This window comes from Melitaea cinxia, chromosome 3, assembly GCF_905220565.1.
Source record: "Melitaea cinxia chromosome 3, ilMelCinx1.1, whole genome shotgun sequence".
Classification (NCBI taxonomy): Eukaryota; Metazoa; Arthropoda; class Insecta; order Lepidoptera; family Nymphalidae; genus Melitaea; species Melitaea cinxia.
This window is the reverse complement of record NC_059396.1, coordinates 14,415,549-14,477,965: the sequence shown is the minus strand read 5'-3', so window position 1 is coordinate 14,477,965 and position 62,417 is coordinate 14,415,549. Positions and strand designations below refer to the sequence as shown.

The 62,417-nt window shown below is 31.8% G+C and overlaps 1 protein-coding gene across 1 annotated transcript; it reads right to left on the bottom strand.

Annotated features, from left to right (window-relative positions):
* Positions 1–29,744: 29,744 nt before the first annotated feature.
* Positions 29,745–61,916, bottom strand: LOC123669561 (alpha-tocopherol transfer protein). Its single transcript, XM_045603162.1, has 6 exons — positions 61,805–61,916; positions 39,627–39,771; positions 32,333–32,427; positions 31,694–31,844; positions 30,796–30,989; positions 29,745–30,404 (listed from the first exon to the last, which is right to left on the bottom strand). The coding sequence occupies exons 2-6, from the start codon at positions 39,763–39,765 to the stop codon at positions 30,057–30,059; spliced, it is 927 nt and encodes a 308-aa protein (XP_045459118.1). The 5' UTR covers positions 39,766–39,771; positions 61,805–61,916; the 3' UTR covers positions 29,745–30,056.
* Positions 61,917–62,417: the final 501 nt, after the last annotated feature.

The following is a 62,417-nucleotide window of genomic DNA, read 5'->3' as shown; positions in this document are numbered from 1 at the left end:
AGCGGATATAATTCTATAACATTATAGTTAGATCATAATGTTATCGTTTACGTTCACAAATAACTCTTATCTATATATATAAACGCCGCGTTGGCGCAACGGTCACAGCCATGAATTGTAACTATTGCGCTGGCGGTTGCGGGTTCGATCCCCGCAAATGACAAACATTTGTGTTGGCCATACAGGTGTTTGCCGTGGTTTGGGTGTTTGTGCAGTCCTTGTGGGTCTCCCTACGGTACCTCAGAGAGCACGTTAAGCCGTCAGTCCCGGTTGTTAACATGTACACCTGATAGCGATCGTTACTCATAGTAGGGAATATATCCGCCAACCCGCTTTGGAGCAGCGTGGTGGATTATGCTCTGATCCTTCTCCTACATGGGGAAAGAGGCCCTTCAGCCTGTAATATCCCACTACTGGGCATAGGCCCAGTAGAAGGATATTACAGGCTGAAGCGTATATATATATGAATACATGAAGTAAAACCTTTGTACCCCTTTTTACGAAAATTGCGCGGACGGAGGAGTATGAAATTTGGCACACTTATAGTTTATATAGAGGAGTGTATAATGCTAATATTTTTTAAAAATTATGCATAAAAATACATTAAATCAACAAAAAAAAAAACATTTCACATACTACCATATATTTGACACACACACGCATATATACTATTTTGTTTATTACTATAGAAGTGTTTGACAACAGAACCTTGATAACGTTCAAACTAATAATTTAAATTAATTATGGTCGAATTTCTACCACTGGGCGAATACTAATAGGATTAAATCAGTTTATTGACATTCGAAAACCTGAGATAGCGCGACACTCAACGACTTTTCAGCAAACATATGAAACATTCACTATCCGCAACTGCCAATAATAACAAATTGCGTTACGACGACGAATGAATCAAGCAACCAGGAATGTCTTCGTTACTATGAAATAATTATCAATTCAGTCAATTAACTCTTCACAGAAACGTGATAAAGTTGTTTATATTTTCCGCAAATTTTAATTTTAGCAAAATATATTTCCGGAAGATAACAATAATCTCTCCTTTTAATTCTCGCAAAACTATGCTCGAATTTTTCGAGTATGAAAAGTGAGTCATTGTAACTGAGAGTCATTCATGAAACTGATTCAAAGAAAAATAACGAAACGTCCGTCTTTCAACCGTAAATACAATCCAACCTTCTTACAATATTGGCAACGAGTGCGGTATCATATTCGTGAATATATTTCGCGCGTTTGTTTAATTAGCGATCGCCTTCATTGTGAAAATAGTTAACATTGACAGAGCACTGATAAATAGCCGATGAAGATACATGCAATATCATATTCTAGGCCGTGTTATAAAATGAACTGCTGAAAAAGGTCATATATATAAAAATATTAACAGATCCAAAAGAAATCTATTACGCCGTTTTTTTTTTTGTGCTTTTGGTACACTATATATTTGTTAATAGTGCATTTAATAATTATCCGTCGTACGGTAAACTAATAAGTTATACATATAAAAGGTTCCATGGAGATAACAATGTATTTATGACAGTATTATTAGCTATTTTAGTTCATCATACATAAATATTTATAGCGTATTTTTAATTAGCCTCGTAAGCTATAAAGAGAATAGTACTCTGCGATGTTGTTGTTATACAAATCGAGTTAATTAGTTTCACAATATAGTTCATCAGTTTCAACATGACGGCTCTTGAATTATAATAAATACATCAAGAAAACAAACATGTGTTTATTTCGCTTGAGAGTATATATTTATCCTATTAATATTATAAACGCGAAAGTTTGTATGTATGGATGTATGGATGTTTGTTCCTCTTTCACGCAAAAACTACCGAATGTATTATTATACTTATACATTATACATTAGAATAACACATAGGCTATAATTTTCAAAGATAGTGTGTGAATTGTCCAAAATATAACGATAGTGGTCAAGTAAGTCGGAAAAAAATCTGCCATCTGCGAGCTATTCTGGCGTGCGCTGCAACAACTGTAGAGTTTACACGTATATAATGTATTAGCAAAATCCAATCCAATCCAGTATCGCAAAAACAGTGAACCATAAATACAATAAAAATTGATAATATATTTCTAATAAATGCACATTTGGTACTAACAAACTAAGTTTTATGTCGCAGAACCAATATTGTTGAATTTTGGTATAAAGATAGATATTGAGAAAATAATAAGTTACTCGAAGCACTTACTAACCCTGCGCAGACGAAGTTGCGGGGGTACCAGCTAGTAGTCCATAAAGAATAGCACATATTAATTTTTACGTCAGACTGAGTGTTAATAATGCATTAAGAAGCGATTTAAAATGTTTTAAAAAGTCGACTGCGATTTCAACAACTAAATGCCATTTTTTTTCTTCATAATAGCCTACACAAAAACACAAACCGGAAATAAGTATGAGATGTTAAATTTTATGTGCAATCAGTTTTTGTAGATTTGGTATTTTACATATTATGTATATTTTTCCTAATTAAGGTCTTACTTTATTATTATTAGTTACAAAAATACGTAGGAAAAACTGCTTTGATCTATTGTAGTTGGATTTTTAATATTCCTTTTTTTCTAGTTTTCTTAGGCTTATCTGTTTGAGTAAGTTTGCAGACATTGAAATACATTATGAATATAAATAATAGGTTGGGGAAAAAGTCTTTTCGTATTTTCTAGTTAAAAGTTGCCATACAATCTTTTTGGATGTATTTATTGTTTGTTACTGCCTGGTTTTGTTACCCTGAAAAGGTGACTTTTAAAATAAAGTTAAAAACGACGGGTTGGCGCAACGGTCACAGCCATGGATTGTACCTGTTGCGCTAGCGGTTGCGGGTTCGATCCTCGCACATGACAAACATTTGTAATGGCCATACAGGTGTTTGCCGTGGTCTGGGTGTTTGTGCAGTCCTTATGGGTCTCCCCACCGTGCCTCGGAGACGTGCACTTTAAGCCGTCGGTCCCGTTTGTTATCATGTACACCTGATAGCGATCGTTACTCATAGTAGGGAATATATCCACCAACCCGCATTGGAGCAGCATGGTGGATTTAGCTCTGATCCTTCTCCTACGTGGGGAAAGAGGCCTATGCCCAGTAATGGGATATTACAGGCGGAAGCAAAGTGTAAAGTTAACACCAAGAGAGGACTGCCAAAGTACTCGCCGCGGTTTTTTAATCCGAAATCCGAAATTACTACAGCAACGGAATCCTGTCATTACGTACGAGAGGGCAGCAAGTTATCGAACAAAATGAAACATATATATTATAATTAATGCAAATAAATTTTGTAAAACCTTGAATTTCTTTATAATATACGAAGAAACTTTTACTTCGACCTTATATAATATAATATGAAATATATATTAAAGCTATTATAAGCAAAGCTATTATCGAGGAGTTTTCTTTCTTTCTGGTTTTAATAAGGCCGTTATACCTACTTACAATTGTAGCGCAGTATCTTAAAATGTTATTACGTACTAGCTGTGTCCTCTGCTTCGACCGCACATAAGTATTGCTTTGGTATCATTACAGCCTATACAGTCCACCGCTGGACATAGGCCTCCACAAGTTTACGCCAAAAATAATGTGAACTCATGTGTTTTGCCCAAAGTCACCACGCTGGGCAGGCGGGTTGGTGACCACAGTACTGGCTTGTCGCACTGAAGACGCTGCTGCCCGTCTTTGGCCTGTGAAACTATAAACACTTACAAACTTGGAATTTGGCATGTAGGCTCCTTATAAGACGTAGACATCCGCTAAGAACAAATTTTACGAAATTCGACCCCTAAGAGGGTAAAACAGTGGTTGGAAGTTTGTATGAAAGTCCTATGTTTTTCAAGTAAGAGACTTGCAATTTAAAATGTATGCTCTATAGATGGTGAGAAGGTGTCCAAATAATGTATCTTTAGAAAACAAATCCCTTTTGGGGTTACAACGGGGGATGGTAGGTTGACTCACTCATCACAAAATCTCCGAAACTATAACAGCTACAAACTTGAAATTTGGTAGGTAAGATTTTATGTAACTCGACCCCTAAGGGGATAAAACGGGGGGGGGAGGTCACTGACTCACTCATCACGAGAACTCGAAAACCGCTGGATGGTCCATCCATCCAGGATGGACAAAGATGAAATTTAGCAGGGAGGTAGATTATAATTAGTAGACGTCCGCTAAGAAGGGATTTTGCGATATTCCACCACTAAGGTGACTGTGGTTAACTTGGGGTTGATAGTTTGTATAAAACATATACAGCAGCTATAAGTTCGCCTGATAGGTTATTTATACTGTAGCCTGAAAATAAAACTAAAAATGTGGTGTACAGAGAGGTTTTATAAAAATAACTATTAAATTATACTAAATTTAAAAAGTTACTCAGTGTGATAAGTATTTCAAGAGACTGAAATAAAAAAATAATTTGCGTTAAACATCTTAATAGTAATGCATATCTTCATAACCACGCGGACGTAGTCGCGGGCAACAGTTAGTGTATTATAAAACAAAGTCCGCAAAAGTGTATGTGATCGATTCCCTCAAAATCTACTGAACGGATTTTCATGCGGTTTCACCAATGAAGAGAGGGCTTCAAGAAGAAGGTTTATGGAACGGCTAAGCCGATTTTGATGAGAGTTTCACTGGAAGTTTTGCCGGGAAAACTTTGTAATACACTGATTTCAACACGGGCGAAGCCGCGGGCTAGTATTAAATAATGTATAGGTATCAATAATATGGCTACGTAGATTATATTTAATTAAAACAATATTTATTACAGTAACGATTATTTTATGAGCTCCGATATAAAAATCTTTAACGGGTCAATGAATAAATAAAATATAGAGTAGGATAAGTCGTGTTTATACAATCCAGACGTGCGCCATACGTGCAACACTTCCGCAAAAGGTCACATGTTAATTTTTTAATACAACGATTGATATACTTCATCATTGGTTCAATTATAAAACGATCGTTTTAAGACGTTTTTAGGTCGTCTAAGAAGGTCAAAATATTAAAAACTACCGTGATGATTATAAACATATGTTGAAGTTTTGCGTGTTTATAAAAATCCTCTTATTTAACGTGCAAATATTATTTAGTCTTTGAGGTTCCACGTTGAAAAAACATTTGCGTTTACCCATTTTTTTTTTAGAAACGTTACCTATATAATATTATGGATTAACAACCAACTATTTTTTTATTTCGTTTGCGCAATGGTTCATTTAAATTAGCCAAGAACTACCTAATAGCGATAGCGGTCGCGGATACGATCCCCATACAGTTTTATACATATCCTACTGGAGGTCGTTGAAAGCAAAGCGCTTACTTTTTATTTTAATGTAATTTATATTTTATGTAAGAGCACATACACTAATAAATTTAATATTAATGGAAGAAGTTTTATAAAGTAAAGAAAATGTGTAATAATAAAAAAAGTTAAAAAAACGAATAAAAAACACCGAAAATCTTAAACTATGCGGAATAAACGTAATAATTAATACAATTTTATTGTTATGTCGTTAGGATGTACGTCGAATATCAAAAAGTTTGAACGTGCCACTAACTAAACTACGTCGTAAATATGGATTTCTCACAGTTGTGGTTTTGACAGACCCTGGAAATGGAGTTCAGATATAATAGAATGATACACTACGTTATTATATGGACTAACTTTATGAACACGATAACAATTAACCCTACTCAAACCAATGTTCTATTCATCACCATCACTTCAGCTTGCCGCAGTCCACAGCTGTACATGGGCCCCACCAGTTCGCGCCCGACCTGATGGCGCGAACTCATGTGTTTTGCCCATAGTCACCACGCTGGGCAGGCGGGTTGGTGACCGGGCTGGCTTTGTGGCACCGAAGACGCTGCTGTCCGTCTTCGGCCTGTTTATTTAAAAGCCAGCAGTTGGATGGTTATCCCGCCATCGCCCGGGATGCTCTATTAATTTAATTAAAATCTTGCATTGAAAATTACACAAGTAAATTAGAGCAAATAATTATGCACTTGTTTGTTTAATCGATTGATTGTATAAATAAAACAAAGACACATCATACAATCGTCTATAAACTTATAGGCATATTTCTATTCGAAATGGTGAACAAAAGATTGAAGAAGTGGATCAAGTCAAGAAATATCTTCAATAAGGAAATTCTTCTATGAACATCGAAAAGCCGTCAATATTCTACAGAAAATCCACTAACAATAAGTGATTTCGAGATTACTTTACAATAAATAAATACCATGTCTAATGTTTAATTTATGTATGGTAAAACCGGGAGAGATGCCGCAGTGGGATAGATGCCTCATGTTCTAAAAACCTAACATCCCGAACTCACAAATAAAAATTAATCGCATAAGTAGGAGTCGAAGTCACCACGTACCTCAGATATCCACAGATATTCGTGTGGCAAGGACGCGTTTGGATCGTGTGTGTAATTTTCTCCGTGGCGAAATTTACAAACACGTCAAAGTTTTAAAGGTTAGTATTTAAGGTTGTATAATTTTATAAATAGTAATAAATTCCGTTATATTTTTTATCACGTCTATATACTGGGTCATTGAGTCTGCATATAGTTGTAAATAGATGCTATTTTGTTTATAATTTATTTAAAAAATACGTGGGCATCTATCCCAATCACAAAGGATAGTTGCCCTGATTTTTTGAGGTATAGGTTGATTGATTGACTCCTGATTTAGGGGCATCTATCCCTTCATTCACCATATACCGAGTAAGTTTATATGTATAATTTTTTTTGTGTCTGTTATATTTTTTATGTATTTACGTATATTTATGTTTGGATGTTTTACTGATTCTAGCAGAACTATGCCACGAAAATATAAAAGAAAGGAAGAAATGCGAGCTCGAGTATGTTCTTGGACTATAGAAAACCTACAGCCAGCTTTCGATGAGAAAGTATGATTATGCAATGTGCATGTTGACACTTGATATGAATATTTTAGACCAACAATTAAGAATTTATACTTTTGTTGAATAAATGCTTGTAAAATTTAATTAAATATATATTCTAATTATAACAATTAAAAGATATAAAAAAAACACAAAATTTTTTCATTGCTATGTTATGTTTCTTGGAGACAATCGATGTTTTAGGAGTAGAATTAACCTAACCTAACCTAACATTTGGTTTGGGTTTTTCGTTTACACGGTTTAAAGGGCATCTATCCTACTCACTATTTTCATGGTGGGGCAACTATCCATATAGGTAGGCATCTATCCTCAAAAAAAAGGGTTCACGAAAAGCTAATTTCTGCTTAATCTGCATTGGTTAGGTTGAAAAAAAATAGTCATAATTCAACATAAAGGATTGAGCTAGCTACATTAATAAAAATTATTCGTATAAAAATCATATTTTTAAAATTAGGTGGCTATTTCAAAAAGTGAGTCATCTATCCCGGTTTTACCCTACAAGTGTATAAAAATACTTAAGATAATTTCACAGCTCCTCATCTAAGTTAGTAAACTAATAAATACTATAATAATATAACTCAACTAGCTGACCTGGCGAACTTCGTATCACCTTATTTTTTTCTGAAATATAATAATAACATAATATATCAAAATAAAATATAGCCTATCTTTTAAGTTGGATCAAACTGCACACGGTGTGCAAATTTGACTAAAATCGGTTAAGTAGTTTAGGAGTCCATTGAGGACAAACATTGTGACATGAGATTTATATATATTAAGATAATACAAAGAAGATTTGTATGTTGTTCCGTTACTTGGACTATCAATAACATAAATATAGAAAAGGAAGGATACAAAAGAAGTGTTAATAAAAGAAATATCACAAAAGAAAAAAACATTTTTCAATCACTTTACACAAGATAGTAATGAATGAATTGAGTGTTCTAGTTTCTTAAACGGAGTTCAATATGCAAAACCACGGTATAATGTGAGTTTGGTAAAATCCTTCTTAACAGAATAGTAATTAGTAACTTGTAGCTATTTCAACTGACTTCTTCACAATTCACGGTTCATCCTAGCTGCAACCCCCTAGTGCTTTTTTTTATCTCGCCCTCTTCTTTGTTCTCTTTCATACCAGTTCTCGCTTTTATGCCTTTCGTACTTTCATGCCTCATATTTAATCTTTCTTGCATTGATCGCCTTTCTCACACAGGGTGGGTTCCCCCTACTTTGAGTCCTAATTGTCTACTTTTGGCTACCTTAGCTTATTTATGTGGTTGGGTAAATAATTTTGCACATTTGGATTTGTAACAGTTTTGTTTTACAATGTTTTTTTTTTGAATGTTGAAATGTTGAAATACTGCTAAATATTGTCTTAATCATATTCATTGTCGTTATTACAATTTTCTATATTCTATTTTATAAGCACAAATCTTATTTCATCCTTAATACACCAATTGGGAATATAAAATAAGTACTTACTAGCCAGTAAACTAAAAATAGCGGTATAGCTAAGAAAAAGTTCACTGCTCATGTATTTCTCCATGCGTAAGGGTAGTGGAAAATAACTGAGACGCTTAAACAAGATTAACGAACGGAAAGTCGCTCCGTAAACATGTTACAATTAAGCGTTCGTGAACCATGACTGTGGATCTAAGCAGTTTCACGTAGGTTCGATTGAGATTTTCTATTTAATTTCTTTGCAAATATTTTACATATTGAATTAGTATCTAATCAATTGATGTATTAAGAAACCTAAGCCTAAAATATTATTTTTTTTAAGATAAAATATTTGTATTTTTTGATTGTTTGTAATAAATAGATAACTACAAAAACTACTGAATTGTTTAAAATTATCTTTCACCTCCATCTAGGAGTTACGTTTTCACTGAGTGTCATAATTATGAAATATTTTAGCAGGAGAAAACGAAACAGCCAAAATCGTTTAGTCCAGAGCCCGTTCGAAGCAGTGAGCGGAAAGTTAGTATATTTATATGTTGAATAGTTTTGATTTAATATTTTTTAATTAATGATATAACGAGAGACTATAAAACCTATTGCCATATGACGAATTATTTTCAAACGAATATTAACAGATTGATATGAAGATTATATGACAAAACACCTTTGAATATCTGCGAAATGCACACGTGTTTCAAACTATTGCCAAAACAGAAATATTGCAGGTATAATTTTTGGTACAAATACTTTGCGCGTGATATTTTATTACTCTTTACCATTTTGAGTATTTAGATAAATATAAAATCATTTAAAAATAATGCAGACTACTCAAGTCAAGAACAGATTTATTAATAAAAATGTTTCCTTATGAACGTAAAGATATTAATAGGATAAAAATGTAAATCGATGTTTCAAATATATGTATATCAATTAAGTAAATTTCGTGTTTCATTAGAAAAGTTTTACAAAAAATAAAAATTAATATTATAAGTTAAAATTGAAGTAATTCAATTAGTATAATGATATAAGAATATAAAAGTCGAAAAAAAGTTGGCGTGTTAAAAACTAATATTTATACGAAGATCACTTTTAAATGTAAAAAAGTCAATAAATCTCGTAAGGTTATTGACGTTGATAAGTTTAATCTCACTCCAGAATTTAAGGAGTTGATTCTCGCCAGTCTTTGTTTATTTAAGTTTTCTACTAGGTAGGACATTGGCCACGATAGGATCGGAGAATTTGATGAGAAAAATGCTATGTTTACATTTTTGGTCATGTTTTGACGTGTGTAAATTTATTTTACTTCCTTTTTAAAAAAGTAAAGGTGACTAAACTTTTGAAAATATAGAATGCAATCCATTATGAATAGCAATATTTTTTATGATATCATAAGTCTGCATTAACGTCCTTTTCATTTATAAATTAATTATTGACTCTGCTACTACCTTTGATATTTTTTTATTAAATGGGTTTAGATAACAGTCATCACAATAATATATTATCTTATTTTATTGTACACCTTATAAAATGTCGACAGATCGACATAAAACTCAGTTTTATTTTATATAGTATTAAAATGTATAAGTCGGTACTAAGATCGTAAAAAAGTTAATAATTCTTGAAGTGGAAATAATTACTTCATTATAAATTTATTTTATATTTTGTCTACGACTTGTTTTTTAATTCCTGAAAAGATTTTTGAGCTGGAACTAATCCGCAGTCGAACGAAGCTGTCAATTAAGCTTAATCTTATCTTAGTTACAATACTCTTCCGAAACGGCTAAACCGATTTTTATGAAATTTTGTGTCCATATCAGGTAGGTTTGAGATTCGGCCAAGATCTATTTTTCATACCCCTAAGCTATAAGGGGGGGGGGATTAAGGGGGTTAATAACATATATGGCAAAACAACGTTTGCGGGGTCAGCTAGTCCTTATATACAAGTATGTGATACCCATGCTTAGCCTTTGGAATGTTATTGAGTAATTAAAGTACAGCACAGTGTAGTCCAGTATATGAAAAATAAAAGTAAATAATTAATTTTATCGAATAGCCGTTCTAGACGCATCTAAAATCGGTCACGGGCGCGTCGTTGGCCACTCCTGATTTATAAGTCATATAGAAGTATTTAAAAATTAGAAAAAAATAATAATAGTATTTTAGCTACATGCGTATAGATAGGAATATTTCCATACTAATCTGTATATTTAGACAAAATTAATGTTTTCGAACATTCACATATCAAAATTTTTAAATTTTTAAAAGTACACCAAACATTTAAACGAAAGTAATAATTAAACGAAAACTTATATATAATGTAAGAAATATTCACGGATCTGATAATTATAGGAAAACATGAGAACATATTTGTTACTACATAGGTCTGCTTTTTAAAACTATATGTATTTACTAATGCTGATCATTTTAGACTAGACATTATATTAGGTCGTTGATGCCACGATTAGATAGATCACTTCAACGCTATCTACTGGCGCCGCTGTAGCGGCGTATTCCATGTAATAAATTAGTTCATAAAATATTTTGATAAATATGTTAGAATTTTTACAGATCGACCCACAAATTACCTTACACCTCTTGACATCGACGATTAAATCGTTTTATTAATGTTTTTAACGATGTGCGAAAATGACTACTGGTAATGTGCTAAACTAATTTCGCTTTCATATATTTTTGCTGCGGTTTCTAAATATAAATTTAGATCTACATTTTTAGGAATTAAGAATTCTAAATGACTAATAACTTTATTTTAGCTTTTTAAGGATGAAGAACCTGTTGGCATTAGTTGGCAGTTAGTTATTAGTTTAACAACCATGTGGCTGTAGCTTACTGACCCTATTTACTGCTTCCGGGTTGTGAATTCGATTTCTGCCTCGTACCTAAATGATATATATGTTCAAAATAACCCTTTCTTTGCAGTCGGGTAAAAAGTGTATCAGAGAGCTGTCACTTAAAATACTGACATTAAATTGCTTACCTTAGGATCAGAATATCGTGGGTATGATAAACATTTTTTATAACTAGCTGACCCGACAGCGTAGTCCTGTATTTCGCTCATTATCAATGCATAGAGACAGATAGCATAAAGTTGAAATAACTCTTACAATTTCGGATGTATTACTTACTATCTTTAGCATATTTTTCTAATTTTTTTTTTATCCCGTAAAAGTCATTTTATGAAATTTAAGAAAATATTTTTTTATACAATGATAGGCTTGCGTTTGACCACTATTTTACATGATGATTAGTGAAAATGCGGTCTAAGGTGGAGCACGCTTACCTAGAAGTAACCTATTCACTCGCGACTTCCCTCGTGCGATCCCCAGGTTATAGTTTTCCGGCAACACAGACGCTAGTAGAGAGTTCCATTGTTTGGCCGTAGGGATCTAGAATGTACTAGCGAATCGCTTAGTGCGTTAGGGGGAATATCAACCATATAAGGATGGCGTAACGCAGAGCTTCTGGTTGTACGAAGATGGAAGGGGGAGGGGGAAATCAGATCAAGAGTTCCTACACACAATCTCCGAAGTGTATCCGATAAAATACGGCTGGCCACCCTACGCCGATGATGCAAGCTTTGCAGCTTTGTAGCGACCAGTGCATCATCACCGATGAGCCTCCTGGCTCGTCTCTCAATTGACTCAAGAAGCTCCTGCTGGTACTTGGCTGAGCCAACCCAAAGATAAGAGCAGTACTCCATGCATGATCGAACTTGCGGTTGATATAAATTTAAAAGCTGTTCCAGAGTGAAGTTTTTTTTACAGTAGTCTCACCTTCGAGAGGACGTCCAGTTTTTTGGCAGCTGTTTGAGCCTTGGTCTCTATGTATGAGCCAAAATTGAGGGCAGATTACAAAGTAATGCCAAGAAGCTCCAGGTGGCGTGTTATGGGCACCGGCACACCGCGGAAAAAGGAAGTCAGATGGAAAGGACTCCAATCCAAATACAATCCAACAAGGAAAAATGCTAAATTAGTCCAACTATTAGGTTATAAATATATTATGTGATGGGAAATTAAGTCACATCAACCAACACAGAAGTTGTATCGTAAAACTTTCCTTAAGCTCCGTGGATTAACTCCTGTAGTGTGGGTGTAGTGTATTCATTCAACAGTTATATGTTTCGACAATAATTTCTTAATTTTATTTTATTTATTTACACATAATATCTACCTAATTATTTAATACTATCTTTACGTCGAAAAGTTCAACTATGTTCTTTGCATTAAAACAATATAATGGATTTGTGTCGGGTAACTGGTGAATATAGTTATATTAAATGTAACTATCATTCATCCAGTATCAATTCAAACGGACCGACTGGTGTACTTATGCAAAAGATTTGTTAACCATTGGAATATGAACCTCTTCTACGGCAGTGTGGTATTAATAAGATCCGATTCATAACTATCTATCAGAACAGGCACCTGATACAGGTACTTTTCCATGACTAAAAGTCTAATGACTTATTTTCGTTTTGGAATGACCCATTCAATTGAAATGTATTAAGAAAACAAACAACTGGAAAGTTTCGGCGTAAGTGCGTAAATAATCGTTATTTTTAATCAATTTAATTCGTCCCACTGGTCCTCTTTTAAACATCTAATTTTAGATACTGCGGTTGTCTAATTTAATATACTGCTAGTTGATTGATTTATCTCCGTTTTCCGCTCAGTACTGAGATCGAGAGCTCTGGAATTTTATATCGTACACTTATCGATATTCATTAAAATTGAAACATCAATACACTAAATGGTTCTTAATTTAATGACTATTAATTTAATTTATTGGACATGAAAGGCAGCAAGTATGCTACTTGCAGCTCAGCTCACCTCTGACTGCAGACGATGGATTCGAAGGACAGGTTTACCTCATACTTATGAACGGTAACATACACATGGTCGATATTTCTCGCTCAAATTTACTTTTAAGATTGTATATGTTCTAATAAATTGAAGAACATGTAGGCGGACAACAAAGCCTGCGTGATTGTAACCGTGTACCATCCTACATAAGAATTATGTACAGTTTGATCATAAAATAAAGATATCATAATTTAAGTCAAAGTTCTAAACGTTAAACGTTAAGAGAATAAAAATTTACATTAGAATTGTGAAAAGTATTTATTTAACTAATTTAAAAGGATATTTGTTGTGATAAAAACTAATGCTTATAAAATAAATACCTCTTGCTCAATTTTATATTATTTATGAGTTTTCAAAGTTTTCGTAACCTACTCTAAAAAAGCGGGTTTTTCCATTAGAAAATGCTTTTCCGTTGAGGTCGTAAACCTTTGAACTTTTGCACTCAATATTTACGGTTCAAGTTTTTATCTAATAAAGCGGTGAAACGTCTAAAATAATGACAGTGTTAGTTAACTCAATAAAGTTTGTAAAGTACTTGATAAATAAAAGTATATCATTTTTCTTAAAGGCCTAAGAAAATAAAGCTTTATATGTATATAAATACGACTATCAAGATTTTTAAATAAAATGTTAATTTAAGGTTTCTAAGGTTGCTTAACTACAAGATATAATGTCTAGAAGTCTAGAAGGAAGGCTCTACCAGTAAACCTCCGTTGGGTTACCACTCTTTGTTTTTTTTTAAATCATCAATTCGTTGCTTACTTTACTCCCGCTATCACTTATATTTTAGTTCTATAGACCTAGAAGAGCTGTAATAATTTTTACTTTAAGGGACATAATTATCTCGCTTAACAAACATTCCACAGTTTTGACTTATGTGATTTGGTGTAGCACCATTCCCTCCCTTTCAAAAATTACCAAAACGAATCAAAATATTATAATTTCGGAGAATTTCATCAAAAATAAGGACTACACTCTCTGTCACAACTCTCATCACCGAGGTAAGTTGTGACGGGTAACGAGGTAAGTTGTGACAAATGGTGTTTCGACTAATTGATTAATAAAAAATACAATAGTATTTACAGTACACATTTTATTGAGGTTGGGCATAACAGGATATATCCTGCTCATAATCTGAAACAGCATTACTATAGAAGTACTTCATTTTTACAGAAGATCACAGCTTAATAATACTGTTCCCAAGTAGTTTTATGTGCACGGGAACATAACTACATATAAATAAAGTGGCCAGACCTCCTGGGGAGAGGCGGGAGTAAGGTGGGCAATGCCTTTGCGATGCTTCTAGTGTTGCAGGCTATAGGCTACGGTAACCGCTTACCATCAGGTGAGTCATATGCTTGTTTACCAACCTAATAGTATAAAATCATAGTTTTTAAAGTCTAATTTCTTGGAGTAAGCTGGTGACTAGGTGATTGCGTGACGAGCGCGTTATGAAAAGTGTGATAGGGCGAAGTGAACAGAAGTTGAGAGGGAGGTATAAGTTAGTGAAAATAGAAAGAGAGAGTTAAGTATCATGAGTTATTACAAAAACGTCCTGTAAACAACTTGTAGCACAGGTACCAACAAAAAACGTATAAAATTCCAATCACAACTAATTATCACATATATAAATAATATATGGTACCTTCTAAAGGCCTGTCAGTCACAGCTGACTTGATTTTGTAGTAGTGTGTAGTGTGATTAGGCTGTAGAGGCTTCAATGGCATTATTATTCAAAGTTGATTTACCTCTTAACGAAACTTTTTCAAAGATAAAGTCGTAGATTTAGACACTAGCAATGTCTTTATTTTGCATTTGTCTATAGTAATTTTGCATTCTGAAAATCAGCTATTCGCCATGTAACAGGCACAAACTACAAGACAACATTTTTAATAGAGAATACAAGTTTTGAAACAAGCTTGTAGCATATATTTTTAATAGCACGTAGTTTTGTTCCTGCTGATGTATAATAGCACAGTTATGCATTAGCGTTGCTATTTACTCTTTTTCTAGGCGACTGATTTAATTTTTGGAATACCCTCGTATTGTATTACGACGCGGTTCACCTTAGGGGGTAGTAGTGTCGCGACGCGCTGGGTTTGCTGTATATAATACTCAGGGCGAGGGTTTGCGCTCTCTTTGTTGGACTCTCTAACCCAACAAACAATTCGTTTACACGTAGCACTGGCGCCCAACGTGGGGCCAATTGTAGCATATATTTTTAATAGCACGTAGTTTCGTTCCTGCTGATGTATAATAGCACAGTTATGCATTAGCGTTGATATTTACTCTTTTTCTAGGCGACTGATTTAATTTTTGGAATACCCTCGTATTGTATTACGTCGCGGTTCACTTTAGGGGGTAGTAGTGTCGCGACGCGCTGGCTTTGCTGTATATAAGCCTCATGGCGAGGGTTTGCGCTCTCTTTGTTGGACTCTCTAACCCAACAAACAATTCGTTTACACGTAGCAAGCTTTTATAGCAGATTGCACGTAATGTTAACATTTATCAGATTTTGTGATTTATTAGATTGTGTTGAAGATTTTAACTCAATATATAAATGCGGAAATACAGAAACAAAAATGCAAATTAAAATAAAAGTATCGCCGAAATAACCAAGCCAGAGCTATTGATAAAAGACTCATTACTCGCGATCTTGACCACGCGTTGGCGCAGCGGTCACAGTACTGACTGTTGTGCTGGCGGTCGCGTGTTCGATCCCCGCTCTCGACAGATATTTGTATTGATCATATAGATGTTAGTCGTGGTCTGGGCGTTTGTGCTTATGTATTGTGTATGTTTCCGGACCCCCTATACAAGACAAAATTGTACTGGGGGCCGTTGAGTGTGAAGCGTTTATTACTCGATTCATCATTAACTAGCCCAGTGGCGCGGTTTGTAGTGGCCCTGCTTTCTGTTCCGCGGGTTGCCGGTTCGATTCGCGCCTGAGTCCGGATTTAATATTTGTATTTATATAACCATATATGTATTATTTTTATGTATATTTAAAAAAATATATATGTGTTGTTTGTTACCTGCAACACAAGCATTAAGTTACTTATCATAGGAACAGACGACCATGTGTGTGTTATATTTATTTCTTACAAATTTCTTAAATTTACTAATTAGGTACCTATAGACGATATAACAATCTATATTTTAAAAAAAAAATAAAAGAAGACATTTAAAAAAAACTTTTTTGAAGGCCTTATATAACCGATAACTGAATTCAAATCTGTAACATTTTCTAAATATGTTTGTCTGTATCTTAGTTGAAAATACTTTTTTTTCTTTTTTTTATAGAAGAGGTGGCAAACAACATCCATAGACACCCGAGGGATTAGCAGGGGCATTGCCGGCCTTTCAAATAGGAAATGCTCTTTTTAAGGTTCCTAGGTCGTATCGGGTCGGACATACCGTAGGTGGCAGCTGGTTCCATAGAGTGGTCGTGCGTAGCAGGTAATGGCGCAAAAATTGAGCTGTCGTAGAGCTCCGGACATCGAGGTGATGTAGGTGAAACTTGGAATATTGGCCAATGGTAGAATTCTGCTGTAGGTATTAGTCTGAAGAATCCCTCAGAACACTCCCCGTGGTAGATACGGTAGAAGATGCAGAGTGACCCGATATCTCTACGCAGTGCCAAAGAATCAAGCCGATCGAAGATAATCTTGTCGCCGATGATTCGAGCCGCCCAGCGTTGAATGCGGTCAAATGGAAGGAGCTGATATTGGGTCGCCCCAGCCCACAAGTGAGAGCTCTATATTTCATGTGGGGTCGGATCTGCGCCTTTACTAAATACACATAGGATCCTTTTTCCCGTCAAAATTCTGTACGAGTTCCTTGGAAATGGTAATAATGAACAAATTCGTGGGTACAACTTGTATATGTATAATAAACTTCATAAATTAAAGACAACCCTTTTTTTGGTGGTCTATGATAACATATTAGCATCATTGTCAATTGATTGTCCTAGAATACTTAACTTACGAAGGTATATATTCTAAAGTAATTAATCCCGTCAACTCGTGAAGAAAATATTTGTCGATTTCTCGAAATTCAAATTCAAGTCTAGTGACTGAACATACCTCACTTTGATATAAACTTAATTAAGCGTGCAAAAACAGAGTCGTGAGCGTTCAAAGTTTAAAGAACGAACATATATGTACGAACAGCTAAAAACATCATAAAGTTAATGATTGCTTTAAGTGATGATACTGTTTAATTTTGTATGTAGGTACATGTTATTAATTCATTTGGAAATTAAATTTAAACATCATGATTAAGTATGTACACTTACATTTGAATACGAGTATAAGTATGTATATACATTCTTAAAAAATATATTGAAGTATTTTTCGATTCCATAGCGAATTTGACTGTGACAATTTTAGTGGCAGAATACTTTAAAATAAAAAAAAAGTAATGTCACTTTAAACTAAACATACATAAACACCGCACTACTGGGTAAAAAAACTGTCAATATATGTAAAGTTTTAGGACTTATTTTAACATGCTCTAGCATACTAGCAGCATTTTCTTATTAAGAATAATGATCATTACCAGGCGTTTTTATATCAATGTAAATATCCTACTAATATTATAAACGCGAAAGATCGTATGTATGGATGTAAGGATGTTTGTTCCTCTTTCACGCAGAAACTACCGAATGGATTTTAATGAAAGTTTACCATAATATAGCTTATTAACATTAAAATAACACATAGGCTATAATTTTTAAAGATAATATGTGAATTGTCCAAAATATAACGATAATTGTCAAGTAAGTCGGAAAAAAATCTGCCATCTGCGAGTTATTCTGGCGTACGCTGGAAAAACAGTAGTTTACACGTATATAATGTATAAAAGAAATGTTTATTTTAATTAGTCCTACAAAAAAGTCCGCAAAAGCATATATTCACCTTTTACGAGTAAGCCATTATCACAAAAACAGTGAACCATAATTACAATAAAAAATTGATAATATATTATTTCTAATGCACATTTGATAGTAACGAATTGATTTTTATGTTGCAGAACCAATTTTGGTGAATTTTGGTAGAATGATAGATATTGAGAAGATAATAAGCTTCTCGAAGTCCTTACTAATCCTGCGCAGATGAAGTCGCGGGTACCAGCTAGTATATTATAGCTTGCACACCACTACGTAGCGAACCTTTTGTTTTATTCATTTCAATTTTCTTAATTAATATAACAGTAACACAATAGGCGAAATTCTATAAAATTAGAATCAATGTATATTTCCATGTTAGAGTACAATGGGTGTTTTATACAAAGCATACGATTTAACACAAGAATGCAGGGTTCAAAGTTCATGAATCTCCTTTCGGAAAGCTGAACCGCGATGAACCTGATTCATTACTTCCTCCACAAGTGTCAAGCGCTGTGAAAATACATGGCACGTTAATGTGTCCCATTTTATATATTTATTCGCTATATAGCTACAATCCTCGTTGTATGTAAATTATTTTGTATAAATAGCTAGCTGACTCGACAAACTTCGTACTGCATAATTTTTGTTTCGTGAATATATCAATTTTTTTTTATTTCCTTCTATAAGAATCTAGTCCTTCAAAAAAAAAAGACATTTACAAAAAAGAAATTATACAATTTAGTGCAGACGTTCGGAAGTAATGATTTTTTTTTTGTATAAAGATTAACAAAAAAATTATATCTGCATTCCGCTTAATGTTCTAAACGTAAAACACACCATCAAATACGTAGATGTAAATAAAATAAATGAAATTCATGTACATATTATTTTAATTTTACTTTAGGCGAATATAATCACGTAAATTTCACGTTATTTATCCCCATTACACCCTTGAAACTTTGTTTTCGTAGATGTGACTGATGTAGCTTCTCTGAAATTAATTAATATTCGACCAATGTCAACATCCTTTTAATAAATAAGAAGAAATTCTTAGCAAAAATATAAATACAGCGAACGATATCCGACAAAATAATATTATATATATATATATATATATATATATATATAATATTATATTATATTATTTATTATTAAAATTAAGTTAATTTGTTATTGTTGATAAAACACAACAGTTTTGTTATAACTCAATCTTTCAACGAAATATTTAAAAGAATAATATTTACAAGTTTAGGTCTAAACAAGGTAATCAATAATCGCACTTATGCATATAAACAAGGATACTTATATTATAAAAATCAAATTTTTTAATTGTAATATAAATTTGTTCTAAAAACGATTTACGAAATTTTTTAAATGTTTAAATTAAAATGTAAATTTTCTAAAAAACAATGTATGTATTGCATCATACCCTAACAGTTTTTATAATAAACACTATAAATTAAATTGAAAAGTGAGATTCATGAATGCTACAACAACATAAATAACCCTGTGGAAAAATTCCAATATAAAATGTTAAGTTCCATTGGGGATCCTGATAAATCTATCTGGATCGAAAAATGTCCAGATAAAAATTTTACGAGTATTTTATCGCATCAAATTTGAATAAAGTATTTGAAATCCCTGTTTCAAACTCACAATAGTTTACAATAACTTCCCATCAATCATCGTTTCTTATTTGGATCTATCTGGAACTTTCAGCAGGGAAAAGTCATTTTGTTATCTACGAGATTTTTGGGACGTTTTCATATTTTTTCGTTTACATTTCTATAAGTATTTACTAATGCCGTAACTATATAAAAATAGAAGTATAGCGTAACGTCATAAAAAATCAACTTACCGAATAAAATATGCTATTTAAATTTTATTGTTCCCCGAAAGGTTAGTTAATCGTTCCACATGACGTCAATTATACAAATTTTGATACAAATATTATATGTCTTCATTAACACAGATTACATTCATATAATCATCAAACATGAGAACGTAATAATAAGAACAATTAGTTTTTATTTTGCAAATTCAAAGGAAATTGAACGGGAAGAAACGTTGGAACGTTTGGCGTTGTTTATAAACAGTCGCGCTGAATCGAAAGGTCAATGAGTTTGCTTAAGACACTTTTGATATTAGTCACAAATTAAAATATAGTTTTTTGTATTGGTATAATTTTTTTTGCATTTTATAGTAATTTGATAACGAAATAAGCCTAATAAAATAATTAATTTTCATCGAAATTGCAAGTTGCGTATGCTACGTTATGCCGATAATGCTTTGCATGCTTTATATAAATATAAAAAGTGAAAGCGTAAGATGTGGGCGTGTAATAAAAATTACTTAGGAGAAATACTAAAGAATAATTTAAAACGTTGACGTTACATTTACAATAATTTATTAAGATTTGTACTAATATATTAACTTAACATTTTGTTGATATTGTAAGTCAGATTTTGCTACTCGAAACCTGAAAAGAAAATGACAAAATTTTTAAACGAAAAATGTGTTTCAAAATCAAAAATATAATACAGTTCCGAGAAGGAATCGAACCCGAGACCGCCGTTGCTTAGGCGCCAACAAACGCCCGCGCACCACTACATCAGAGCGGGGTTAATTAAAAATTATAACACTGTATATTATATTTAGTACTACGGTAACTAACAATAATGATTTGTACAAAGTTTTCAATATTTTATTCTAATAACGAAAATAATTTAACTTTATTCACACTTACTTTGTTATATCAAAAGAAAATGAACAAGAAAGGCTTTTTGTATGATATGTACTCTACGTAGTCTACAATTTATAATTAGTCTTGTTCGTGACCCCGGATGTAAGAAGTTTATTAGAAAATCTCACTCGTGTACCAAATAGACTTCAAAAGCGTAATCCCGTAAGCTAAATTAAATCGTAAATATTTAACATCCCCGTGAAGCATGTTTATTGCAGATCGGATAAAGCCTGCATGCTGCGTCAACTCGAGGGGCAATCAGACACGTCTGTGTTGTTATACTAATAGTCTTTTGACGTATCAATTTAACTTTTCGATATTGAATATACTCGTAATAAAAATATTCGTTAACTAATTTTATATCATGGCCAATATTATTTATTGTTCAAGCTTAAATAAATAAACATTATCAACAAATAAAAAGAACGTATTAGCCAAAAACCAGTCAGTGATCGTTGCGCTAACGTATCGTCAAAAAATGTATCAAAGTTGCAAAAGAAAACCAAAGATGAATTGATAAATTTCATTTTATTTATTTTACTATTAAGGACAAATTGTGATTCACTTAGGGTTAGGTAAAGGTTGTTCGAAATTGAACCAATGGTTATTTTCCATGCGTTCATGGAGGCGATGCACGGGCAAGAGGGTTAACCTAGAGGTCAAACCGCTACGAGCGTCCGACTATCTTGGACAGCGATTAGCGGATTATGAACTACCTTACATATTAATATAATCGTTCTGCTCTTAAATAATAATTAAAAATAGTTTTGTAAAATTTCTTGCGCAAAAGAAAATAAACCATTAGAATTCCAATATTTTCTACCGTTTGGATCATCTAGAATAAGAGTAATGGAAATTTTTTAATTGTTTACACTTTCATCATTTGACCCAAATGCGCCTAATTCAGGGGTACTTCCCTTTTTTCGAATGCTATCCCAAATGATTGATGACGAAGTATTTATATGTAAAATTTTGAAAGATCAATCAAATTTTTTTCCACGAGTAACCCCGAGATACAGTCAATGACCTTCTATTGTTATCGTAAGGATTAAGATAAAACCGAAAAATATACATAAGAATTATTAAGCTTTAAATGTTAAAACAGGCAAGAAACAAATATACATATGAGTAATAAATTTTTACAAATATATGTAACAATAATGATATTGTATATTTATATTACTATTTTTCAAATTTTTTGTTTTATTTTCACAGTTTTCAAAGTAATGACACTAATTTGTCTTTTTGTGATTATGTTTTTGATTTTGAATCTAGTTGAAATAATTACAACTGACTATGTTGACTATGTATATGTTGACGACTGGTTGGCACAACGGTCACAGCACTGGTTTGTGGCAGTTACAGATTCAATTCCTACACATGACAAATATTTGTATTGGCCATACAGATGTTTGCCGTGATCTGGATGTTTGTGCAGTCCTTGGGGGTCTCCCCACCGAGCCTTGGAGTGCACGTTAAGCCATCGGTACCGACTGTTATCATGTACACCTGATAGAGATCGTTACTCATAGTAAGGAATATATCCGCCAACCCGCATTGGAGCAGCGTGGTGGATTAAGCTCTGATCCTTCTCCTACATGGCGAAAGAGGCCTATGCCCAGCAGTGGGATATTACTGGCTAAAGCAAAGTAAACGCTATATGGTGTAAAACTTGATAAGAGCGGCAAAAAGTTGGGGATCGTGCACATTATCTACAAATGATGATGTGGTATAACAAATTTCTTGTAATTTAAATATGTTAAAAGCTATTTAAATTCTTTTCAAAAGAGAATCTAAAGAGATCTTAAGTTTTGTATGTATTTAAATATTAATATATTACAAATAACTTTCAAACTATATCTCTCAAAGTGTTATCAGCTTCTCAAGGAGAATAAATAAAAACTTTGGTTTCCAGTACAGACGACCAAAATTTATAGATTTTTTTTCCATATAAAAGAAAAGTTTTAGATCCTGCGAAAAACATCAATTTTATCTCGAGGCTTAAAATTCCTGAGGTCAACGCTCCCACCGTAATGTTCAGTTGGAACTTGAAGTGACAGGACAATTTCTTACCCACGAAACGTATTACGTGACGCAAAATAAAGAAATGTATTTTTGCTTTATAATTATCTATATATCTTAGTTATTTCGCAATAAGGAACACAACTGTTTGTAATATAATTATAATGAAAGTCCCAAGGTTTTGTGTTTGCTCGTGGAATATTACAACGTCATGAGACTCATCTATGCTATTAAAATAAATGTTAGGTGCCTTTTACTAGCTAGAAGTAATAATATTTACAGAATAATGGGGGTACAGTCAATATATTTATGACTAAAAAGTTAAATTTCAGTAAAAAATTCATGAATAAAATTTTTCATGCTATAAATGATAATATACAAACCGAGCTTTTGTATTAGATTTAGCTAACTTAGAGAATTTTATAGAGTGCAGCATCACAATCTATAAGCTATTCGATGTATCTATCAATAGACAACTACAATTCATAAATAAAATCAATATAAATAAAACTGAATCTCCAAAATAATAATACATTTAATAAATTATGAGCAATTGCAAAAGAGAAATTGGATAGTTAATTTTTTGTGACCGTTGTGAAGGATAAAGATTTGACAAAAAAATAAATAAAAAAGATATATTAACTAATTAATAATGTCTAAATTAAGTGGATCATATAAACTATCGATCGAATGAACTAACTAAAAATAAACTCGAAAAGTTGAGAGTTATTCCACATAAATAAACGTGATTTTGCATCAACAACGACCCTCTAGTCGGACAGTGACACGAAAAAATATTTACATTTCAATGTTCCTAATTCTTGGCGTTCAACAACAGTCCATTTTTTATTATTTATTAGAATAATCATTGTGTTTAGTTCTTGTTTTTTTTTTACAATACGCCTGACTACAGTCTTCTTATTAAATGGTAATAATATAGACTAAGTTGGAGTACGCTTCGCAACAAATGCCTTTCTCATATTTTAAAAATTGTACCTATTATTTTTGTTTATATGAAAACCGTTAAGGTTCCTGAATTAATTTATCAAACAAAGCGGAAATTTTATTAACATATAGAAATATTTTGTGATTAGGTTGTATGTCCTTGTGGGCTTGTTATTTATTGTAATATTGTATAAAGTCGATGAGATAATAGGAGGTGATGTCTACCGACAAACTAGGGATTAGATTAGTTCATTAAATATTGCGATTAACTTGAGGTGCTGGATAACACTACCTAAGTTTGTACTGTACCTTATGTTGAAATATATTAATTTTAAAATGATTGTTGGTTTTGCTACCTTGTTATTGTTAGTTATTTGAAAATGTAGACATTTATTTTTAATTTCATTAAGTTTGTATAATAACCTCATGGCGAAAAAAAATATTTTCATTTGATTTCAATCATCATCATCATCTTCATCATCATTTCAGCCGATTGCAGTCTACTGCTGGACATGAGCTTTTACAAGTTCGCGCCAAAAATGGTGTGAACTCATGTGTGTTGCCCATAGTCACCACGCTGGGCAGGCGGATTGGTGACCACAGAGCTGGCTTTGTCGCGCCGAAGACGCTGCTGCCCGTCTTCGGTCTGTGTATTTCAATGTGTGTTGAATAGTTATCCCGCCATCGGTCGGCTTTATGAGTTCCATGGTGGTAGTGGAACTTTTATATCCCTTAGTCACCTCTTACGACACCTACGAGAAGAGTGGGATTGTCTATATTCCTTAATGCCGTAGCCACACAGCTATTCACACGATTTGAATAATGATCCTTATTTGGGGTGAGGAAAATAGAGGCACTTGACTAGCGTGGACCATCATCAGTGAAACATTTACAGGTTGAACGTCTTCAACTTAGTTCAGAGCTATGTATCGCAGGAAAACTCAATTGAATGTTCCAATTTAATGCCAGAGTTCTATTTAAACTTAATGGTAAAATGTAACATCGTACAGTCCACGTTCTATAAAACCGCATCCATGTTATAATCTCCTTTTTTTACTTCTTCGTGAAACCGAAGAAAAGTAATCAAAGGCATTTGATTGAACACAAAAGGGCTTAAAATATTTTTTAGGATGAAATTTAAGTTAATTCATTTGTGATTACTCAGATTTGAAACTTAAACAATCAAGGCATTTGTAATCTCGTCAGAACTTTCTCCGCGTGGTTTGTTTCCTCGTCTTTGTGGCTCTCCTAAAAGTCGCTTGAAATTTATTTAATGAAAATTTCACTAAGGCGAGTGAAACTTCGTGACACTAAATTGGTGTTATATTGAGAGTTCATTGACTGTAAGCATTTATGCCCCGACTGTCCCTTCTCTCTCGTTTTATGTATAAAATTAAGGTAAAATTCTCTTAAAAGTAAATTAATATTTGTATATTGAGGAAAATCTTTTATAGTTCGCAAACAGGTGGGTAGCTTTTTAAGGAGTATTCATAAATCTATAAGACTTAACATACAATTCAGTCTGTACATCCCACTGCTGGTCATAAGCCTCTTTCTCCGTGTAGGAGAAGGATCGGAGCTTAATCCACTGCGCTCCTCTACTGCGGGTTGGCGGATACAATACAGAGAATTAATAATATTATTATTAAAATTATTTACCATTTAACAATAACATAGAAATTAAAGCAAAACGTCTAAATGAGCGTTGAGCCAGAAAAGCCTTAATTGGTTATTATAAACGATAATTATATCTCACGAGAAGAGGTCGCTGCCACTCGAGGATGTTTATATATTTTGATAATAATGTTATATCAATTTTTTTAGTTCGAAATTTTATAATATTATACATATTTACATATATATATTTTTTAATCATATAATATTATACATTTTTTATCATTCATATAACCGAATAATTTGCTACACAATTTCATTAAAATAGCAATTTAATGTATTTATTTAAAGAACTTTGCGTAAATTTAAAAACTAGCAAACTATTTAATATCAAATATTTCAAAAAACGGAAAACTTTTTTAAATAATCTATATTTACAATTCACAACTTAAGAACCAAATATTTACAGATAGTTACGGTATAAATCACATTCGCGTGGAATTGTGCCAAGAATGTTGGCAGCATTTCCCCATTGAATCTCTATGCCGATTATTTGGGCAACAAATGCACCAGCCCTCTTGTCACCAATGGAAGCAAACCAAAAATTTCTTATCATTTTCGTTATCTATAATATGATATGTCAGATATGTCAATGTCTTAGGACAGTTTGTAAATGATAATTTTAAATTTTAAAAATTTATTTGTGCCTCGACGTGTGCCTTTTAAATATATGAATAACATGAAAATGTACAAAAAGACAAAATCTTTGCTGTACAAGGAATGCAACAGCAGCCATTGACATCGTGTTCCAGAAACACAAATACTGACTCAAGGGCGTCATTAGATATTGCGCTAACAAAACCCGATGACGTAGAATTATTTTACACGGCTAGTTTACATTTTTTAAAGCAACGACTTAATGAAAAATCGCTCAGTGGTTTGATTGAATCTCATCAAAGAACTAAATGTGAGCAGTTATCTGAAAATCTGCAAACAAGTACAAAAGCACAAGGTTTTAAATCTCTTTCAATGCATCAAATCCTTCCATATCCTAAATCAAAGAGGGAAAGTTTTTTAGCACGCGTCATGAATTCGTTTCGAAAGTACAGAAAATATAACGACATGGCAGAAAATAGGACGGATGACATAGAAGTGGTAAACACCACATCCAATTGTAAGCTACCAAACTGTGAACGATTTAGTAAAGTCTATTCGTCTCACTTGAAGTCTATAACGGAGGAAGCATCTGATAAATACAAAGATTTTCAAAACAAGAAGTGGAATAAAAATACAAAGATTCATGAAAACTCCCGTCAATATTTAAAGACGTTCGATAGATAAGATTGTTGATATGTTATTGAAAAGATTTTGTATCGACATGTATTTTAAAATGCAATCGTTGGAATTTTATTATTGTCTTTTAATTCTTTATAATACAGTTAGAGATGTACGATAACATGCAAAACTGATGACAATTCCGACATATTTGTAGTCGACAACCAGTTGGCGACTACTTCCCAAAAATACTGATTAATAGACTCATTATTATATTCATACTTTTATGTTTAAAGACAAATCCTCATCTCTACGAGTGTTTGCCGTCCAGCAAATTCACCTCCGCCAACTTAAAATTATTATATCAAAATAAAAAACCAATAGGCCTTATTTACAATATATACACAATATACACACATACATAAATATAAGTATATATCTTTAATTGATATCAAGTAAGCATTTGAAGTTTGAAAACCTTTGTATTAAAAGTGCTCCAGGTCAACAACTCAGACTGTTTATCCATATTTGCACGTGCGCGAATGAAATGGAGTAATTTGAAATTTAGTAATAATTGAACAATTAATACTATATTAAATTTTAAATTAACATGGTAATTATTATTACTAAAATTATTCAAAAACGGGATATTTACCATGTTTTTATTTTCAATTTGCGGAACTCGATATTTCGACATTATCTACAAATATCTTGTTCACGAAACTTATTAATTAATACTAGTTTACGAATGCACTGTATATATTTATATTCTATATATCATCATCATTTCAGCCTATTACAGTCCACTATTGGACATCGGCCTCACAAGTTCGCGCCAAAAATGGAGTGAACTCATGTGTTTTGCCCATAGTCACCACGCTGGGCAGGCAGGCGGGTTAGTGACCGCAGGTCTGGCTTTGTCGCACCGAGGACGCTGCTGCCCGTCTTCGACCTGTGTATTTCAAAGCCAGCAGTTGGATAGTTATCCCGCCATTAATGCATATTAAATTATATGTTGTAGAAATATAAATTCTCGACACGTGGATAGTTCAATTTGAACCTATAACATGAGTCTTGTATTTCTTTCTATAAATATGTAGGTAAGCAATTTTGATTACGTAATTTTTTTAAGACAGATTCTGAAGATTTTCTGAGACAGATTTTGAATATCCAAGATTTAAATTACTAATTACAAGTTAGTAAAATCATCTTCTGCTTTATAATGACATTTCGAAAAAATGGCATTATGAGAAAATTTGGTTACTATGTGTTTGTAGGTACCTATATTTTTTGCTTTAACTTTTTATTCTTTACTCTGTGTGCGAGGTCTTTCTTTTCGTTCCGTCAACTGTTTTTTTTGGGCCATATTGATGTTAGCATGTGTTTTTGCTATATAACTTTTGCTCCCCCTAGCATTCTTTTCAGTATCAGGTTTTGAAATTACTTTAGAAAATGTAAAACATATTATACCTGATCCGCGTATGTGTAGTATTACAAAAATATATGCATATTTGAATAAAAGTATGTAAATATGTATTTTTGAACCTTTCTATGTGTATACGTATTTGTACTTATGTACACATATTTTTTTGAACATCTACTTAAAGCATAATATCTTACGGCCTTAGAGGCATCTTAAGACTACAAAACTTTAAGTTCAGCTTTGCTGATTTTTTTTAGAATATTTGAACAATAAACATTAAAAATAAGTAGAAAAATGACAAAACTTTAGTTTTATTAAATAAAAATATGGGTACAATTTAAATCAGACAAGACAAAAAGCCGTTTAACACTTTTATAAATAAAAATTTTTTTTAGCCTCGGTAATATGGTACAACAAATCGTAATACTCATAATACATCTTACACCTTAATTTTACTAACTGAATAAAATAATAATAAAAGCTTTTTTGTCATTTGCCGATAAATTATCTTCTCTACAGTTTTATCAGGTATTACTGGAATACCCTGTGTGGGTAGTGGGATATCTTTCGCCACCTATTTAGTTTTTTGTTACTTTAAATAACACCTCGGTGCCTACGATGTGAAGTGACGAAAAATATCGGTAACAAGCAAAAAATTTTCTTCAATTAATTTATAAAATTCCATTACAATAACTGTACGTTAATGTACTATAAAAATCATTTACCTGTTCAAAGTTTATGATTGCAAATGCCAATATGAGAAATTTAATATTATGAGAGATCAAACATTTTTCTAGGAATATATTTATTTATGCTTAGAACTTATACACGAGATGGTAAACTCTAGTATAATATTAATTTTATCTGACAATATCAGTTTTGTTATCTCTAAAATTTTGAAATCTGTCGTCAATAATGAAATAAAATAGCAGAATAATATTGATGTCATTTCAATAGACCGGAGATGGGACACAAATTGATTTCTCGTTAAATTAAAAAAAAACGCTATGAGTGTGTACGATAAATTGAAAGTCACATTAAAAACCGTAAGCTAAGATACAAAACTATTGAAATAATAGTATAAAAGAACATTCAACGTGTCACGTCACCGATATATTAATACATTATATTTGCTTATAGAATAGTGAGTCATCACTATCACTTGTTTGGCCATGCCCCTAACCAATTAAACATAGTAAATTAGAACCTCGTGTCCAAATTGACCGTTTAAAACAAACCATTTAAATAAGCATTTCAATTTACTATGATTTAATTTGTGATAGCATGGCTTAGCTAAGTGACAAAGATGACTATACTTTCTTAACGCGAATAAACTAACTATAACTTAAATAATTATAAATTCATCTAAGTACAGGCTGATCCCAATATTTCAAAAACTTTATCACAGGTTTTTTGACGAATCCTATAGAGTAAATAATAATTACATCTTACTAGAAAATATGATAATAACAATCACAAAAATTTATTTTACATTTTTAAGTTAACAACTTATTTAAACATAACTTTTATTTAATTGCAAAGTTCTTTTTTAGTAATGTTTAGCTGTTAAAGCAAAAAAAAACCGTTTTGCTTTTAGGGATTGGTATCATTTAACTTTAATATATACCTATATAAAATATAATTAACGAAAACTAGTATTGAATACGTAAATTGTACGTAAATATACATGTTTAATGGCATGAAAATTATTATAATCTAATTACAACAAAAAAAAAGTTAACTTTTAAATTAAGATTCAGTATGACTAAGAATTTCACATTAAATATATTTATATCAAAATGTGGAACTGCGGAAAATTATGGCCACATGGTTACAATACTATGTTGTCCACTTAAGATAGTTTTATGCCTTCCTCTTTAAGTCGTCTCACTACTTCAGGACAAATTTCTTCTTCGCGAAACTTGTATCCATTTGCTAGAATATCTTTGGCTACGATGAAATTTGTTTTTAAAGATTCAAGCCAAATCGTGTACGGGTATTCTGGCCAGGTGCCTCCATATCTCTCTGGTAAATGATCAGGACTGATGTGCTTGTGAAGCGAAGTTTTGTCGTGGCCGTGGAAGTAGATCTTAGAGCTCATCTCTTTCGTAAGAAGTGGCTTGAATATATTATATATTTTATCAAAAATCCACGAATGATTAATTATATGTATGGCGTGAGTCTTCGTTGGAAAAGATGACTGAAAAATAAAATTTAATCACAATTTTGGCGAAGAGAGAGAAATACGAAAAACAATTTAAGGTAAAACAAAGAGTGAAACCTCAGATTTTGTTTATGCTATTGAACTTATTGCAGAAAAATAGTCAATAACAATGAAGAGGTTGACTCAAATTGTACAACGCTTGCGTCTGTTGACCACATATGTATGTAAGTACATGTCTAGCCCCCACGCAAACTCTTGTAATATTGCAGGTATTTTGAATTTATATTTCAATATAAACGAATGCTAGTCACATAAATATCATGAACTTCGTTTGTTCGAATTGTGAGTTTTTCTCTTTTCGCTTTCGAATAAAGAATGAAAAAAATACTGAGAGTAAAGTTTTATCAAAAATGTAGATAAGACATACCACCAGAAGCTTAATAATTTTAGTTGCGACTGAAGGAGTAATTTGCCAGGCGTGTTGAATGCCCAGATCCTCCAGATCAAACAATGCCACTCCTCCTAATATTTGAGTGCGTTGCTCTAATAGGCCCAGTTCTAATGTAAATATGGTGGCTTTGAAGAGATCTTCTACCGACGTTTCCTTCGGATCCCAACATCCTGAAAGAAAAAATACAGTCACAATTACTAACTCTTTTTTAACATACTTGCCATACCTATTAAACTTGTCCTAGATATCTTGCTTATTAATAATTAAAAATATTTTAATAGTGAAATGTTAAAGTGCTTCTGTGTTCCCTAATTCTTGCTCCATTTCTTGATGCTATAGGAATTTCTGGTTAAAGGTTACACTGTTGTCTATTCTATCAATCAGAATCAAGTCTTAGTACCAAATTCATTTGAATAACCATAAAATTAGTGCAGTTTGCAGTGCTTCCTGCTTCGATAGTTGTAGTTTTGATTTCCGTCCCAATTATGAGAGTATTATTATATGTTTATTTATATTTTGATAAGACCAACTACTCTGATGTTGTGGTGCGTGTCCTAAAACACCGACGGTTTTGGGTTCGATTCCCGCTCGGGATGGATATTACAAATATTTCTTCGTGGTTTGGATGTCTGTCCTTGTGGTTCTCCCCACCGTGCCTCGGAAAGCACGTTAAGCCGTCGGTCCCAGTTGTTATCATAAATATCTGATAGCGATCATCACTCATAGTAGGGAACGTATCCGTGAACCCGCAGTGGAGCAGCGTGGTGGATTAAGCTCCAATCCTTCTCCGACACGGAGAAAGAAGCCTATGCCCAGCAGTGGGATGTTACAGGCTGAATGCAAATAAATATTATATATATTACTATTTACTTACCAAGTCTGAAAAAAAGCAATCTTCGTCCATGTTGATCACGATACGGTGGCGCAGATACAATATTATTATCTCCTATCCTCTTCAAGTCTAAGGGGTAAACGTTTTCAAACAACTCTGGATTATCTTCTTTAAACTGGTAATAATTTACCATCTACACGGAATAAATAAGAAAAATTAAAGCAAAAATATAAAATTATATAATATTAAAGATAAACTTGATCATTCTTAATGTCTGAAGGCGAGTATTAATTACAACAACACTAGAAGTTTCAAAATAAAATATACTTAGTTATATAGGAATCAGTCGATTATATAATACAAATTTTGAGGATTTAAAAAAGGTAACTTTACAGAAATATTAGCTCACAAATTTAATGTCCATATCAACTAACAATTAGTAATTTAAAGATATTGAATTATCTGATATTGAATTGTCTGGTACTAATACCGTCTTAAGCGTCGCTCATTGTTTTTAGTGGTAAAAGGTACATTAATGAAAGTTAAAAAAATACGTTTTGCATGCGAGAAGAATACATTTTGAATATTTTTAAAAAGAAAACAATCATAGACACCAATATTATGTCAACAATGAATTTCTTATGTCACTTAAATAGTGTTCCTGTAACTTCGAGTACGTACCAGTCTATGTGCTCGTTGTGGAATAAAATTGCGTGCCCTCAAAAATCGTAACAAATACTCATCATCCATTCGATGGGGAGTACATTCGCCGCGTTCTGTAATTATACAAATGAATGCTTATCGAACCACTTGTTCACAATATAACTTAAAAATAAATCTGATAAGCCTGTGCAGAATAAGTCAAAGGAAAAGAAAAAATACTATAAATGATGGCGGATGTGGCTGCTGGTGGTTGCGAGTTCGATACCCGCAATGACAAACATTTCTTTTAGCTATACAGATTTTTGTTTCCTTGTGGGTCTCCCCACCGAGTCTTGGAGTGTATGTTAAGCCATCGGTACCGACAGTTTTCATGTACACCAGATAGAGATCGTTACTCATAGTAGGGAATATATCCGCCAACCCGCATTGGAGCACCCTGGTGGGTTAAGCTCTGATCCTTCCCTACTTGGGAAAAGAGGCCTATATGCCCAGCAGATATTACAGACTGAAGCTTCTTAATGGAAATCTATCGATTTTCATTTATTTTTACATGTAAGTAATGACGATATTCCTTATATTTTTCAACGAAATTTTGTCTGCCTAAATTGTCGTATTATTTTTTTATACGGTTTTACCTTTAAAGATTAGATTATATTTAATAAATTTTTATATTAAAGAAAAGAAAATAAAAATTATCGATTAATCTACTAAAATTCTCATTTGCAAAGCTGCAAGTAAATAATTTCAATTTGACCTAATATAGCACTTGACTTTGCTTTCGTACCGGAATTTCGTGCACTAGCAGAACCGGCGAACTTCGTACCGCATTATTTTCCTTTTCATAAATATACATTTTTTTTATTAATACATTATTATATATTTAAAGTGAGGTAAGGCACAGTAGAAAATATCCTGCTCAAAATCTAGACAAGCCCAACTGGGGAAGTATCTCGACCTTACGTTCGTTTTCTGTTCCTGTGGTGAGTAAGTTGAACAGAGCTGCTGGGGGGGGATTAGAGTCGGCAACGCGCTTGCGATGCTTCTGTTATTGCAGGCGTATAAGCTACGGTAATCGCTTACCATCAGGTTAGTCGTACGCTTGTTTGCAGACCTACTTGTATAAAAAAATACAAACCGTGTCATGACAAGAACGAATGCAAAATATATCCTATTCGGTGCAGTCGATTAAAAGTTATGCGCGTCTTATACATTTCGGTGAATTATTTATGTTTATAAAGAAGATTTTCACATAGTTTGGCGACATTTATTTAAATATCGAGCAGATGTCAGTATATAAAGAAACAATTATTCCTATTCTCAAGTATGAGGTTTCAATTTGTATACAATATAAATTTCAATGTTATACTCTATTCAATAAAAAATAAATCATCTCAATCAGACATTCCAATATACAGTTGCGCGTGGTTGAATCGAGAATCATGTAAAAATATAATAAAATTTGAAAGGTGAACGCTCAAAAATTTTCTTAAAGGTGTTGAATATTTTATTAAATTTGCTAGAGTTAATTTCGATATACATCTACTTTATTCAATAAAAATAGGTTCGTCAAATCATACAGTTCGATATTAAGTTACAAAAATAATTTTACGTGTATTCGTCTTTCGTACGCAGGTTTTCTTTTATTAAAGGGACTAAGTTCAGGAAATACACAATAAATTAAGTTTAAAAAAAAAGATTGTTAACCATAACAGTTTATTTAGCTATTGTTAAAAATTTAATAAAATCAGATTTAATTTAGATCGTAAGATAACGTTTATTAGAATATTTATATTATAATGAAACAACTTTTTCGTCCGACTTTTCGGATACTTTACAGCAACCATGGTCATGGGAGGACTGAGTCGTCCCCACCATGCCACCATGGTAACGGAAGGACTGAGTTCTCCTGTGACCATGGTGGCATCTAAAAACCCTAATAAACAACGATAAAATCTGAAAAAGTTGTTTCAGTATAATGAGTGAAATTCACGTAAACATTTGAAAAGAATATTTATATTTTTAATCTGCAATTTTTATATGTAAAAAGCTTTATCCTTGTAGTGTCGCCCGAGTAGAATTACACCACCCCCTTTCTTCCCGTGGGGGTCGTAAAAGGCGACCGAAGAATAAACCTGGCCCAAAATCATCAGGGTCCTGGACAAGGAAAACTTCATTTGAAACCCGGAATGGGGTCTCCGTCAAGCATTCGTGGTATAGCTCTAAAATGCGAAAAACTGGCTCCACAAGTATCGACTCGTCGTTCCTGTGGGCCTAGCCAGTGAGGTCGAGAGGGTGGCGCAGAGCTTAGGCAACTCTGCGTTATCCTGAAGAGTGACCTAGGCGACACAGTGTCTGTCTGACACTGTCTAAATCGTGTGCAATAGACGGACTAAGACCAATGAGTAATCTGCAATTTTTCGCACATTAAAAATTATATATATATATACTTTTTATCAGAAAAATGTACAAATATCAACGTTCTAAGAATTCTCTCCTTTAGAAGGATTAAACAAGGTCATTAATGTATTGATGCGTTATTTCTATTTATTTTTTTCTGTATTAATGTATTCAACATATCATATGTATATAATTTATAAATATTGTAATTGCAAGAATGACATCGCTGGCCACTGTCTAGTCTAGTACAAACAATAAAGTACAATTATAGAATAAGTAATAACAAATGTGAGCTATTATTTACTACTAAATTCCAGACACTTATTTACTTTTACTTAATACGGCAAAAGCTAATATATATAATTAGTTTGTTTTTTTTTTTCATTTATCTCCGTAACTGGTTTACAAATAAACATATAGGTAAAAGCTATAAACGACGCCATTAGGTATGTACATAATTATATGATCAAATATTTGTATTCGACGTTTAAAATTTTTTGGTAGATTGGTCTTTGTTAGACACCATTCAAACTATGGCAACTATAACTTATAATTAGTAATTCAATTCAATCGAAAAATATGTGTGTTTGCTCGCAAAGAAAAAGAAAACCTCAGTTACATCGACAAGTAAAACAATGTAGGTACACGAAAAAATAGCCAAGTAAATACGCGTTATCAATCAATTTCGATAAAAAATTTTTTATCGAAATCGGTCCACCCAGTCAAAAGTTGTAACATACATATACGAGTAAGTAAGTACCTGTCACTATTTAAAGATTAATTCATGATGGAATATAAGAAAACAATAGGTCGTAATATTTCTATTTATAATCTATAGGTACTTATATTATAAAGCTGAAAAGTTTGAATGTTTATTCGTTTGTATGTTTAAACGCGCTTATCTTAAAAAAAATCATTTTTGTGTTAGATAGCCCATTTACCGAGGTTAGGCTATGTTTTCCCCAAATTAATGCGTTTAATACCGCGGGGTACAGCTAGTATTAAAATAAATTTAAAATTTGATTTCACTCCTATATTTGAACTTCAAATGAGTGATTCTGATCAGTAAAAATACTTCAGACCAGCTTTTTTAGAAATTAATTGTTTACATTAAAAGTCCATTATAAAAGTTATATAATCGATACATAAATGTTGGAGTGGTACATTTACATATAAAATAATATATTACACTAATTACGTTTGCAGCAGTCAGGGGGTCGAAAAAAAAACCGAATAATTTATAATTATTTATTAATACTAAATTAATACAATTATTCTTAAGACTAACGAGTACTTTACTCGAAGTGGGAATAAAGAGTGATCGAAATAATTATACAATAATTAAAGTTAAAAATTAGAACAATGGGGCATTGAAAGTCTAATACGGAGAACTCGGCCAATATGGGAAACTCATGAGGCGATCGCCTAGGAACATTCCATCTGTTTGGTACGTCAGCATATTCGTGGGATCGTGGTTCCGTAACTCACATATAAATAAAATTGTCTTTACTATACTTAAATTACTTGATTTTGTAAAATAAAAACATCGTGACCTGCGCACCCATTAATTATTATTACCACGATTCATAGTAGACGCCATTCTTTGTTAGGATTTCGCCGAATGTTTGCCTTGACACCGATACTAAAACAATTGATTGCTCCAATACATCTTCTCAAGAGTAACTTTGAATCGATTTAAAATGTTACAAAAGAAACTAGTTTAGAATTAGCCTACTTCATGTGACAGGTCTCTGCCATTCAACTCTAGATGGCCATGAATAAGACATGAGCAAGTTTAGGGCAAGTTACGAACGAGTACCTATATTCCAAGCCAAATGTCACTAAACCTCCTTCCAATTCCACTTTTGTTGATTTCAATGACAACGATTTAAAATAATACGATTATTTTTATTTTTAACCGAGTTTAAAATATGAACCGATTATGATAATTCTTTTTTGTTGGAAAGGAGATATCCCAAGGGTACCATGATAAGGAAACCAAGATCTGATCATGGAATCCCAAAGAAATCGAGGGGGACCCTCGAAAATCGTAGTGACGACTAGCGCGTTTGTTAATTTTTTTCGTCCACTTACGTTGTATTACTTGTCGATGTAATTGAAGTCGGTATATTTCGATTGCTAGCAAACACAATTATTTATATATTCAAGTATAATACTTTTTATAAGTATTTAATTGTATAACATATTATTTATGTAGCTTTAATGTATGAAGTTTTTTAAGTGCGTATTAATTACGGTTACAATTCGGCCGAATGCGGTCGGATCCGATCCGATCCGGACCGGATCGAACAAACTATTTTTTGACTGAAGTGTAAATATAACAATAATAATTTTGTTTGCAGGCAAACGAAAAAAAACGGACTTCAATTATATCGACAAGTAATACAACGTTGGTAGACGAAAAATTAGTCAAGTAAATACGCATTATCAAAGATTACTCCAAAAGTTGAAATCAGATCTCGATAAAATTTAAATGTGACCACATGATAAACATCGGCTTTCGATTAAATTAAAAATTATTAAAATCGCTTCATAAACTACGAAGTTATCCTCGTGATGCAGAATCTTTATATCGATTTATGTTGCGGTTACGGATAGATTTTTATTTTGGATATCCGACATTTTCATTTACAATTGCGAGGTTCTCTAACATTCCTAGTCAGAATCTTAATGTTTTTTTGGTATTCTGCAAGTAACTACAATGGCGAAATTCTTTAACTCTAGCGAAATCTTATTTTCTTAAAATATGCAATCAGCGGATCCGGTCACCGGAACCGCAAAATTGGCACCGGTTCCGGTAAGTGTGAAATGATACTGGATCCGCCGGGTTACCGGATCCGGAAAACCGGAATTAATGTAGGTATTGTAGTAGTAGGAATCTATTGCATATATATGTACCCGTATATTCTAATTGTTGGTATTTTGTATTTAGATATCCTTTATAACACTTCGCATTTAGTTTACATTTTTTGCAATTCGAATTACGCGTATATTAAATAGGAAATAGGATAAGAAATATAATAAACAAATTGTATTTAAGACCATAAATAAAATAACATAGTACATAAATCGCAGACTATACGACACGTTAGTCTCTTTATACAAATACCTATAAAATAAACATAGATTGCCTTAGATTTGCGTAATAAAATCTTGCTAGTACTAGATTTGCGATGGACCATTGAAATATTTCAAACTAACACAAAAATTGCTTTGTCGTTATTGCAAATGTAAAACAAGCAGGTATCTACAATATTAAGTATCGTGAGTGCGCTTTTCTTGTTGTTAGTTCCTACAAGAACGATAAATTAGACTATTGATAGTGAGCTAAATTATTTAGGTTAACTCACAGAATTTAAAATTTTGAAGCAACGAACACATTTTTTGTATGGAAAATTTATACTCGTAACTCATTTTTATTAAAAGGCAAATACTGCTGTATAAAATTAAGAAAAACGATTATTCAAAACTTTAATAAAATCTGATGTCTGTAAATCAAACATGATTACAAAAAAAAACACTTGCGACTCAGAGTTTTATAAATAATCTATATATAATAACAATAAAATGGTAGGAAAGTCAAAACTGTACATTGAATATTTTTTGGGTGTGATCTGATCTCTCTTGGGGTGTGAACTACAATTGATACCGAAGCCAAAAATATAGTTTTTAGAATTTTTGTCTGTTTGTCCGTTTGTCTGTATGTATGTCCGGGATAAACTCAAAAACTGCATGGATTTACTTCAAATTTAGCACGAATATTATTAAAAAGTCGGGTCAACATATAGGCTACATATTATCACGCTATCACCTACGGGGAACGAGCAGTGAACCTTTATTTCTTCAACGCATTCTGTAACAACGTGTAATCTAACGACGCAATTTGAATGTTGTTGTTATTATGTTAATAATCATGCTATAAGCTAGCTTCACACTATAAAAATCACGCAATATAAGTAACTTAGGCCGATAAACATAATTAAATGAATATAAGTAGTATCAAGACAATTTTAAAGCAGCGCCATCTATGATATTTCAAAAACATCATGACCAATCCCTTTTTCGATATAAATAATTTAAAGTTGATCATGCCGGCGAGGTTAATAGTTGTTTTTAATATGTAATGAGGAGTAACTTAGGCTACTTTTAATTTTCAAATTTAATTATTTTATTACTCTGTGAACTAAACAATAACTTTTTTGTTAAATTCCACGCGAACAAAGTTGCGGGCACAGCTAGTAAATAATATAGTGACATGAGTACACAAAAAATATCAACAGGCGTAGTAAGTTATAAATTATAAATAAATAATCAACAGTCAAGGCTTATTACAATATAAAAGCTATTAGAATATTACAATAAACTTTATAATAAATAGCGCTTTGATTTACTTACATTTTGGTGTAAAAGATAATCTTTGCATCTAAGCGATATTATTAAGAATAGCAAAGCATTTTATACAAAATATGTTTTATTTAAAAAAAAATTAAGTGACTTTTATAAATTAGTTTTTTCCCATTGTTGTTACTTATTATAAATATTTACTCTTCACCACTGAATTATTTAAGATTTAGCGGAAAAGTCATGGGTTTTAAATTTATTAAATCGTATAATTTTTTTGCAAGGACATATGAAATTTTTTGAAACCGTTTTCCTTAAGCTTTAATCATTCGATATATGACAAAACATGTTATTAAACTTTGAAATGTATTTAATAGAAAAATAGATTAGATAAGTTTTATAGCGAAAGTGTTTAAATATCAAAGTTACGCAACGTCGTCCTTATCAAAAACCGGAGATTGCAATGTATATGTAACATATATTGATATGTATGTAAATTATCGGTATTTTTATTCAGCAAGCATATATGTGTAAATAGTTTTTATGTACTTACCATATATCATGTCTCTAAGCTCGTAAATTGCTTGTAGCCGCGAATTAGGGTCTTCGCCACATTGGAGGCGAGCGTACTCCTGCAAATCTGGTGGGGGCTCGCCGAGATCGAAGTCCACATTGTATTCTGGAGTTGGCATTTCCTCCTGAAAATAAAAATATTTAATTGTATAAAATTCCGAAAAAAAATAGTTTAGAATTCTTAATTCAGATTGAATCGTTTTCAATGCGTAATCGTATGCGTCAATTGAAATATTTCTTTATATGTTCAGATTGATCATACATAATTAGAGAAATTTCGATGCCAGCTACTAAAATGATAGTCTTATAAATTTACAGAGACTCACGCACAACCACGTATAATAAAACCTATGTATTTATTTCGCAAATATTAGGTTAGCAACCAGTTGTGCCTTCTAACTCATTTGTAGACATGTTGACAATATATTTTATAAATTAATTTAATATAGTAGGTTAAAGAAAGGATAAAGACAAGTACTTTAGCTGTTAAGTCCTATTCATGAATATTAAAACATGAAAAAGGTATCAGATATGCGACGTAGAATGAAATGACTGAGCCTAGTTAGACGACTAGAATACGAAATACTTTATGTAGGTATAGCGCAAATATAAACAACATAGCGTAAAGAATTAACAACATTTTAGACAGTCTTAAGTTTGTTGGCACAGGTTTCAAAACATACTCTATTTATAGTGAAGAGTTATATTTATAAATGTATATAATATTTTACTGTAATACCAATAGAACCGACTCAACGTAGGTATATAAAAATCAAATAGGTTTCCACTTGCAATTGTATTTATCAATCACTTTTATATACATCGTTTAACAGTAAATTTGTTATTTAATTTCATAAATAGCTTTTTAACCATATAATATATATAGTATCTGGGTGACCGAACTTAGCTCGGTATTTTTAGTAAACCGTGTTTTTTCGGAAATCATATTTAAATACGAATTTCATATTTATAAGATATGAATAATACTTTTCGATTTTACCGATAATAATAGAAAATATAAATAAATATAAAAAATCAAAAATAAAATTAAAAATGATATTACAATATTCGAACTGGAGACATGGAGATTTGAACCGTGGTCTTCTCAGTCGTTTCCGACCGAACGATTTCCCACCTGAGCTGTTACAGCTCTATTGACAACTAGCTGATACCCGCGACTTCGTCTGCGCAGAATTAGTAAGTACTTCGAGTAGCTTATTATCTTCTCAATAGCTATCTTTATACCAAAATTCATCAAAATTGGTTCTGCGACATAAAAATCAATTTGTTAGTACCAAATGTGCATTAGAAATATATTATCAATTTTTATTGTATTTATGGTTCACTGTTTTTACGATAATGGCTTACTCATAAAAGATAGATATATGCTGTCGCGGATTTTTTTGTAGGAGTAATTAAGATAAACATTTCTCTTATACATTATATACGCGTAAACGCTACAGTTTTTGCAGCGTACGCCAGAATAGCTCGCAGATGGCAGATTTTATTTATTTATTTATTTATTTATTTATACTTTATTGTACACCACTACTAGATTTTAAACAATAAACACATTTAAAAAACATTTACAGATTGTGAAGTACAATGGGCGGACTTATGGCTATTTAGCCATTTCTTCCAGACAACCCAATGAAAGAAAGGATAATTTTAATAGAATCTCGAGACAGGGTAGGTGGTGCAGTTATACTTATACAGAATACACACATAAATACATACATACATAATACATAACCTCATTATAAACTAATAAATAAATAAAAAATAATCATTATTATTATAATTAATAAAATTAATAATGTACATATTAAACTCTGAGTGGAAAACATATTAGAACAAAACTCGTTTTATATCGTCTCCAGTTTAATATAATGACTTTTTACATACTTCTTAAATGCCTGTAGTGACTCAGCCTCTTTTATATATAACGGCAGACTATTCCATAAACTTATAGCTTCAACAGTAAAAGACTGACTGAAAAATTTACTTTTCTGCATCGGCATCTTCAGTACATGACTTTGCAATGTCCTTGATACCGAAGCATCACTTAGATGTTCAAATTTTTCTTTTAAGTAAGACGGAGCCTTAGGATCAAATAACACACAGTACAGTAGAGAAAGAATATGCAGTTTTCGGCGAGAGCGTATAGAAAGCCACTTGAGCTTTAAGCGAAATTGGGAAACATGGTCAAATTTGCGGAGGCAAAATATGAACCGGATAGCAAGATTTTGTAGTCGCTCAAGCTTATTTAGTTGGTTCTCGGTCAAATTAGGATAGCTTGCATCTGCGTAATCTAGAACAGACAGGAGAAGAGAGTTTGCCAAAATAGTTTTGGTAGGGATTGGTAGAACAGATCTGAGGCGGCGCAAGGAGCTCAGTGCAGTAAACGTTTTCCGGTTTACTTCCTTAATTTGTACCGACCAAGATAACGTCTCGTCTAAATGCACACCTAGGTCCTTAATTGTGCTACAGTAGGGCATTCTAACACCATTGTACATGACGGCAGGTAAATCATATACAGGCAGGTAATCATACTTTTAATTCTTGCAATCATTCCAGGGCTGCCGATTATTATGACCTGAGATTTATTAGGGTTAACATTCAGTCCGTACTGCTTGCTCCATTTCAGAATGTTTGCAAGATTCAAGGTGATTGCACCAATTGCACTCTTCTATATATAAAATTCTGGTATCGCTGTGTTTATAGTTAAACTCTTCCGAAACGGCTTGACCGATTGTCAAGAAATTTTGTGTGCATATTGGGTAGGTTTGAGAATCGAACAACATCTATTTTTCATCCCTCTAAATGTTAAAAGTAATCCACCCCTAAATTTTCTTTAAATTATTAGATAAATTGTTCATTTTTTATTACATTATGATTTGGTGTAAAAAAATACATACAACCCTAAATTTTCACCCTTCCACCACCAACCCCTATTTTTAAATAGCGTTTAGCGGCAAGACAACGTTTGCCGAGTCAGCTAGTATATATATATACAAGAATTGCTCATTAATAGTATTAGATTTACTACCACACTTCGATTACACTATAAAATAGCAGGATTATAGAAATAATTCAAGTATTTTTATTTAATTCGTCCATTTACCTTAATATACAAATTTTAAAATCTTTAAAATGAACGAACAAATCCTGAAGTGAATCCTGAAGTGAAGTGAAGTGTTTATAACATTAGTAATATATGAATAATACATACAGACTCGGGACTGAAAAAAAGGTCACCATAAACTGTGGCAACGGACTAGGCGGTTATATTTATTATATTTATTATTTTACGCCTACCTACGAGTATTTTATAGTTAAGATAAATGTCTGTATAGTTAAAAGGTTATATTTTTGTTGAAACCCACCTGATTAATGGAAATTGGAAACTTAAATATATAGATATAAAAGGTTACAATAAGAAGAACATTTTTGTACTTAAAAATACAAAACCTAATACATAAAACTGCTCTATACGAATTCTTACATGCATCGCCGCTTTAAGGTACGTAGTACCTGGGCGACCAAGCTTAGCTCGGTATTTTTAGTAAATCGTGTTTTTTGTAAATCATATTTAAATACGAATTACATATTTATAAAATACTAGCTGACCTGGCAAACTTCGTATCGCCTTATTTTTTTTTTCTTAAATATAATAATTACATATATCAAAACAAAATATACCCTATCTTTCAAGTTGGATCAAACTGCACACGGTGTGCAAATTTGATTAAAATCGGTTAAGTAGTTTAAGAGTTCATCGCGGACAAACATTGTGATACGAGATTTATATATATTAAGATGAGTAATATTTTTTTACTGACAGTAATAAAAACTATAAATAAATATAAAAGAAAAAACCAAAAATAAAAAAATAATGATAAAATATGAATAATATCTTTCGATTTTACCGACATAATAATAAAAAATACGAACTGGCTAATTAAATAAAAAATCATGAGAACAATTAGAAAAAAAATGGAAAAAATAGTCGATCTGAAGACGTGGGGATTTGAACCGTGGTCTTCTCGTTTGCTCCCGACCGGCCGATTACCCGTCTAAGCTATTACAACTTTATTGACATCTGCGAAATTTACCTTCGTATTGTAACGATATTGTAGCCATTTTTTCATTTGTCTAAAACTGGGATAAAACGACATTTTCTGAAAATGAATCCTAGGTTGATTTATTTATGTCCCCCGAAATCCCCTGCATATTAAATTTCATGAAAATCGTTGGAGCCGTTTTCGAGATATATATATATATATATACAAATTACATTTTAAACATATTACACACAACGTACAAAGCAGAATATGACTATATATTTATTTAAATTTCACCGTTAAGTTGCACTTAAAAAGGTAATTATGATTGGTTGTAAGTAAACAAACCTTTTCACTGTTTGACAACTCAGTCGTACTCATATCTATATATACCAACAATAAGTTATAATATGTACATGTTCACACGTCTTCTTTTACTATAGCTTATAATGTATTATATAATGGTGTACCATTACTTAACTTCTGAAATGAACTGAAAATAAACTATAAATGTTTCACTAAACAGAAACCTCTTCTCATGAATACCCTTCCACACCTAATGATAATTGAATAGAAAGCAAAATTATCGTTATCAAAAGTGATAAAATCCTTAATATGGATATCATTTTTAGAACATATGCGATTACATATCATGTTTTTAAGATTCCTTTTCCATATCGCGGACAACATTTTTTTAAATTACATAGTTCATTAAATATAATTATGTATAGCCTAAACATGTTTTGTTTAATTTTTTGTTTTTTATCCATTCGGTAGTGGTGTCAACCCTTAAGTTGTTATTATGTTGTCATATATAGATTATATAATCTGAATCTCGGAAACGGCTCCCACGATTTCCATAAAATTTAGTATATAGAAGGTTTCGGAGGAGATAAAACCATCTAGCTAGGATTCATTTTTAGAAAATGACGTTTTATCACTGTTTTTAGGGAGTGAAAAAATAGCTACAATATCGTTAGAATACGAAGGTAAATTTCGCAACTGTCAGAAAATTTCTAATAGCCCGGTGGGAAATTGGCCGGTCTAAATTAACTGAGAAGATCTTGGTTCAAATCTCCATGTCCCTGATCTATTATTTTTTTCCTTTTTTTTTCTAATTGCACTCGTTATTTTTTTATTTAAATAGTCAGTTCTAATTTTTTATTATTATCTCGGTAAAATCGAAAAATATTGTTCATTTTTTATCATTATTATTTTTTAATTATTTTTTATTTTTGATTTTTTATATTTATTTATATTTTTTATTATTGTCGGTAAAAAATATTACTCATATTTTATAAATATGTAATTCGTATTTAAATATGATTTCCAAAAACACGATTTGTTAGAGCGCCTATCAGTTTTTGAGAAGCAATTACTCTCAATCTTGTAATTGTGTAATTTGTATCAATTTTTAATAAATAAAATAAATAAATAAATAAATATCTACACAATACACACACGGTCGTCTGTTCCTAAAGTAAGCAACTAAATGCTTGTGTTATAGGTAACAGCCGACTGGTATATAGCTACATATTTTTTTTGATAACATACTTATAAATAATACATATATAAATATATAAATAAATATTTATATTACACCCAGACTCGAGGTGGGAATCGAACTCACAACCTTCGGAGCAGAAAGCAGGGTCACTACAAACTGCGCCAACGGGCTAGTCAAAATTTTTAATGTATCGTAATTTTTTTATTTTTTTTTTTATTTTATACATTGCTTTTGTTACACATCGTGCGTTAATTCATTATTAATAATTGTGTTTGCAGGCAAACGAAAAAAAATCCGACTTCCATTATATCGACAAGTAATACAACGTAGGTATACGAAAAAATTGTCAAGAAATACGCATTATCAAAGAATACTCCAAAAGTTGTAATCAGATCTCGATGAAATGTGACCACATGATAAACATCGCCTTTCGATTAAGTTAAAAATCATCAAAATCGGTACACCCAGTAAAAAATTATGCGGATTATCGAGAGTTTCCTTCGATTTCTCTGGGATCCCATCATCAGATCCTGGTTTCCTTATCATGGTACCACACCAGGGAGGGATATCTCCTTTCCAACAAAAAAAGAATTATCGAAAACTTTTCATAAACGACGAAGTTATACCCGAACATACATTATATATATATATATACACGGTCGAATTGAGTAACCTCCTCCTTATTTGAAGTCGAAAAAAAAAGACTTCATCCAAACCGGCAGCGAATCATTTTAACTCTCTCTTCTACTAATCCTTCACGATTTACTAAAATAATTTTTAACAAAAAAAACGACTTCAAAAAGGAAACTAAAAAGTGAAAAATAAAAATTTACTTAGTACAAAGTAATTCGTATTTTGATTTAGTTAATCAGAAATGATTAAATAAATATTTTATAATTTTGATGTCGGTGCCAAATAAAGTAGACCTAACAAGGATGCTTTTTCTCTTATGTCGGGGGTTCGGAAACATACACAATACACAAGCACAAACACCCAGATCATGACAAACATCTATATGGCCAATACAAATGTCTGTCGTACGCGGGGATTGAACCCACTAACGCTAGCGCAACAGCCGGTGCTGTGACAGCTGCGCTAACGCTTCGACATACTATGAGTAAAGTTCGCTATCAGGTGTACGTAATTACAAACGGGACTGACAGCCTAGCGTGTTCTCCGAAGCTAGGTTGGGAGAACCACAAGGATTAACAACTAGACCGAAAATAAATATTTGAATAAACATAAATATCCACTCCGAGCGGGAGTAGAACCCGCAACCGTCGGTGTTTAGGCGCCGCCGACACGGCACATGCACCAATATATCAAAGCGGTCGTCAAACAGCAAAAGGTAACTGCTGTAAATTGTTGAGAAATTCCCCCGAGTGCTTATGGGCTCCATCATCAACCTGGTCCTGCGACACAGATGATCACACAGCAGGTAATTGTTATAAATCGTTGAAAAGTTCCCTCGACTATCTTTCGTCTCCATCATCAGACTTTAATGGCACTTGTAACTCATATAGGTGCAAAGTTCTCATCAATAGAAACGAATTAAGTTCAAACAGCAGGTAATTGCTATAAGTCGTTGAAGAGTACCCTCGACTATCTTTCGTCTCCATCATCAGACTGAAGTGGCACTTATAACTCATATATATGCAAAGTTCTCATCGATAGAAACGAATTAAGTTCAAACAGCAGGTAATTGCTATAAATCGTTAAAGAGTTCCCTCGACTAACTTTTGTCTCCATCATCAGACTGTAATGGCACTTATAACTCATACAAGTGCAAAGTTCTCATCAATAGAAACGAATTAAGTTCGAAAAGCAGGTAATTGCTATAAATTGTTGAAGAGTTCCCTCGACTATCTTTCTTCTCCATCATCAGATCGACTCCAGGCCTTTATTAAATAGTAGTGCTTTATAGTACTTAATGAAAACATGATTAAACTTACTAGTCACCCTTACGATTTTTGAAAGTTTCCCTCGATTTCTCTGGGATCCCATCATCAGATACTGGTTTCCTTATCATGGTACCAAACTATGAATATCTCCTTTCCAACAAAAAAAGAATTATCAAAATCGGTTCATAAACGAAGAAGTTATCTCCGAACATACATTAAAAAATATATATATATATACGGTCGAATTGTAACCTTCTCCTTTTTTTGAAGTGGGTTAAAAAATACCGAGCTAAGCTCGGTCACCCAGGTACTAAACTATAAGTGTACAAAATTTCATACTCCTCCGCGGATTTTCGTAAAAAGGGGCACAAAGTTTTTGCTTCATGTATTAATATATACATAACTAGCGACCCGCTCCGGCTTCGCACGGGTATAAAATATAATTATAGCCTATATCATTCACTGAAAAAATGATTAAAATCGATCCAGTAATTTTGATTCATTCATTACTGCCCGTGGTCCGCTCGCGTTAACTTTAGAGTAAAAGCCGGCCGGAACCGCCGCAAACGCTACGTACCGTAATTTTTAAATCTGTAATATCTTCGAAAATATTCATTTAAATCATATGCTGTAAAGAGACATATAGATCTATATTAAATCAACAATGTATTTAAGGTATTTAATTAGCTAAGGATTAATGCTGTATTGGTTAAAATCGTTTTGAAAATTAGCCATTATTTGTCGTAAAAAGTAAATGACAAAAAAATGTTATTGTGGGATATCCATAAGAGATAGACATCCATGAGAGATATGGTGTATACCATAGCGGAGTTTTCTGTAGACCTTTTTAATGTGTACAATACTTATTACATTATTTTGATAAATCTCGTAGGGTTCAGCCTGCGTTTGCAATTTAAGCGAAAAAATAATTATTATTTACGACATGACATTAGAAAACTCAAAAATAACAGTATTTCTCCACTATTTAATGGATGTTATTATACATATAAACCTTCCTCTTGAATCAATCTATCTATTAAAAAGAACCGCATCAAAATCCGTTGAGTAGTTTTAAAGATTTAAGCGTACATACATGTGCAGGGACAGAGAAAGCGACTTTGTTTTATACTATGTAGTGATGAACATGAATCATACAATTTCCTGAAGTAATTCAAAAGTTATGCGCGTAAATAAATACTTGGTGCCAAGTAAATACTACAACAACCTGGCTACAATAACAAATACAAACAACACACACACAACAAACAAGTAGAAAAAATATTATTAGATATGTCAAAACAATAACAGAATAATAACAGTATTCAACCTAATAGTCAATGAAACAAAACTGAATACAACTTATGAGTAGATACTAGAGTAGTTATTGTTTTACTTTCAAGATCCAAAAAAAAACACAAAGTAAACAAAAATTCCCAAACCGCGACACGCATTTGGTTGGCCTAAACAATCGATTGTCACGAATGGAGATCGAACTCGCGACCATTAGCGCACATGACAACAATAATAATTTAAAATATATATGTTACCTACAAGAAATTTTAGAAGTTATTTACAACTTGTACAGTTCCTCCATAGTTACTGCCCTTGCATAATAATTTGCCCAGCGGTTTCCATAACCGTTCAAAACCTGAAGGAGAAACGACGTAATAGAAACTATTAAGCGATATGTAAATGAAGAAGCACAATACTTGTATAACAAATGTGACTTCCTATTACCTAAGAACCGCGCTCAAGCTGTTTAAGATAAGCTTGAATTATTTTAACAGCTAATTTAGATAAGAACAACTTTCCTACTGTTATTTCAAGCTTATCGCATGAAGTGCTAATTAACTTCTACAAAACGAAAACTTTATACAACAAGCAATTTTATATTTGTTTAATGATTTTATTGTTAGTCAAAATTTTATTTATAGAAATTAGCACTTGCTGCTGGCATTAAAATTTCGTCCACAGGAAAAAAATATAACCGACGAAACACAACCAATATCAGCCGTTCTATAAATGAACTTGTAGTATTGAATTAAATTTAATTTGTACTGACTAAAAAATTACCACAAGAATTGTATCGTATGGCTTTTGTGTTTTTGTGTAGTGTACCAATCAAGTATAACGGTTGAAAATTATGTGTTTATGAAGATGAAAAATAATGACAAATATCTATAGCTATTGTAGTATCACTCCCATTATTTAAGTAATCCAGTGTTAGAGCTCCTTAAACGTATCTAATAATTGGTTTGACGTTGCTTTTTTGTTATACATATATTACGCACAGATGTTATGACGTAAGATTAGTTGGTAACGCACATGAATAGCCGATGTAGAATGTCAAGGGCAAATTCATTTACCATACCAAATGCTAATATATATATTAACAGGTTCTTTGATAATATTCTACATAAAACAGTTGGCGTTCACTGAGTAACGCATGCGCAAAATCGATGCAATTAATCTATAGGGCGGATGCGGTAGGGCTTAGAGAAAGTGCATAAAATTTATACACCAGACACCGCTGGATTGTGGGAACAAGTTGATAGTGTGAACCAGTCACGCTGGGCTGACGTTTATTTTAGGTACTCGTCCCTTCGCTTTCATAATGAATCTAACATTTCTTTTTAATTCTCACTGCTACTCGGAGTGACTCACAAATTGAAAAGCAAAATTATGTTAAAGCCTCATTGTAAAATTAATTTCATGTGTATATATAATATCGCCTCAACTCCCAAAAAAAAAGTACTTGTAAGAATTGTAACTTATATAATAACTATTACAAAAAAATGTTTTATGATAAACCATATAAACTGACAAATAATTTATGTAGGTATAACCCATAAAAACTAACCCGATTAAAGGTTTACTTTGAGGAGGATAGCAATTCGACGTTTATGATTGTCACAAAACCATTTTTTTTGTCATAAAATCACCCACAGCAAGGTAATTGTATTTCACTTTCAATTATGATACTCGTAATAATACAACCGATGCAGAACAAACGAACCTTGAACCCTTCGACCTCAATAAAACGAACAGATATGTTTTTGTATGGTACTGTAACGAAATAATAATTGATCACAATTATAGTTAACCTTTTTTTAAGTTGACCTTTTAGTTTTAATGTCTAACCGGACTTTGACCAAACAATTTTTTTTTAAAGATTATTTTTTATGTTTATTTATTTTATACTTTATTGTACACCGCAAATCGACAGTGAAGTATAGTGCGCGGACTTATATATAATTAGCGATTCCTTCCAGACAACCCAGATTCATATGTAATCCTTCTGATTGTATATCTACCTTATTTTATATAAACGAAAATGAATCGCTAAAATGTATGTACGCACATACATAGCTTACAAACGACTACTCCAAATTGGATAACCTTTTTTTGTTTTCATTATTGTCAGGATAAGGTTAACATAAAAAAAATTGATATAATCATGAAGGAAAAAAATCATATCGCAGCACGAACTTCCCAGGGCCAGCTATTAGTAAATAAAATTAATAACCGAAAGAAAGTTTAATTGTAGTATAATCCTTTTTAACGACTTAAAAGGAAATAGTTCCATTTGCTTGAAAAAAGGACGTCATAAGAACTAAGGCTGAGTCCTATTTGCCGCTTCGTCATTATCTCCTTTCTACCAACAACTCTTATTGTGTCGCAGTTACACATACCCTACATTCTAGTAGCATATATATTACATAGTCAGAGAATAGAGTGCGTTCATTTTTCGCGTTGAACATTGTGTGGGGTGAAAAAGAAGCCTTTGTTCAACATCTGTAGTAAAGGAACGAAACCGGAAAACGAGGACACAAATGATTTCCCACACTCCTTTTACAATTTCGTATGTATGGTTTTGGTTATTTTTTATTTTTAACAAAGAGAGTTCACGTTATCTTTCGTAATAATAAACAATAATGTATGTTTTCTTCTGGGTAATAAATTTTAATTGGTTATTGATTTTTTTTTTTAAATTTTTTCATTTCTAGTTTATTCATATAAGTATCTACTTTCTTCATTATTAATTATCTCCGCTCTTTAGGATCTTTACCAAGATATCTTAATACTAATCTATTACAGTTTTATTATAAGTACATATTTTTAATTTTGTTAAGTACTTTCTTTTCGCGTACAACAGTATCTTGATGATTTAATTTCAATCATTCTATTACAGTCTAATCCTTTGAAATCACCTCTATCAAATTATCCGTTAATCACTTCGCTTATTAAAAAAAACTACAAAAAATAGATAGATCCTAAGATACCATTTTTTTCATATGTAAAACTTGTATTATAAACATGTTGCTGTAGGAACATTAATCTATATTAACCTAAAATAAATTTCGTAATAACAATAACTTAAGGATTATAATTGTGTTTGCTCGCAAACTAAAAAAAACCGACTTCAATTACATCGACGAGTAATACAACGTAGATCGACGAAAAAATAGTCAAGTAATAACGCGTTATCAAAGATTACTCAAAAAGTAGTTATCAGATCTCAATAAAATTTATATGTGACCACATGACAAACATCAGCTTTCGATTAAATTAAAAATTATTAAAATCGGTACACCCGGTAAAAAGTTATTGCGGATTTTCAAGAGTTTCCCTCGATTTATCTGGGATCCCATCATCAGATCCTGGTTTCCTTATCATTGTACTAAAGTAGGGATATCTACTTTCCAACAAAAAAAAAGAATTATCAAAATCGGTACATCCAGTAGAAAGTTATGCGGTATAATACAACGTAGGTCGACGAAAAAAGCGTCAAGTAAAAACGCATTATTAGATATAACTCGAAAAGTAGTTGTTAGATCTCAAATAAATTTAAATGAGACCAATTGACACACACCACCTTTCGGTCAAAAGAAAATTTGTCGAAATCGGTCCACACGGTCAAAAGTTCTGATGTAACATACATTAAAAAAAATACAGTCGAATTGAGAACCTCCTCCTTTTTTGGAAGTCGGTTAAAAAACTCCTATCAATGTTACATGTTCTCTTTATCCTTGAGAATGACCAAAGTTAGTCGTACTAGATACACAGAATGACGCAATCACTCTAGCGAATAAGTAAAGTAGATAAAATTAATTATTGTGCTTTATAAATAACAAGACGTCCTCGCAAATTTACTCGCCTAGAGGTCTCGATACTATTCGGATTTTTTTTTCCTTTTTTAGTTCTACTGGTCTATATTGTATAATGTATTCGTAATGAAAATCAATTGTATGATTGAGATGAGGGATCGTTTAACATATTCTAGCATAGTATAGAAATGTATGTACGCATGTAACTTCTAAAAGATGGAATCAAATTAGACAAATCTTTTTTTTTTTTTGTTTTCGTTATTTTCAGAACAATGTCTTTAAACATGAAAATTAAGAAAAAGCATGTATTAACAATAAATGGCGGTACGATACGGACAGCATAATTAGCTTTTCACTAAATAAATAAAGGCTTCACACTCAACAATGCCTACTAAGACTTTTGTGCCGGTGCACGGTAGTCCGAAAACAAACACAAGGTACAATCAAAAACACTCAGATGACGGAAAATTTCTTTATGGCCAATATAAATATTTTCCATAAACGAAAAGAATCCTCAACCGCCAGCGCGTCAACTGGCGCAGTGACCGTTTTGCCTTGTTTAAATGATTAAATAATAATTCTTTTATTAAATCTAGGCATTTTATACACTCTATATACTAGTTGACAATGCGGTGACTAATAACTATAATGCAAACGCAAATAGTAAATCTATATAAATAAAAAATTACCAAACTTTGTAAGCATCTGTAATTTGGTTCAACTTTTTTGAACCCGGTGCTGGTGCTGCTAGCAATCAAATTTGGTAGCTCTTTTCCGGGCAGGACAACGCCTGCCAGGTCCGCTAGTATATAAGTATATAAATGTGTATAAGTGTGAGTCAAATGTAATAACTACGTAAAAGCCGTATTATAATATGTAGACGCCGCGTTGGCGCAACGGTTACAGCCATGGATTGTACCTGTTGCGCTGGCGGTTGCGGGTTCGATCCCGTACATGAAAAACATTTGTATTGGCCATACAGGTGTTTGCCGTGGTCTGGGTGTTTGTGCAGTCCTTGTGGGTCCCCACCGTGCCTCGGAGAGCCGTCGGTCCCGGTTGTTATCATGTACACCTGATAGTGATCGTTACTTATAGTAGGAAATATATCCGCCAACCCGCATTGAGCAGTGTGGTGGATTAAGCTCTGATCCTTCTCCTACATGGGGAAAGAGGCCTATGCCCAGTAGTGGGATATTACAGGCTGAAGCGTAAATTTGATCAATTTTTGATTCACATAAATTATTATAAGCGAATTCAGAATAACATAAACATAAAAATATAATATATACTTACGAGCGTGAGAAAGTTTTTTGTTAAGTATACAAGACGAGAGATCGGAATAAAAAAAACTAAATGTAGTAACTAGAACTGTAGCAGTTTTAAAAACTATTCAACTCATTTGGTAAATACAAAAGTAATCTGTCACTTCAGCCTATCGCAGTCCACTGCTGGACATAGGCCTACACAAGTTGGCACCAAAAATGGCGTGAACTCATGTGTATTGCCCATAGTTACCACGCTAGGCAGGCAGGTTGGTGACCGCAGGACTTGTCGCACCGAAGACGCTGCTGCCCGTCTTCGGCCTGAGTATTTCAAAGCCAGCAGTTGGATGGTTATCCCGCCATCGGTAGGCTTTTTAAGTTCCAAGGTGGTAGTAGAACTGTGTTATCCCTTAGTCGCCTCTTACGATACCTACGGGAATAGAGGGAGTGGCTATATTCTTACTGCTGTAACCACACAGCAATATTTAAATAATAATATTTAACAGACAATATTAATATCAAATGTAATCAACTACAAGTTTAAAGATGTATTTAAATTTAAGAGAATAAAAAAAAGCATTTTTAAAAAAATGTATCGTTAATACGATTACAATTATTAACAAAATAAGAAGAAATTATGTTGGAAATGTAATTAGTAGGAAATGAAGAAATACGTTTATATGATACTAGCTGGCCTGGCGAACTTAGTACCGTCTTATTTTTTATTTTTTTTTTTATTGTGAATATAATAATTATTTATATTGAAATAAAATCTCTATCTTTCAAGTTGGATCAAACTGCACTCGGTGTTCGAATTTGATTAAAATCGGTTCAGTGGTTTAGGAGTCCATCGCTGACAAACAATGTGACGCGCTATTTATATATATTAAGATTATACTGGTTCTCTACTTACTGAAACAAAGTTTCGTCACAATCGAGTAGTTTTAAAAATAATTACAAGTATTCATCCATTATTCTCACGACTGTGTTTATAATATTGGAACAACTCGGTACCAAATTGTATGAGAATGATTTTTAGTATAAATTTTCAAATATGTTTAATCTTTGCAGTCGGTTATTGATTAATTTATTTATTTGTCAAGGTTAATAAAGAAAAGATTCAAGTGTCTTCTTGCATGTTGAAAAGTTTGTTAAAAAACTTTCAAAATAATGTTAAATTATATATATATTTGTCGCATGTCATGAGCGCGAGCGTGGTAAATTATTCAAAAAATTTATTTTCAAGTACAAATCTCAGAATATTACACAATGTGTTATGTGTTGACGATAAAAAATATATATATAAATTATATGCGCTATATAATTAATACTGCGCTATAAATTTTTTATCGATTTTTTTTTATAAAAAGTCGATTATTAGATAAATAATATTTAATACTTTTCATATCTAAATTACTTTGTGGTAAGATACCACAAAGTAAAAAATCTAAAAGCTAACAATATTTTTTATAAAAAAAAAACATTGTTTTATAAACTATAGCCATAGCTGGCTATTTCATTAATTTTAATAAAAATAATCTGTAAATCATTGTAACACAATTTTTACTAGCTTTTCGATTTTTTTTTTTGCTTAGCTTTAAGTTGTGACATATTATTATAACAAAATTTTATTAATATATTATAATTTTAAAAAAAGGGTTAAACCGTTTAAACAAATATTTATTTTATATATACCATAAACCTTTGTAGCAGTTTAGATATACGTGTTCTAGTATTGTGTGATTTTGAGCCCTCGACGCTAAATTCACTCGTTACTAGGAGCCGTTGAATGTGAGGCGTTTAATTATTACTTATTAATAGCACTAGTGGACTCAATTAATTACAAGAACGTTGATTTTGTTTATCTAAATGAAAAAATTTCTTACTGATTTACAGGCCAGAAAATTCGCATGGATGTAAATAAAAAATAAAAACAGTTAAGTTTTATCCTTTATTTTACATGCGTGGGAGATAAATAATGAAAAATGTTTAAATAATCTGTAGTGTACATTAATTTACCTTTAGTGAAATTTTTATGTGCTAAATTGTAAGGCAATAGTTTGAAATGATATTTAGATCCTCTTTTAACGTTTCATCTCTATTTATCTCATTATTTAGGTATATATATTTTCTCTGGTTATATTTAAAAAAGATTATTCGATTTTCTAGGTACAACAGTTTTGGTTGTGCGATAACAAGGAAGTCAAACAACTATTTTACATATTTAACAAGCGTTTATAATCTCCATTATTAGTTATAATATTTATTTAGGATTGCAATATAAATCACTGTTCAGGTTCACTTCAAATAATAATAAATTACTTAAAAATTAGTTTCGTTTCCGACAAATATTTTTGCTTAGTGAAACTTAGCCAGTATGTAGAATTGGTTTCTTAATTAAATAGAGCCTTATTATTATTTTTATTTATTCTATTAAACTTGAATAACTTGAATTCAAATATATGTACGTATAGACAATATATAGAAAGGAAAGGAAAATTATATTAAAATTATGTTAACATCCCTCTGTTAGACATAGGTCTCTGTCCCCACGTAGGAGAAGGATCAGCTTAAACCACCACGCTGCTCCGTTGCGGGTTGGTGGATATATTCCCTTCTATGAGGCTATCGGGTGTACATGAGTCCCGAGCGTCGGTGTTATAGGCGACTACTCGCACCACTACTCCAGATCGGAGCAATAAATAATTTAATTTTAACTTAATTTGTGTACAAAACATTTAAAAGTAGAGTAATTTTAAATAAAGTGTAATTGAAAGACATTAGATAAGTAGCTATGTTAAAAAAAATGAAACACATTATTATCAAAATTATTACTCTTGTTATTTTACACGTGGATGTATTTTTTATTAAATAAAAAAAAATAAATAAAGGTATGCTTTTAAATGCCAACTAAAAGGAATATTTTTGTTACGGAAATAAATAATTCGCTGAGTAATCTCTCGTAAGCAGTAAATACGGTATTATTAAATTATTTTTTGCTTATATCACTTTGACATCGGTGTGTTAAACGATGAGTAGATGTTATGAGAACTAAAAAAATGATATCACACAAACTTTATTAACAAGGAAAAACAAAATTTATTTAAATTTAACACCTACAACTGCGAAGTAATTAAAATACTTGTAAGTTAGCGCCAAATGAACACTCAAACTAGTCAAAGCATAAATAAACGAAGCTTAATATTGTGACACAGGCATAGCACAGTGTGTTTTTATGATACAAATACAAACATTCTTTATTGTACATAAAAGACCGGAACGAAAACAAAAAAAAATGTTCAAAAAGCAGTCTTATCCCCCAAAGAACGAGCCCTTTAAGAAAACATTTGGGCAAAGGAAATAACGAGTTTGGAACGGAATAAGATTAAGATATTACATAAATAGTATAATTTATATTGAATTTTCTTTTACACAATAGTTATTTTAATTTATAACAATAAACTAGGTTATGAAAAATCAACCCACTCTTACTCGTAAGAGTCCCTTTTTTATTTACAAGAATCAATTTCGATGTTTTCCTCTTCAATAAAGAATCACCATTAAAAGAATTCAATATGAGATTACACGTATTTGACTCAAATAACATTTAAATATAGGTAAAAGATCTAATTAAAAATACCGTATCTGTGTTTTTTTCCACACAAATACGGGATTATATATATATAACTTAATTTATGATGTACCACATTAATTGTGATCGGGGGAGACGAAAGGAGATCAATACGTACTTAAAACAAAGTCGCTTCCCACTGTCTGTATGCTAAGATCTTTAAAACTACGCAACGGATTTTGATGCGATTTTTTTCGTTAAATAAAGTAATTCCAGAGCAAGGTTTATGTGTATAATACATGCATAACATAGTAGAGGAACATAGTTGTAGAGGTTTCTAATATGATGTAAAAAGACAAATTTTTTTGAGCTTACATTGCAAACGCTGGCTGAACCCTACGAGATAGATTAAAATAATTTACTACAGTATACACAGTACAGTACTAGTAATGTACACCTTAAAAAGTCAACAAAAAAGTCTGCGGTGGTATTGTCACAAGATTTTGTATCAAATAAAACATTAGAAAATTATACATTCATGAAAAAAAAATCGGTACGAAGTTCGTCGGATTAGCTAGTTTAAAATATTTTTGATAAGAATATATAATTTGGCTAAGCAAATTTGACTTGTACACTAATCTATCTACAAATTATATCTGTCGGATGAGGTAGATCTCTCTCGCTTATCGTCTCTGAGTACTCGGTCTACTGTAGGCTTCAGTGGTCAATGATGGCACAAGTAAACACAATTTATGATATCACCAATTTCCTATAACACAGGAAACACTTAGCAGCAAGTCCTTTTTATTAGAAAGGTACTCAGCACAGAATGCGGGATAGTCATTAGTTAACGGGGCAGAGAAACTACATTCTTAGCATTCGATGGATACACCGTGCGGGTGCCGGGTCCATCGTATAGCAGAGGGAGAAACTCAGAGCAGTTCCTAGGACTTGCGACCTAGGTGTAGGTTTAAGAAGGCCCCCTTTGAGATGTAGATCAACTCTCACCTTCACTGCTCGAGTTGTCCGCCTTCCCTAGCCAAGTTATAGATCGTTATGTAACAATTAATGCGTTTGCAAAAATTAATTATTGAAAGTCTAGGTTAAGCTATTAGCAGGATACAACAAGTACATCGTGCCAAGCCAGAACCAAGACTGCCTAAGCCGCGGTTGCACCGTTCGCGTCAGAATAACTCCAGTAATATAATGAGGGTAGGTTACCTTATATACTTTCATGCTTTACATGCAATGTGCATATTTGCGTCCACGTACCAAATAACATGTCTATGTCAAAGATACAAAATATATTTTTATGTTGACCTAAATAATGGGTATTAAGCAGCCTCCTTTTTATTTTAATATTTTATCAAAAATGATATGCTGTTCCTCAAAAATATATTTTACAAGGCGGTTTCACCTGCGTTGTGTTTTGGTATTTCTGAAATTATTTTACTTAGCAAAACTCTAATCAAAAACTACGCTTTCAAAAAACAAACAGACAAACAAATTTTATTCATTCATTTGTTTTAATGCCCTAACAAATTTATATAAATTACGATGATTATTATATAAACATAACTCATTACGTAAAAAACCAACACTAAGATACTTAACTAACTAATTTTCAACTTAAGCTTATGGCATTTTTATGATAACAATATATCAGTTTAATTATAAGCTATACAACAAAAGCAGTTAGGGAAGTCTCGGCGCTACTTGCATAATAGCTAATTCTTAAATTATTTGACATTTATGGTTATCGCTCGGGCTTCATTATTCATTGCATGGAGTTTTGTGTTTCCTATCTCATTAAATCAACTATAAAAAACAATATTTTTTTAAAAGTAGGTACGTATAGAAAAAAAAATTGAAACAATAGTACACATTGTAATGAGATTGTAATGGATTTAATTAATTAAACATGACAATTATGTATTTTTTTTAAATAATTTGTGTTTTTATACAATACAAATGTGACGAATTCCTAAACTGCTTTTCAACACAGAAACCGTAAACAGTTGATGGAAGTAAAAGTGTAAAGCTTTTTGCAATTAAGTTACTTTATATATAATAAATATAGAATATATGGGTTTTATAATACACTGAGCTTCCATCCTTATCCAAATTGTTTCTTTTTGTGTGCAATCTAGCTCTCTGCCCTTTAATACGGGTGAGCAAAGAAAATTTCTTACGTGAACAGTGTTGAAAAATCGGTACGCGCGTTTGTGTATGCGTTACTATTGCTCTATTGACAGAAAATTATCTGATTTAACTGTCAAATAAATTTTAAGGTATAATAATATTTTGTTGTTTCAAAGTATTGTTACATAATACTTTTCAATAAAAAACTAAAATAATAAAAATTAAAAAGGGTAAAGTTTTTTCGATCATAATAATACGAAGTATTATAATAAAATATACATTTTTATGTTATGCTTTGTATTATGTTGCATGAAAATTTATAATAGGAAAGAAACATACTTTGTTGTGCTTTTAATATCAATAAAAAAATAATTAAAGAATAAACAACAATGTATGAATATTATTAAGGAAAAATTGTTTAAAATTTATATTTATTATGTTATGTAAACAATTCAATGTAACGAAATGTTGCCTTAAAAGGCAAATGAATACAGAGGAAGGTTTAAATAAATTTAAACCTTCCTTTGTATTTTTAAAAATGTATTTCTTACAATTTATATATTATATAAATCCCTAATAAATATAAGAAATAAACAAGTGGAATGAACAAAGCGAAGGGCAAGTGAGTTGTTGTGAAAAAGTAAATGTATAGTGACCGACACTTTTATTTCCAGAAATAAATTTTTTCAAGGAGCAATCGTAAATTGATACCGAAAAAGTTGTTGCGAAAAATTCGTTTATATTAAATAAAATATAAGATCTGAAACCTTGATCATTAACGATATCCGTAATCGATGATTATAGTGAACTGTGTCCTTTTTTATTTCATAATTACATTAAACTTTTCCATTTAAGTAACAAAGTTATGGATTTAATAAAACTAACATTGTACCTGATGTGATGTAATATATGTTAGAGCAGCCTATAGACAAGTTAGTTGCTTAAATTATTTAAGTATTTATATTTGTTTCGTAAAATAAAAGCTACCTTCGGTGTACGTTATTTTATATGAAATTATTAATATATATTATTGATTTCAATCTTTCTTTTTAAAAAATATTTTTAGATATATTTATCTTTACTTATTTGAAATCAAACAGTTTTGATTATATTGAATAATTAATGATGAAAAATACCTAATATCTAATTTTTATATCGCAAAATACACATGTTGTACTACAATGTAAGATCTAAAAATAACAGATTATTTACAAACTGGCAAACAACACAGACATGCTGTTCGCAATAATGACAATTAACTTTATTTAGAAAACGATCTCTATATGCAATATTGTCTATTTTTGTTTTATATTAACTTCAATACGCCGTTCAGTCTTGACGCATCTCTGCGCTGCGTAGAGTTGTAGGTATAAATGTATAAGCACGTGCATAACCGGCTCCAAGGTCAAACCGCTCGCAGTTGACCGGTAAGCACACATCGACGTTTTCATGTGGGTTGTATAATATATCGATTTATATAGAGCTCACCGACTTCACTCGCATTTTAACAAAGAGTACTTGCTAACTAACCCTTCCATTATTTTTACACACTACAACTGTTAATATGAACATCAGTTAAGATGTTATTAAGGATTTCATGTTGAAATCATGATTTTTATCTCTGGTACGTTTAAATTATTGCTTTTATAAGAAAATTCCCTAAACCTTAAAAACTTTTATAGTCGTGCTTTATTAATAGGTAACTTTGATTGCGAAGAAAAATAAAAATAAAGCAAGCTACCAAAATGTTCATTCAAAATAATTAGATGATCTTAAAAACATTGGGAAAACAAAGTTACGACATATTTTCGCCACATTGATTATATCAATACTATAAAGGTGTATGAAAAGTCCCTAAATAAAAAAATTATAAAATAGAAAATTTGTATAGGTATTTCTTTATTTGAATGCGATAATATTCGACGGTTCAATAACTTTAATTATCTTTGCGCTGCAACATATTTATTTTATTACTTTATTTTGAAAAATAACTTTTAGACGAAGGTTTTAAGTTAAGCTCTTTTATTTTTTTTAACATTGTATAATATATTTTCATTTTATACCTCAAACAAATGTTTAAAAAAACTACTTAACAAAGAAGTTTATACGGAACATAACAGCTCTAGTAAGCCGTATAATCAATAACGCCTGCAGAAAGGATGACTTATACTTATATCTTGTTATATAATAGTAATTGAATATTAATAGAACTATATCCATAAAAAAAACTAGTAATTAAAAATATATTTCTAAAAATGCGTGTGTGATATTAATAATTATAGTAAATAATAAGCTTTAGAAATAATAAAAGCTTCCATATTTTATTAAAACATTTTCGCTGGTCAACGGATTTGAAATTAAATATTTTGTGATAAATACAGCTATCTTTATAATTAAATCGTTTTTATTATTAAATCGTTTACGAACTGGATTCCAAAATATAGCTTCCAGCATAAAGCTTTATTGATTCTCAACAATTTTCAAAGCTAAATAAATTTATACAAACTTTCATATGTTCGTAAGTTAAAACTTATTAAAATATTGTAAGTTAAATGAATATATTTTAAAATCTTTTTTAATCTTAGAACAAATTAATTACTTACAAAATTATCCTAGGCGAGAAGTCGATCGTTGACGTCCTCACTCTACGAAACACTCCGGCGCATTGCGTCGCGGACATACACACGTTCCCTTGTTATTAGCATCCGATAGTGAAATAAACAGTGTTCACAATACAGAACCTATACCAACAATTATATACATCGGACATATGTTAAATGACACATATAGCAATTATTTAATAACTGTTACGATATTTAATATGTTTTATAAAGAATATTCTATATTCTGAGGCAATATCAATAGATTACAAGAAGTAATTCAGTTGATTTCTGTTTTATAACATTAATATCTAATTACAATCATATATATTAATACGCTAAGGTTAAGATGTTTGCCTAGCTTTTTAGAAAAAACCTCGCAATTGCTCCACATAAATTATATATCATTGTATACATAATTACTTGCTCTACCGGCATCCACAACTAAAAAAATTATTATTGTTAGTGTTTTTGTATATTAATTAATTATTAAAATTATATATATGACGGCTTTAATTTTGAAACAACGTCAACAGGATTGACGGTCAGTAAATTTTTTACTTATTTAGTGCGAATTATTCACACGGGTATTGCCAGTAAAAATAAATGTTTTTCT

What these genes read in the sequence shown, in the direction of transcription:
- LOC123669561 (XM_045603162.1), bottom strand. Translation starts at nt 39,765, where the DNA reads ATGCCAACTCCAGAATACAATGTGGACTTCGATCTCGGCGAGCCCCCA. An exon ending in ATTGCTTTTTTTCAGACTTG is followed by an intron (nt 30,990 to 31,693) that starts GTAAGTAAATAG and finishes TTTTTCTTTCAG; the next exon opens with GATGTTGGGATCCGAAGGAA. An exon ending in AAATTATTAAGCTTCTGGTG is followed by an intron (nt 30,405 to 30,795) that starts GTATGTCTTATC and finishes TTTATTTTTCAG; the next exon opens with TCATCTTTTCCAACGAAGAC.